Here is a 72,089-nt window from a genome sequence, read left to right as displayed (position 1 = left end):
TTTACGTTTGAAGTTTTGGGTTTTTAAATGTAATAAGGCCGCTTATTTATTTTTGATGGTTTTTAATATGTATTACTAAGATAGGTAATACTTATTTTAACTGTTGAAATTGGATAGCTTTAGGGCGCGTTTTCAAAAACAACAGTTGATTTCAAAATAACACGACTATAAGCAAAGCTTCCGCAATGAAAGTATTTTCCAAAATTAATCACTTTTCCTAAAAATGACTTAATCAAATCGGTTTCCTAGAAATATCCATGACGTTAAGGTGTGGCAATGACGGTATGCATGTCTAGGATTGGATCCAAAGGGAGCTTGGTACTTAAGCAGTCCGATGGACTCACCACCTCTTTTCCGGTTTTCTACCTGGTGCACAGCTTCCATTCACTTTAATCCTTAATGAATTAATCTTTTGAACATCAAGTACGATTTTCTAGACTTAGAATGGATTTTTTTTTTACGTTTTTGATGTGGCATGCTAGATCCGGCCATAACTTCTGGGCCGGATTTGGGGTGCTACATTTAGTGGTATCAGAGCCCAGTTGCAACAATTCGACTGTGGAATGGGTTTACAAAAATAAAGATTAAAAAAATTATAAAGAAATTCTCGATTTTTTTTTAAATTTGGATCTTCTGAAGGTGGCATTCCGAATCTCCGGCCCAAGCCTGTAAGTATTACTCTGAACTCTTCTGAATATTTTTCTGAATTATCTATCTGTACTGAAACCCTACTAGGATACTCTAGATAGGATTATTCTATAACCATAGGAAAATCTGATAAGAGACTGAAACTGTAGCTAGACTTCGATTCTGCGAAAACAAACTTTGAATTACTGTCTGATTCATAAAACATCTGTAATAAACACTGGAATATTGAATTGATGCATAAAAATTCGTAATCAAGATAAATCGATATGAGTACGAGAGCTACTCGGGGAAGAGGCCGTGATCGAGGCCGAGGTAGTACTCAAGCTGGATCTTCGTCTTCTGAACACATACCCACTAGAGGAGCACGACCACCACCGACGGATGAGAATGGGCCGTATGATAGGGCCGCTGAGGATGATGCCCTGTCACAGGCAATGCTTCGTGTTCTGGAAAGGGTTGCCGGAGCAAGTTCGGGCAACGAAATTCAGGGATCTATTTCAGAATGACTTCGGAACTAACGGAACGGAGATCTTTAAGGGCTTGTCTGGTATAGCCCCGAATGTGGCGGAATATTGGTTGGAGGCCACAGAACAGATTATGGACGACTTGGACTGCTCTGAGGAGATTGTGAGTGGGGTATCTGTACTAAGTCCCTTGGGTCACTTGGTTAGGGTAGACAAACTGTATTGGAATGTACCCTTAGAAACTCAAGGCAAGGTTTTTTTCCTGGAGATCTGATGGAGTTACCGTTCGGAGAGTTTGACCTCATTCTGGGAATGGATTGGCTTGTTAAGCATAAGGCGACTCTGGATTGTACTGCTAAACGAATGGTGTTAAGAACTACAAAGGATGAGGAGGTTATGGTGATAGGTGAGAGAAGGGATTATTTGTCCAATGTGGTGTCGGCATTAAGAGCTGAAAAGTGGATTCGGAAAGGTTGTGAGGCCTAATTGGCATTTGTAAGTTAGTTGGAAGAGGAGGGACTGACAGTGGATAAAGTTAGGACTGTAAAGGAGTTCCAAGATGTTTTTCAGGAGGAGCTTCCAAGATTGCCTCCGAACCAAGAAGTGGAGTTTGGAATCGACTTATTACCTGGAACGGCACCTGTGTCTATCGCACCGTATAGAATGGCACCGAAGGAGTTGGTGAAGCTAAAGGCACAAATTCAAGAGTTGTTGGATAGGGGCTTCATTAGGCCAAGCGTGTCTCCATGGGGAGCACTGGTGCTATTCGTGAAAAAGAAGGATGGTACGATGCGGATGTGCATTGATTATCGCCAGTAGAACAAACTAACGATTAAGAATAAGTATCCACTGCCAAGGATTGATGATCTGTTCGACTAGCTTAAAGGAGCTTCGGTATTTTCCAAGATTGACCTTCGATCTGGATACCATCAGTTAAGGGTAAAGGAAGTGGATATTCATAAGACAGCATTCAGGACTCGATATGGTCATTACGAGTTCCTGGTTATGCCTTTTGGGTTGACGAACGCACCTGCCGCTTTCATGGATCTAATGAATCGAGTGTTCCAACCTTACTTGGACCGATTCGTGGTTGTTTTCATCGATGATATTCTGGTATACTCGAAAACCGAGGAGAAACATAAGGAGCATCTACGTATTGTGCTGCAAGTGCTGAGAGAGAAGGAACTGTATGCAAAGTTTAGTAAGTGTGAATTTTGGTTGCGAGAAGTGGCTTTTCTAGGTCATGTGGTTTCTGCTGAAGGAATTAGGGTGGACCCTCGGAAAATTGAAGCGATTTTGGAGTGGAAGCCGCCTAGGTCAATGTCAGAAATACGGAGTTTTTTAGGACTGGCAGGATACTACAGAAGGTTTGTGGAAGGTTTTTCTGTGATGGCAGCACCTCTGACAAAACACATAAGGAAAGGAGTACCGTTTGTATGGACTAAGAAACATCAGGAAGCTTTTGAGAAGTTGAAGAAAGTTCTGACTGAAGCACTTGTGTTAATTCAGCCGGAGTCTGGGAATGATTTTACTGTGTACAGTGACGCATCACACGTGGGTTTGGGCTGCGTGTTAATGCAAGAGGGTAAGGTGGTTGCATATGCATCACGATAGCTTAAGCCTCATGAGGGAAATTATTTGACTCATGATTTAGAGTTGGCAGCAATGATATTTGCACTTAAGATTTGGAGACATTACTTGTACGAAGAAAGGTGTATTATATACATTGACCATAAGAGTCTTAAGTATTTGTTGACTCAGAAGGAGCTGAACCTTAGGCAAAGGAGATGGATTGAGTTGCTTAAGGATTATGACTGTTCGATCGAGTATCACCCAAGCAAGGCTAATGTGGTAGCCGATGCTCTAAGTCGTAGAGCTGTATCTGATCTGAGAGCAATGTTTGCTCGTCTGAGTCTGTATGATGATGGAAGTCTGTTGGCTGAGTTGCAAGTGAGGCCAACCTGGGTGGATCAGATTAAGGAAAAATAGTTGAACGATGAGTCTTTGGTCGCTCGTTTTTAACAAGTTAATGAAGGGGAAACTTCTGAGTTTGGGAGCCAGAAGAGACGATGCAACAGCAATACCCTCATCTGTTTGGATTAGGTAAATTTCGAGGACGAAATTTCTTTAAGGAGGGTAGTGTTGTAACGCCCCAATTTTCGGGAATCCTGTGAATGTTGGCATAGGTTTAATTATGTTAGTGGGCCTCTAGAAAGCCCAAACTTAAGATAAAACCCGACAATTTTAGTTAATTTTTGTTCCATAAGAAAAAGGGGGTGAAATTATGATATAAAACCTATGTGAAAATGTTTGAAAATGCTATAGGCTAAATTGAAGTGGCCAAATAAATAAGAGTGCAAAATAGGAGGATTTGCATGACAAACCTCCCATTTTACATGAAATGGCCAGCCATCATGTTGTTGTAGACAAAATGTACACTTGATATCCATAATTTATGGTACAAATTGATACAAATTGATAATAGGTTAGGTAAATGTTCCATGATAATGGGTTAGGTAAATGTTTCATGATAATGGGTTAGGTAAATGTTTCATGATAAGAATTTCATGTCTTTTGTATTAAAGAATTAAATGGATGAAATATGAAGTTTTATTAAAAGAAAAAGGGGTGAAAAGAACAAAGTTTTGTCCATCTTTGTTCATCATAGCTGAAAGTTAGAGAAGAGAAAGGAGAGGAGAAAGCTCTTGAGTATTCGGTCATTAGGAGGAGGAAAATTGAAGGTAAGTTCTTGGTACATTGCTTCTATTTTGAGGTTCATGAGTTCTTCTTGATTCTACCTTAACTCTTGAAGTATATTTTGATTTTTAGTTGTGTTGTGAGCATTTAGTCATGAATTAAAATGAAGGAAATGGTTGTTGTTTCATGTTCTTTTGATGAAAAAATGGAAGATAGGTGAAGTTGAGCCAAACAAATGAGCATGCATGTGCCTTAGATGTTAAAGGGAAAAATCAGCTAACATGTTGTGCTTTAAAATGATGAAATGGAGATTATACTTAAGTAAAATCATAGATATGTGATGATTGATTGGTGATATACATGTTTAAATAACAAGTATGCAAGATATGTGTGAAAGAGTGAATTTGGTAATAAATCTGCTTGGGACAGCAGCAGTAACGTGACTTTGGAAAATCACCATAAATTGTGGGAGATGAATTAGAAGCTGAATAAATTATGTAATTAAAACTTGTTGAGTCTAGTTTCAAATGAAATAAACGAGAACATATTTTGAATTCTGTACAATGAGAAATTTGATTTGTAATGAAGAGTGGTCAGATTAGTCAAACAGTGAAACATGCGAAACTTTGAGAAAAATCTGGTATTGATTAACCAAACCAAAAATTCTGAAAATTTTATGGATAGAAGATATATGAGTCTATTTTCAGGAAAAATTAACGACACTTGATTTGGAGATTCGTAGCTCCAGTTATAAATGATTTAGTGACTGTTGCTCAAGAAGACAGCTTGCAGTGAAATTATGATTATGTGGTAAACATTGACAAAAATTTGTTAATGAGTTGCTTATTGATTTCTTATAAGCTTACTATGATCTGTAGGTGTGGTTGGCCGAATATTGTAAGGGGTTAATACGTAGTTCGTATTTGAATAGTTAGATTAACGTGTTAGTAATCCAATTGTAGGCAGTTCGTGTGTGGATCTCGTCAGCATATCGTCGCAAACAGGTGTGTAACTAACACCCTCTTTCTTAGTCTAGATCGGCAAAAGCTGAAAAGCCGAAATGCCGAAAACCGGTATTTTGTAGATTTGTGAGTGTGCAAATGCTCGTGAGGTAAATCGATTAATGTTTTTGGTAAGCTGCAATATTTGGACTGCAAAATGCATGATTTCTGTGCCCTCAATATTTTTGGGCTTAATGGGCCAAAATTGGAATGATGGGCCAACGGGCCCAATTCGGTAAGGACCCTCGGTACGTGATTCTATTAGTACTGAAAAGTAGGAATATGCATGAAAAACCCTAAAATAGATAAATTACTGAAATACCTTTAAAAAGTGGAAAATTTACAATTTTACCCCTAGTAGATAAATTACCGAAATACCCCTAGTGTTAAATTGACCTAAATGCATGTTTGACTGTTGTTATTTACTGCATGCCATGTTGTTATTATCTGATGCATGGGACTGGGATATTGACGGAGGAAGTACTGAAAGTTGCTTGTCCACGTACTGGAGGCTTTGCCTCAATTTACTGTTAACTGAGCAGCAAGGCTGCAACTGTGGAGTGTTGGGCTGGGTGGGTTGAGCTATTCCCCACATGGAGTGTATGGCTGGTACGGGTGGAGTGTAGTGGTTGGTGGGTTGAGTAGTCTCCCCAAATGGGCTTGCATAAGTTTACTGATGTTGCATGTATTTTGAAATGGGCCTATGGGCCATACTGTTATCTGAATAAGGGGCTAAGACCCAGTTTATTGTAATCTGAAAAGGGCTCTGGCCCAGTATCACTGTTACCTGAATGGGCTTAGGCCCAATGGGCTTGAGCTAACTTGGGCTTTGAATGGGTTTTCCTTACACACTGAGTTTCCCCAAACTCACCCTTTTTATTTTCATCCACGCAGGAAATCCCAACCATAGTGGGCTTGGAGCTGTGAGGGAATTCGGAGTGGCCACCCGTTCTGAAAGTTTGATTTTCTTCTGGTGAACTGGACATCCTTTTATTTACGTTTGAAGTTTTGGGTTTTTAAATGTAATAAGGCCGCTTATTTATTTTTGATGGTTTTTAATATGTATTACTAAGATAGGTAATACTTATTTTAACTGTTGAAATTGGATAGCTTTAGGGCGCGTTTTCAAAAACAACAGTTGATTTCAAAATAACACGACAACAAGCAAAGCTTCCGCAATGAAAGTATTTTCCAAAATTAATCACTTTTCCTAAAAATGACTTAATCAAATCGGTTTCCTAGAAATATCCATGACGTTAAGGTGTGGCAATGGCGGTATGCATGTCTAGGATTGGATCCGAAGGGAGCTTTGTACTTAAGCAGTCCGATGGACTCACCACCTCTTTTCCGGTTTCCTACCTGGTGCATAGCTTCCATTCACTTTAATCCTTAATGAATTAATCTTTTGAACATCAAGTATGATTTTCTGGACTTAGAATGGAATTTCTTTTTTACGTTTTTGATGTGGCATGCCGGATCCGGCCATAACTTCTGGGCCGGGTTTGGGGTGCTACATTGGACTTTTGGACATCCATCCCCAATGTATTACACGCCCATGCTATCTATTTCTCCAACGACGACGATGACGTATAGGCCGTCTATGTTTTAGGCACCGACGAAGAGTCCACTTATTATCCCATCGGTACATGAGATTCAACATAGCTATGCTCATTCATCGTTTATGATGCAAACACCTCTGGGGTCTTTGTTTACCAATGTGGGTTATCTTCCCAACTACCTATTCCTATACTGGAGGATGCACAGATCGCAATTGACCGAAAGCGAAGAAGATGAGCTATTGAGATCACAACCCCAACCGGAGGCTGAACCAAGAAGGAACCCAACACGCAACTGTCGACCACCCCGATGTGGCACAGATTCTAACCGGCATTTGGACTGATTTATTTTATCATTATATCGAACGTTAGTATTTGTTATCATTTCACAAAATTAAAGTTGTAATTTGTTATCATTAAGGAATTGAAAAGGTAAATTAATTACAAAATGTTTTAAAAATATTTAAATAATTTAGAATCGATTATATTAATGTTATTTAATATTAAAACAATATAAAAATTTATCATGGTTTGAATATTAATATTTATTTTTAATAATTTATAAATATTATTAATATTTTTCATAGGTTAGTTATTTGATATACATTTTTAAATTAATCTATTTTAACTTTAAAAATGATAACATTCAATTTTTTTTTATAATTTTATATTTATCTTTGCTCTATGTAATCAATGAATGTAATTATCTCTTTTTTATTTGAAAACTATAAAATTAATTAAGTAATTTTTATTAATAAGTGTCTTTTTATAAATATATATATATTTAAGCTTAATAATTCAATATTCACTAATTTTTATATTTTAGCATTAAAATTTAATTTAATTAAGTAAAAAATAAACTTTATATTTAAAATATAAAAATTCTAAAGAAAATAAATTTAATTTAAAAATTAAAAAGTAAGAAATAAAAATAGTAATATAAACGTAATCTAAAAATAAATATACCCTAAAAAAACCCTAATATAATATGGGGAGAAACGCATTCAGCTGGAAGCGATTTTCTTAAATCGGCTTATTCCCGTAATTAATCCAAAAATTGACCTAATCTGGTAAATTTAAAAAAAATTCCACATTTTTGAATATTAAAGTCAAGATAATTGTACTTTTTAAATAAATAAAAAAACCTCTTAGAAAATCAAGTATATAATAATTTTATATATTCTTTAATTTTGAATTTTTTAGATTTTTATATATTTTGTGAATTTTAAAATTATATATATGTTTTCAACTTTGTAGTTTTTTTTTAATTAAACATTTTTTTTTATTTTTAGAGAATTTTCTTTAGAATTAAGATCAATTTGATAGAATATGCAAATGTTAAGGGTTAACTCTGTTGATTTTTAGTTTTAGGATCAAATTGACAAAATATGTAATTTTGAAGGCTAAACTTGTTATTATACCAATTATCATAAGATAAATTGAAGGAAAGAAGGAAAACTGAACCCTGTGATTAATTATCATCAGTTATTCACTTTTATAATTTACTTCATTTTTTACAGTGACAATTTTACTCAATATCGAAATTAAGAGGGACCAAAGGGATAAATTGAAGAAAAGAGTGAACCCCCTTAATTAATTGTCCTTATTTTAATTATTAGGCTCAAAATTATTACCTTTTAAAAAGTTGAGGTCTAATGAAAGCATCTTATTATTCAACTTTTTGTTTTCCAAGCAAATCTTATTACACACGTATGAATGTAAAAATAACTTATTTAGAATATAGATATGTGTTTAAAAATAAAATATAATAAATAATGAAAAATATGATTTGTAACTAATTAATAATAACATATGAAATATATATAATATTTAAAATAATAAATTACATTAAATTGTAAGTAAAACGAAATTTGAACACAAAAAATACATCAGATTAAGCATATTATATGAATACAATTGTTTATCATTGTTTTCTCATCAATCTTGTGTTGTGTTCATTTGTGACACTAACTCAATCAATAATATTATTCATATACACAAATATATAAAAATTTAGAACACGTATTTTAATACTTCTTAAACACTTCTTCCTTTATAATTTCATTATGCCTAATAATATAATCCTACTAATATTGTGTTATTATTAATTTTCATTTTAACATGGGAAGCCATGGCAAGGGAGGTTAGCAATTGCTTTAAAAAAAATTAGTAAAATTCTCCCAATTAGCATCTCCACCGTCGTTTTCCCTTCCCCTTCAGCTACTATTACCACCCAAAAAGCCTCCATTGCTCTAGCTTCCCATTGCTTTAGCTTTCCAGCTTCAACCATGAATCATCTGCCTTTGACCCTGCTTTCATTGCTATTCGGCTACCTCCCCAACCAACCACAAACAAAACCATAAGCCGACAGACATCTCAACCAAACTCCACTCACCAAAGCCATCACCACCATTCAGGCTATCACCATTACCGAACCTCTACAACCATATATTCCCTCTACCTAGCAATCACTCATGATCACAAAGCACATTGTGACAACGGATTTTAGGTCCACTACATGAATTTTAGAAAACACATGAAATTGCAACCTTTTTTTTAGTTAGATGGATTACCTAAAAACTTATCCCTTAATAAAATTTTAAAATCTAATTAAAATTTATTAAAAAGATCAATTTTGATATATAAAAATAAAATTCGAGTTTGAAAGTAAAGATATACGTAAGAAAGATATTAACCGTTTTACAATGCCAGCCAATAAAAACAGTACCATTTAATCATATATTATCCTTAACTTGAAAATATCAATTAATTTTGATATTTAAAAAAATTCTTTATTGTAGAATCATTTTGTAAAATCATCCTATTTATAGAAATTGTACAAATAGAGCAAGAATAACGAGTTCTTTTTTTCCCACCTAGAGATAATCCCCTTCTCTTACTCAACTCCCTTTTTAACTTCCCTTTGTAAAATCGTCCCCCACAATCTCTTTCAATAACTTCCTTTTCTTCTTCTTCTTCTTCTTCATTTTTTTCAACTCTCTTTTTATTAATAAATAATAAATAATAGTTATCCTTATAATAAATAATAACTAAGAAATAATAAAAAGAACATTAAATTCAAATTCAATATGAACTTAATCCGAATAAAATACAATGATCACACACACCATTGTCCACCCTAAGTCACCTGACCCCTCCTAAACCAAGTCTCAAACTCATCTCCCACTACTCAACCAAAGACTCAATAAACCTATAGCCAATAATCAACAAAACTAAAAAATAGAGGAAAAAAATAATAAAAGGGTAGAAGAGAGTCCCTTGATTCAAAGTACCCTAACTTGAGAGCCAGCAATATTGGCGCAGAGAAGAAGAAGAAGAAGAAACGGAAGTAGAGATAGAATATGAGTTAATAAATTGGAATTTTTTTATTTTTATTTTTAATTAATAACAATTTTAAAAAAATCTAAATTATATTATTTTTAATACAGGTGACACAATATACTTGGCTCTTTAATATACGTGGCATAATGTGATTGATCAAAGATGATAAATTTAGTGGAATTATCTAGGTATCTAAATAAGGTAGTAAGTTGATTTAAAAGTTCATGTACCAAATAGTTATAAATTGTGAAGTTTAGATATTATGATATATTTGTTAAAAATTAACATGATAGAATAACCAAACTTTCTAGAGCTCACATATAATTTTTGACAAAAAAAAATTGTTTCAAAAACCAAAAAGTATAATCAAATTTTAAAATTAACAAATAGTTAAATTATGAAAAATAAAAAGAATATAAAAATTTATATATTATAAAATTATTTTAAAAAATTTAAAATATTCTTCTCACAAAATTAAAAAATATATAATTTTTAAAAATTTAAAATAAAATTTTAACATAAAACTTGAAAAGATTATTAGGTGAACGCTGGTCAATATCAGCCAAAGTCAAATGGTAACTTTCTAAAAATTTTAATTATATACTTTATAAATTATTTTTGAATTTCTATAATTTTTATTTCTTTTTTAATTTTTTAGAATTTAGAATTTTATTTTTATTTTTAGGTTTAAGGATGTAAAAGGCCCTCAAACTTTTTTTTTAAAAAAAAAGCAATTAAGTCACTGTTTTTTTTCACTCACTTAGATACTTGAACTTTCTTGATGCATAAAAAAAAACCCTCAACTTTTTTTCAAATAAAGCAATTAATCTCCTACCTTTTTATGCACTCAATTGGGTACTTGAACCACCCTTAAATTTTTTTCATTTAAAGCCACCATATCTCACAACCACAACATGATATGTGGAAAAAAATTGATAAAAATAAAATTAAATAAAAATTAGAAAATAAATTATAAAATTTTATTAAGTCGTAAGGAAATTATAAAAAATATAAAAATATATAAAATTCATAAAAAATATAAAAATACCATACTAAAAGAAACATTTTATAAATTTTCTATAAATTTTATTGATTTTTATTTTTTATCAATTTTTATCACATGTCACGTTGTGTTGTGACACATGATGGCTTTACTTAAGAAAAATTGGGGATTGTTAACTTCAACAATCAAAGTTAATGGTTAAAAGACCTTTTTGATACATTTATAATTTTTTTATATTTTTATTAAAATTTAATACTTTTTACAACTTTTAATAATTTTTATTTTTTTATAATTTTTGTCACATGTCACGCCATGGTTGTGATACGGGGTGGCTTTAACTGAAAAAAATTAGGAGCAATTAACTTTAATGGTCAACTATTAATGTTAATAGACAAAGGGCCTTTTTGATGCATTTGATAGTTCAAGTAACTTTGAGTGCAAAAAAAAAAATCAGGGACTTAAATTTTTTTTAAATTTTGATGGACTTTTTGAAAGTTCAAGTACCCAAATCGAATGAAAAAAAATAAAGGCTTAATTACGTTTTTTGAAAAAAGTTTAAAGACATTTTTAATGTATTTTAAAAGTTTAAATAACTAATTGAGTGTAGAAAAAAAATTAGAGGCTTAATTATTTTTTTTAAATTGAGAACTTTTTACACCATTAAATCTTATTTTTAATATATATGAATGCGAGGCTGTAATTTTTAACTTTAGTGCACTGAATTGATTAATAAAAATTAACTTTAAATAGCAATTTAGATTAAGAGTGAATTTAAGGAGGCATGTGTCCTTCGCTTATTAGTTTTTTTTTATTAATAAAAAAATTCTAAATTTTAATTAATAAATAATAAATTAGGCTGGGCTGTTCTGAAATTGAAAATATCAAATTGAAGCTTGGCTCATGAACCCATGTCTTTTAAGTTTATTTTTTTTAAAAAAAATACCAAAATTGTTTCTGACCCTTTTTCTGTAATTTGGGTAAGTGAAAGAGTAATAATGAACCAGTAGTTAGTAGTTACTAACTTCACTAATTTTTGAAGCTATATTTAGCTCGAGTTTCTACTTATTCCTAATGCGCGGTGAAAGTAATTAAAATTGAACTTCAGTTCCAGAATTACAACACTACTCAGTTTCTTCCTATCCTTTCCAAAACTATTATATTTTTGGATAAATTTAATTCCTTGAAGTTTTAATTTTGCCTTTAGAAAATTGAGTCAACTTTTAATTATGCCATTATGTTAACGATGAATCAAATTTTAGATTCCATCCTCTGCTATTTTTTTAATGTTTATATTATTCATAATATTATGTGAGGTCATCGTTTTCAAGATCGATTATGGTATGTATGGGCATGTTTGAAGCAAAAAACTAGAGAATGGAAAAGCAACACATTATGAATACATAACAAAGTTAAGTCTTTTTGGTTGGATTACAAATAAATATATTCAAAGCTCCAAATTTAACATGAATTTATCCACCTCTAATTCCATTTCATCCACCACTAATTTCCGTAAATTCAGCTTAACTTTCCATAAATCCCGCTCTAATATCAATTTATCCCCCTCTAATTGCTTTAATTGCAATTGCAATTCATCCTGCTCTAATTGCAATTGCAATTTATCCTGCTCTAATTGCTCTAATATCAATTTATCCCGCTCTAATTGCAATTGCAATTTATCCTGCTCTAATTTCTCTAACTGCAATTGCAATTTATCCTGCTCTAATTGCTCTAATATCAATTTCTTCCGCTCTAATTGCTCTAATGTCAATTTAGCCAGCTCTGATTGTAATTTATCATACTCTAATCGCAATTCATCTAACATCCGGACCCTCTCCGGTCTCTTAACTACAAAACTCACAATGGGCTTCAAAAGAGATTTGGTATCAGGATCATCCCATTTCACTGATTCCCACCACTTCTTTTGATCTGCATAAATACGAAGTTTAGGAGGTGAAGATGGTAGGACTTGGGGAAGTTTAAGAGGCATCCTTTTTAATTTCGGACAGAGTGTAACCTTAAACCATTCAAGAGATTCACAAACCACTACTGCATCAACACTGCAAATGCTCTTTAATTCAGGTAGAAATTCTAGATCAACGTTCTTTAATTCTGGAAGACAAAATTCCGTGGTAACCCTTCCTCTTTCCTCCCTTCCAGTTTCTTCTGATGCTATTATTTCCTCCAGTTGCCAACATTCCGAAATCTTAAGCTCTTTTAAATTTAGCGGCATGGAGTTTGGAGAGAACAACTTTTTCACATTGTCTATGTTCCATATAACAAGATATTTAAGGGAGGAAAAGGTGCCAAGTGAACTTAGGACAAATCTGGAGAAAATCGGGTATTCTTCATGACCATAATAAGCGCACTGAAAGACATGCAATTCCTCAATGTGACGTGGAAGCATAATCCGGTTGGGATAGATATCACAATCCCATAATTCAATCCTTTTGGATGTATAAATATTCGTTTTCCATTTTCTTTTACCCACAAGGATGATGAATTGAATAAGATCTTCTCGACCATGAAAAGCTTGGAGATACATGTTCAAGTTGTCAAAGTCGTAAAAGCTCCCTTTAAAGGTTTCCAATTTCTTCAACTCACTAACCTCCTTTCCGCTTATCAATGTTCGACCAACATTTAAATCTTGAAGGCAAGAAAGTCTTGACAAGATTCCACTTGGGATCTCATTTACATTCGTATATAAATTATCCAAATTTAGGTACTTTAGGCTGGACAAGTTTTGCATTCCATGAGGGACTTCCTTGATCGCTGTTCCTTCAAGATCCAACTCTTTTAGAACTCGAAGCTTTGACAAATATGACACATCGTCTAACTTGTTACAGAAAGCAAGCAATAATGCAGTGAGATTCTTCAAATTTGATATGGAATTTGGGAGACTCTTGATAGGATTAAGAGAAAGCTTAAGAATCTTGAGTCCATCCATATGGTTGAAGAAACCTTCCGGAATACTCTTTATACCACAACCAGGCAGCAACAATGTTGTGAGCATCGGACACTTTGGAGGTGACATTTCCAAGGGATACAGAACTTCTAACTCCCTACTTCTCATCAATGAAACCTTCTCCAAATCCTCACTCCATTCTTGCACATTTGGTGGCTCCATTAATCCCTTGCCTGCTTTGACCAAAAATCGAGGGTTTGCACTTGTGATATGTAATGCCATATCTCTTACAAGATCATGCATCTTTACCCGTCTTTCATTGCCCCATTTAGAAAAATCTTCTAACAAACAATTGTTTTTGAGTTTATTCATTATTGCACGACCCCTGTCAAACTCTGCCTGCCTGCTATCCATTTCTTCCACAAGCCCTTCTGCAATCCAAAGTTGAACAAGCTCTCTCTCCTCAACTTCCGAATCTTCAGGATATAATGCACAACTGAGGAAACAATGTTGAAGTTTTGGATCCTTCAAACGATCATAACTGAATCGCAACTGCTGGAACACCTCTTCTTCCAATCCATTAACACTTTTTTTACGATCACTTAGTTCCTTTAGTGCATTCCTCCATTCACAAAGGTCATCAACGTTCTTCATAGAAGAGGCTACAGTAATTACTCCCAAGGGCAAACCCGCACAACGCTTAGCAATCTTTTTTGCAATTGGTTCCACCCCTGGAACATTTAGAATATCCCGACCCACCTTCTCCGAGAACAACTTCCACGACTCTTTTTCCACCAAAGGCTTCACTTTAATTGCTCTACAACTCATTTTTCGACATACATCAAAAGATCTCGTTGTCAAGACTAATTTACTCCCAGTAGATGGCTCAGGAATTTCAACCTTCTCAAGGGAAACCTCTTCCCATATATCGTCCAAGATCACCACAAACCTACTCTTCCCAGACAATCTTTCAAACAGCATCCCTTCCTTTCTTGTTTCACATTCATCATCACAAAAATTTACTTAATTTGACTTGCAATGTCTTTTTGTAGTTTAGCAATACTCATCTCCTTGGATACAGTGGTCCAAATCACAATATTGAACCTCCCCATCCCTTCTACGAGTCGATTGTTTATACGCTTCATGATGCTTGTTTTCCCCACACCACCCATCCCCCAAACGCCAATCTGTCGAACCTTGTCATCCATCAAGCACTGCCAAATCTCTTCTACACAGGCCTTTGCACCTTCACCCGATAAAGTTGTCGTCGACAAAGCCTGTCCAATCAATTGAGGATCGTCAACCACCAAACCATCTTGAAATTTTCCGCGTTGAATAAGTTCCTCAACTTCCCTTGTCCTCTTTAACACATCGTCTGCATGAAATCCACGTGTAAAACGACTGCTTTCACCTATTTGTCCGTCAAGGCTTTGTACTTCACCATTGATTCTTTCGACATTTTCCAACCATATCTGGACTTCCCTCTTGAGTTTCTTTCTTGGCAGCAGCTCTGCGCTCATTCTAGAATCAGTATCTTCCTTCATACCATTCAATTCTACTACTTTCCTTTTCAGGTCATTCATATGCTGATTAAGGCTTCTGTTATTGTCCCAGTGTTTATCAATCTTATTCAGAGCAAATTCCATGGCTGTAAGTTAAGAGTACTGCATAACATGTAATATGTTAGAAACTAAATAATAATGCATAGTCAGCTGTATGTATCTAACCATGGCTAAAAAATAACATAATCTTTTTAACAGATTCCACAAGAAATTTCACAAGTAATAAAGATGTAATCAAGAAAATTTCCCTCACAAAATGATGAAATGAAATTAATAGAAAATAGATATCTAAAGTCAATCCAAATAAATTACCTTAAGTCTAAAATGTTATTACTTGATTTTTAATGCAATAGCAGCTTTTGTTGTTTCAGTGTCATTTTTCATAGTATGTTAACATGCTAAAATTTCTACATACAGTTATTAAGCTCCGAAATAGGGGATTACAAATTTGTAAATTATACTTTAGAAAGCAAATCCTATTCTCAGTTCCAATGCTAGGATCATTTTTCTTCTTTTACTCTTCTACAGTAAAATGTGCCAAATGGGATCTTGGAAGCACATGAACAGTAGTTGTACCAAGTTAGAACACAAATAATAAACAATTTGTATCAAGTTGTAGTTAGTGAGCTCTGCTATAGAGTCTTGATTTTTCTATATTCTAACACATGTCTTCAGATATAAGATACATAGATGTGATATTCCTACTCCTAGTATATGAAAATAACTGACACTCACCCTTGAAGTGGGCAACATATATAGTTAATGAGCATGAAGCAAAAAGCAATGTATGTCATTGCAAGCATGAAAAGGAACCAAGTTTGTTGCAGTTTATGAGACTTGAAAGAACAATAAAAAGGTGAAATTCAATAAATACCTTTTCTGACTAACTTGTTGGATGGGTGATGGTGACCACAAATGAGGAAAGCCAGCAAAAGTTGCTGATAATATGATGGGAAACTGGTAGAAGAGAGCCACTCCAAAGGGTTTTATGTAGCTGCCTTTCACTCACCTAATCTTACTTTCACCTACAGCACAAAGGAAACCACTGCTGAAAGCTGAAATACCGAAGAATTTTAACTAATTTTTTTTATAAATGAATAAATAGATTTATTTTTAAATTAAAATCTTAATAAAAATATCAAACTTTTGGATAAAATATTAATATATATATAAAGGTATTTGAATTTGGTAATTTTTAAGTACTTCATACTTAAAATTTTCTTTTTATTGGTAATCACTGTAGGGTGGACAATCAATAGAATGGCGGGGCATGTCATAAAAAATTGATTATAGATCATTTTAATTTTTTTTTCTTAATTAAGTAATGAATTTAAAATAAATTCCATATTTTAAGATGATTATAAACAATTTAAGTAATAAAATTTTAATTTATTTCAAAATATGAAATTTATTTGTTTTAAGGAAAGTTATTTACTGTTTTTAAAATTAATATACATAATTAGTAGAAAAATACATTTTAAAACGAATCTGAACCAATGGTTCTACAGATTCATTGTATACTTGAAATAAAAATCCATAAAATCTTAAAAAAAATCTAAAATATGAAAAATTTAAAAATGGAAATTTTTATAAAATAAATGAGTTTATTTTTTTAAAATATAGTTATTTTTGAAATTATAAAAGGAGTAAAAAAACATTCAGAATCAACCTCAACAACTCGTCATTTTAGTTACATATTTTACGATTATCGACATATATGAAAAAGACAACGATACTTACCAAGAAAATGGCAACAAAAGTAATTGCAAGCATGAAAATGAAATTATAGTATGTTACAGTTTAAGAGATTTGAAAGAAGAATAAATATACTAACTTGTTGGATGGGTGATGATGAGCAGAAATGAAACTCTTGATAATATGATGCCAAACTACTAGAAAGAGCCACTCCAGAGGAAACAGGTGCGAAAGCCATTGATACAACAAAGGAAATACATTTTTTAGGAAAGCAGTACGAAAAGCAAGTTTCAGTCTTAGAAAGAGCTTCACGGCAATGACTTTAAGAAAAGTAAATCAAAGCTTAGTCAGCTTGCACTACTAATTAAAGGAAATCCTAGTCAATATGCTCTATATTTTGCTATTTTCTATATGATAATTAAATTTGTTTATTGGTTGGGAAACACTTAATTTATTGGTTAAAGTATGTTGGAATCCTTTATATTCTTCATATATTTAAAACTTAGTCCATTTATTTATATTTTTAAGAATTTAAGTTTTTTATTTTTTTTCAAATTTAAATTTTTTAATATAATAATATAATTAAAATTCTTTTATTAAATTTAAATTCATTATAATATTAATATTTTTATTTCAAAATATTACATTATTAAATTAAAAAAACCTAACAATATTAATAATTAAATCCAAAATTTTAAATTTACAAAAAAAAATTAAATTCTAAATAAAAAAATACAAAAACTTGAATAATATTTAAATAAAACTTTTCCACCGCTTCCATATACAAATATAATTTAAATGTACCCTACCAACCACTCCTTTGATAAAATATGATTTAGTTTTTAAACTAATGAGATGGTTTTTAGTTGGTCAAAGAAGGCTGCTATGGAAAAAGACGAGGAAAGGACCCACACGGTTTTCTTAATGATTTATAAATAGGATTTAAAGTTGATGATAAATATTTTAAAAGATTTCTTTATCCAGTAATGACTCAACATTTGTATAAAATCAATTAAACTTTGGTTAAGGTTAGACCTTGATTTAGATTCTCAATTCAACAAGCAATTGTAGCAAAAATAATTTAGAGCCTAAAAGAAACAGGTAGTGATTTAGAGTTTGAAAAGTTTCTGTTTAAAATTTGGAACAAAATACTTTTTCCATTCTTATTAATAGGCTATCCAATTACTTTCATAAATAAAACTTACTTTGGGAAATAATCCCAAACCAAAAATGATTGAATAGTGAATTTAGTGTATCATTTTAATTCATCTAAAATAAAAAGTGTAAGAGACCCAACCATACATGTGCAATGTTAATTTATGATTCATACAAATCTTGAGTGATAAGTTTAACCATATCTATTACAAGATCATGCATTCTTACTCTTTCATTTCCTACATTTTCTAACTAGCAATTCTCTACTAATGTTCTTAGTATTGCTTGTCCCTTGTCCATGTTTGCTTCCAAGCTACCCATTTCCTCTATTAATCCCTTTCCAACCCAATCCCTTATCAATTGTTCCTTTAGAATTCCCGAGTCTTCACGATACGATGCACAAGTAAGGAAACAATTTTGGATTCTTTGATCTTTCAATCGATCGTAGCTGAATCACAGTTGTTGATACACCTTGTCTTTAATTTCGATGATACTCGATATGTTTCGGTTCAATTCTGCAAGCGCATTCCTCCATATTGGAAAACTATCTTCACTTCTCATGCTACTGGCAACTATAACTATCACCAACGGTAAACCGGCACAACGCTCAACGATAGATTTTGCAATCGGTTGTAAATCTATAGAACTCATTAGGTTTTGACCAACCTTGTCCGAGAACAATGTCCATGCATCTTCATTCGAAAGTGGCTCCATTTTTACAACTTGACAATCCATTCGTCGACATACATCCAATGATCGAGATGTCAACACTAATTTACCCTTAGAAGACTCAGGAATTCCAACTTTTTCAAAGCAAAATCTCTCCCATACATCATCCAATATTAAAACAAATCTACCCTTTTCACTCAAAATTTCAGACAACATCCCTGCTCTTAAAGTCTCGTCTTCATCTTCGGAAATACTGACATTCATTGCCTTTGCAATCTTATTCTGCAGTTCAATAACACTACAGTTCCTCGCTACAGTGACCCATACTATGATCTTGAACTCGATTTCACCTTTTAAGAGTTCATTGTTGACAAGCGTGACAACACTTGTTTTCCCAACTCCTGGCATTCCATAAACTCCAATCTTTTGAACCTCGTCATTCCTCAAGTGTTGCATAATCTCATTCTTTTTACATTTTATTGTTTCAACGACTAAGCTCGGTGTTGGCAACACCTGACCAATCCACGAAAGATCGTTGACAACCAAATCATCAGAAAATCTACCCTTTTCAAGCAATTCTTCAACTTCTTCTTCCTTCTTACGAACATTCTTAACAAGAAATCCACGAGGGAAAAAGCTGCTACCTCTAACTTTGGATTCGAGATTAGGAATTTCCCCATTTATCCTTTTTACATTTTCAATCCACAGATCAACTTCTTTCTTGACCTTCTTTCTCGGACGCAGCTCTGATTTTATTCTTGATTCAACGTCTTCTTTCTGACCATTTAGTTCATCTCTTTTTCTCTTCAGATTATTTACATTCTGATCAATGCCTTTAGGGAATTCCCAATGGTTTTCAACTAAACCCCGTATAGTGTTTGCAACTTCAAAAACAGTTCCTGCTTGTTCAACTAACTCCCTGCACAACACCAATACCATACAAGCATAAGAATTGACATCTAAGCATACATTTTAATTTTGGTAAAAGAACTGGTCATTGCTAAGGAATTTAGTATAATTTATAATACTGAGCTTCATGCTTTTGTCAGTTTTGGGAACAAATTTTTCATTTTCTTATTACTGATAGCTTAAAAATTAATTTTGAATAATGTAACTTGAAAAGTACTGCTCATAAACCAAAGGCCAAATACTGCAAAAACATAAGTAAAAATAACAAAAAGAACTCTATTAAGACATCCATAACTGTTCACATTGAAATAAAAACTTCTACGTACACGAAATGTTTTATTGCTGAACCCATCTCAAGGAAATGAGACACTGATTTTGGATAGAAATATAGAAATAGGCTTGTTTCTTGAAATGATATCTGGATACCTGCAAAAAGAAGTGGAGTTTAAACAATAAATTTCAAGATAGCAACAGATATTTAAAAAAACAAAAACCCCCTTAAGAACCTCTTTCAATAGATTTCCAGCAACTTCAGTTTAATTGCACATTTTATAGACTTAAATTCACCACCTAAATGTAGGCTTTAAGAGATTACATGGGTTTTTCCAGCTTTTAATCCTGGCTATGGTACTTGCTTGATCAAATTTGTGCATCTTAATCATGAAGAAACCAGAAAACTAAAGCATATGAACAGATTTTCAGCAAAAAGTTGAAAAGGAAACAAAACCCAAATCAAAAGTGAGTCAAGGGAAGATCTTAGAAAATATAGGAAGCAAAAGCATAGAAATATTTCAAGAACAAGCACAAATTTTCTCAGGATTTGTAAAAATCAAAAGAAATAGAGAATTAGAAATTAAAGTTACCTGATACTTGTGTTTGCCAGTGAAGGAACAAAAACGCAAAACACCCATGAAAATGATTAATAATTTTAGGAAGAAGGAAAGCTGGAGGAAAGACCAAGTTGAAAGAGGGAAGGTGCCATGGAAGATTCAGAAATGAAAAGAAGAAGAATCAGCTTTATTTCCATAAAAGAAATAATACTAATAAAACTTTTGGCACCTGCAGAGTCAACGGTCAGCTATTTTTGTTGAAAATAAATATTTCCAACTCAATTAACTCACCCCGATTCAACTCAGATCAATCCCACCTTCATTGCTAAAAAGTTACATTTGTTGCATGCTAATCTGCTGAAATAATTTATTACAATCCTATTTTGATGATAATAAAAATGGTTTAATGATATAAAAATCCATCTAACTTTTTTTTAAAAATAAATTAAAGCTCTGTTTTTTTACTCAATTAGATATTTAAACTGTCAAAATATATTTAAAAAGTTCTTTAACTACTAACTTTAAGAGTCATCGCGTGTTATAACCACGATATGCAGTAAAAATGATTAAAAATTTTAAATTTTAATAAAAATATTTAAAATTTAATAAAAATAGGAAAAAATTATAAGAATTGTAAAAAAAATTATAAAATTTTATAAAGTCGTAAAAAATCATAAAAATTATCGTATCAAAAGAAGTAATTTATAATTTTTTCTATAAGACTTTTATTTTTATTATTTTTCGCCATAAGTTATGTTGTATTGCGACATAAGATGATTTTAATTGAAAAAATTGGAGATCATTAATTTTAACAGTCAAGGATTAAAGTTAAATGTTTAAAGAGCCATTTTGATGCATTTTATAATTTTTATAAAATTTTATATATTTTTTATGTTTTTATTAAAATTTAACTATTTTTATTTTTTATAATTTTTTTGTCACATGTCACGTTGTGGTTGTAACACGAAGTGGCTTTTTAAAGGTCAAAGAGCCTCTTTGATGCATTTTGACAATTCAAGCACTCAATTAAGTAGAAAAAAAAGGGCAGGGGTTTAATTGTTATTTTGAAAAGTTTAAGGACTTTTTTATACATTTTAAAAGTTTAAATACTCAATTGAGTACAAAAAAAAACAGGAATTTAATTTTTTTTTTTTGGTTTTAAGTTTGAGAAATTTTTACACAATTCTAATTATATGTCATGTTGATATAAACTACTCTAAAGCAAAAAAGTAGAGAATGGAAAAGCAAGACATTATGAATAAATAACAAAGTACAGTAAAAATACAAATATTGAAAGCTCATTATTAAAAAGGAAGCAGGTTTGATTGAAATAAATAGAACACTTAGGAATTGCATTCATCATAGTTTTGGGACACTCTACAAAAGAGGTTACCAGATTACAAAATTCACGAAGCGCTTCAAAAGAGACTTGGCATCAAGATCATCCCATTCCACTGATTCCCACCACTTTTTTGGCTTTACATAAATACGAAGTTTAAGAGATGAAAATGGTCGGACTTGGGGAAGTTTAAGAGGCATTCTTTTTAATTTCGGACAATCTCTTACGCCAATCCTTTTAAGAGATTCACAAACCACCACTGCATCAACATTGCAAATATTCTTCAACTCAAGTAGCCATTCCAATTCAAGTTTCTTTAATTTTAGAAGGCTAAATTTCATGATAGGCATTTGGACCGATTCAAAATCTAATGCTATTATTTCCTCCAATTGGACACATAATGAAATCTTAAGCACTTTTAAATTTAGCGGCACGCAGTTTGAAGAGAACAACTTCTTCATTTTTTTCACATCCCTTATTTCAAGATATGTAAGAGAGGAAAAGGTGCCAAGTGAGGTTAGGACAAACCTGGAGAAAAGTGGGTAGTTTACGTGACAACAGAAAGTGCAGTTACCAACATACAGTTCCTCAATGTCACGTGGAAGCATAATCTAGTTGGAGATATTGCAGTCCCCTAATTCAATGCCTTTTGTTGTTAAAATGACCATTGGAAATTGTCTTATTCCCATATGGATGTTATATTTAGGAGGCTCTTCTCGACCATGAAAACCTTGGAGATACATGCTCAAGTCTTGGAAGTCGTAAAACCTCCCTTCTGTTGGGTATGGGTTCCACTATGTGGGAAACCCATATTTTCTGGCACAAATGTTTTGCCTTCCTTTTTCTTTTGGTTTTGTCAAAAGCCAATTTTTTGGCTTATTAACGGGAGTGGGCAGAAATTTTTCTGCAGAGAGCTAAAGAAAAAATAGAGAGAAAGAGAATATAAAAAAACAATCAGATTTTCAAGCTTGGTGCAGCAGTGATCAACTCTTCGATCGAAGGTCCATCCGTGGTTCGATTGAGCTGATTTTTGGACAGCAGCTAGGTGATAAGGTGTTCTTGACTTTGTACGCTCGGATTTTTCATCCGAGTCTTGTAGCGTCGGAAATACCCATTTTTCAGCAGCTACGTTTTTGGTGATGTTCTCTCATTTTTCTCTCTTTTGCTAAAGATTACATGTTGTTAGCCTTGTCGGAGTTGAATGCTTGTTGTAGGCTTGATATTGTGATCTTGTAGTTGAACATTTGATGATAGTGGAGCTCTTTATCGGACTCTAAAGTCCCGTGGTTTTTACCCTTAATTTAGAGGGGTTTTCCACGTAAAAATATCGGTGTCTCTATTTATTTTTGTTGTGGTTGCATTAGTTGATTTGTGGTTGATTAAGGTTGCTAGAGAACATATCTTGTGCTATTGTGCTTGCCATAATTTTTACAGGAGTTATAAGGAGAGAAAGAACACCGGTTGTGCTTTCGCTTTGTTTCGGTTGTTCGGTTTCTTCCCAACAAACTGGTACCAGAGCTTGGTTATTGTGTCAGATAATTATGGAAATTAATACGAGCAAGATGATTATGTTGAATGGCACAAATTATCAACTTTGGCGGAATAAAATGAAGGACTTGTTGTTTGTGAAGGCTTTGCATCTTCCGGTCTTTACTACTCAAAAACCCGATTCGAAAAGTGATGAAGAATGGGAATTTGAGCATCAACAAGTGTGTGGCTTTATTCGGCAATTTGTTGAAGAAAATGTTTACAATCACATTGATCAGGAGACACATGCTCGAACATTGTGGGAGAAGCTTGAAAGCTTGTATGCTTCGAGGTCGGGCAATAACAAGTTATTTTTGCTGAAGAAAATGATGGCGCTGAAATATAAAGAAGGAATGTCTATAGCTGACCATGTTAGTGAATTTCAGAGTATGATGAATCAGTTGCTTGGTATGGGTGTCAAATTTGATGACGAGATTTTAGGACTTTGGTTGCTTGCTACTCTACCAGACTCTTGGGAGACCTTTCGAGTCTCACTCATTAATTCTGCCCCACAGGGTATTATTACTTTGGATTTGGCTAAGAGTGGTGTGTTGAATGAAGAGGTTAGAAGAAGATCTCAGGGTTCTACATCACAGTCCGAGGTGTTGGTTATCGAGAACAGGGGGAGAAACAGAGACAAAGATGGAAAGGGTAGAGATAAAAGCCGAAGCAAGTCAAGATCGAGATACAAGAATCTTGAGTGTCATCATTGTGGTAAGAAAGGCCATATCAAGAAATATTGCTTCAAGTGGAAGAAAGAGAACAAAAGTGGTGGTGATAAACACGACCGGAATGACGATGAAAAATTCGAGCGTGTTGCTACTGTTACTCGTGAAGATTTGTTAGTTATTTGTGATCAGAATTTGGTCAACCTAGCATGCGACGAGACTAGTTGGGTGATTGATACTGGTGCATCACTTCATGTCACGTCGAGGAAGGAATTCTTCACATCTTATACTCCTGGTGATTTTGGGGTATTGAAGATGGGTAATGATGGTTTGGTTTCGGTTATTGGTATGGGAGATGTTAGCTTGGTAAGTAACAATGGAACAAAGTTAACTCTCAAGGATGTCAGACATGCACCGGATGTCCGTTTGAATTTGATTTCTGCAGGAAAGCTTGATGATGAGGGATTCTGTAACACCTTCAGTGAAGGGCAGTGGAAGCTGACTAAAGGCTCCTTGGTTGTGGCTCGAGGAAAGAAGAGCTCAAATTTGTACTTGATGCAAGCTTTGACTTCTCGAGAGACGGTGAATGTGACACTGAATGACAACTCAACTGAGTTGTGGCATAAACGACTCAGTCACATGAGTGAGAAGGGGCTTAACTGTTTAGCAAAGAAGAATCAACTTTCAGGTTTAAAGAATGCTACACTGAAGAATTGTGCTCATTGTCTAGCAGGAAAGCAGAAAAGAGTTTCATTTAGAAGCCATCCTCCTCATAGGAAATCAGAGTTGCTAGAGTTGGTCCATTCAGATGTTTGTGGTCCGATAAAAGTAAGATCACATGGTGGTGCACTTTACTTTGTGACTTTCATTGATGATTGTTCAAGAAAGCTATGGGTTTACACTTTAAAGTCTAAAAATCAAGTCTTTGAGGTGTTTAAACAGTTTCAAGCATCAGTTGAAAGGGAAACTGGGAAGAAGTTGAAGTGCATTCGTACTGATAATGGTGGCGAGTACACAGGGTCGTTTCATGAGTATTGTCTGCGACAGGGAATCAGACATCAGAGAACACCACCAAAGACTCCACAGTTAAATGGGTTAGCTGAAAGAATGAACCGAACATTGATTGAGAGAGTCAGATGTTTGTTGTCAGATGCAAAGTTACCAAGATCGTTTTGGGCTGAAGCTTTGAATACAGTGACACATGTGATAAATCTGTCTCCTAGTGTTCCTTTGAAAGGTGATGTGCCAGATAGAGTTTGGTTTGGTAAAGACGTGTCATATGATCACCTACGTGTGTTCGGTTGTAAAGCATTTGTTCATGTTCCAAAGGATGAAAGATCCAAGTTGGATGCCAATGCTCGACAATGCATTTTATTGGTTATGGTCTAGATGGTGAGTTTGGTTATAGACTCTATGATCCAGTTCAGAAGAAACTCGTGAGAAGCAGAGATGTTGTCTTCATTGAGGATCAGACCATTGATGACATTGATAAGACGGAGAAAGTGGATTCACAAGGTAGTGGTGACTTGATCGATGTGAATCCGGTTCCCCTAGACTCTTCACCAGATCCTATCCAGGATGTTGTGCATGGTGATGTTAGTGGTGACCATCAGACTATAGGTGACTTTGATACTCCCATGGATGATGTTATGAATGATCAACAACAAGCACCTATAGCTCCACCAGCAGTTCCACTTCGAAGGTCTTCCAGAGATCGACGATCTTCTGTCAGGTATTCTCCTGATGAATATGTTCTTTTGACTGACGGGGGAGAACCTGAATGTTATGAAGAGGCTATGGAGAGTGAATGCAAAGATCAGTGGGTTGAAGCGATGAAAGACGAACTTCAATCCTTGCATGAGAACCATACTTTTGAATTGGTGAAACTGCCTAAAGGCAAAAGAGCTTTGAAGAATCGGTGGGTTTACAGGTTGAAGCAAGAAGAGAAGTCTTCATCTCCACGATACAAAGCTAGATTGGTCGTCAAGGGTTATACTCAGAAAAAGGGGGTTGATTTTGAAGAAATATTTTCTCCGGTTGTGAAGATGTCCTCTATCAGAACTATACTGAGTTTGGTAGCTTGTTATGACCTAGAGGTTGAACAAATGGATGTGAAAACTGCTTTTCTTCATGGTGACTTGGAAGAAGAGCTTTACATGGAGCAGCCAGAGGGTTTTGTTGCACAAGGGAAAAAGGACTATGTGTGCAGATTGAAGAAGAGCTTGTATGGTTTGAAGCAAGCTCCAAGGCAATGGTACAAGAAGTTTGAGTCTGTTATAGGGGAGCAAGGCTACAAGAAGACTACTTCTGATCATTGTGTGTTTGTTAAAAGATTCTCTGGTGATGATTTTATTATTCTTTTGCTCTATGTTGATGATATGCTTATTGTTGGTCAGAATGCTTCTAGAATTGAGAAGTTGAAACAAGAGTTGAGTAAATCCTTTGCAATGAAGGATTTGGGGCCAGCAAAGCAAATTCTTGGCATAAGACTGACACGTGATAGAAAGGCCAAGAAATTATGGTTATCACAAGAGAGGTACATTGAGAAAGTACTTCAAAGGTTTAGTATGGACAAAGCTAAAGCGGTGAATACTCCCTTTGCTATGCACTTTAGATTGAGTGTTAAGCATAGTCCTTCCACAGAAAAGGAGAAGGAAGAGATGCAGAAAATTCCTTACTCTTCAGCCGTGGGTAGTTTGATGTACGCAATGGTTTGCACGAGACCAGACTTGGCTTATGCCGTTGGTACAGTTAGTCGGTTTCTTTCTAATCCAGGCAGAGAGCATTGGAATGCAGTGAAGTGGATTATGAGATATCTTCGTGGCACTTCCAACATGAAACTTTGTTTCGGCAATGAGAAACCTGTTCTTGTTGGGTATACAGATTCAGACATGGCCGGAGACATTGACTCGAGGAGATCTACTTCAGGTTACTTAATCACTTATGCAGGGGGAGCTGTGGCATGGCAATCGAGACTGCAAAAGTGTGTTGCATTGTCCACCACCGAATCAGAGTTCATTGCAGCAACCGAAGCGTGTAAGGAGATGCTTTGGATGAAGAAGTTTGTGCATGAGCTTGGTTTTACTCAGGAGAAGTATGTCCTGTACTGTAATAGCCAGAGTGCTATTCATCTTGGTAAGAACTCAACTTTTCATGCTAGATCTAAGCATATTGATGTGAGGTACCATTGGATACGAGATGTTCTTGAAGCTAAGCTGTTAGAGCTTGAGAAGATACACACTAATGATAATGGTGCTGATATGTTGACGAAGGCCTTACCAAGAGGAAAGTTTGAAGCATGTTGTTTGACCTCCGGCATGGAGGCATTCCCCACATAGTTGGAGGGGGAGATTTGTTGGGTATGGGTCCCACTATGTGGGAAACCCATATTTTCTGGCACAAATGTTTTGCCTTCCTTTTTCTTTTGGTTTTGTCAAAAGCCAATTTTTTGGCTTATTAACGGGAGTGGGCAGAAATTTTTCTGCAGAGAGCTAAAGAAAAAATAGAGAGAAAGAGAATATAAAAAAAATCAGATTTTCAAGCTTGGTGCAGCAGTGATCAACTCTTCGATCGAAGGTCCATCCGTGGTTCGATTGAGCTGATTTTTGGACAGCAGCTAGGTGATAAGGTGTTCTTGACTTTGTACGCTCGGATTTTTCATCCGAGTCTTGTAGCGTCGGAAATACCCATTTTTCAGCAGCTACGTTTTTGGTGATGTTCTCTCATTTTTCTCTCTTTTGCTAAAGATTACATGTTGTTAGCCTTGTCGGAGTTGAATGCTTGTTGTAGGCTTGATATTGTGATCTTGTAGTTGAACATTTGATGATAGTGGAGCTCTTTATCGGACTCTAAAGTCCCGTGGTTTTTACCCTTAATTTAGAGGGGTTTTCCACGTAAAAATATCGGTGTCTCTATTTATTTTTGTTGTGGTTGCATTAGTTGATTTGTGGTTGATTAAGGTTGCTAGAGAACATATCTTGTGCTATTGTGCTTGCCATAATTTTTACAGGAGTTATAAGGAGAGAAAGAACACCGGTTGTGCTTTCGCTTTGTTTCGGTTGTTCGGTTTCTTCCCAACACCTTCAACCATTTCCAATTTCTTCAACTTACCAACCTCCTTTCCACTTACCAATGTTTCACCAACATACAAAATTTGAAGGCAAGAAAGTTTGGACAATATTCCATTGGGGATCTCAAGTACGATCGAATGGTCTAGATGTAGGTACTTGAGAATCAACAAGTTTTGCATCCCATGAAGGACTTCCTTGATTTTTGTTCCTCGAAGATCCAACTCTTTTAAAACTCCAAGCTTTGACAACGATGGCACATACTCTAAATGATCACAGTAAGCAAGCAATAATGCAGTGAGATTATTCAAATTTGATATGGAATTTGGGAAACTCTTGATAGGATTAAGAGAAAGCTTAAGAATCTTGAGTCCATCCATATGGTTGAAGAAACCTTCCGGAATACTCTTTATACCACAGCCAGACAGAAACAATGTTGTGAGCATCGGACACTTTGGTGGTGACATTTCCAAGGGATACAGAACTTCCAACTCCCGATTCCATATCAATGGAACCTTCTCCAAATACTCACTCTATTCTTGCACATTTGGCGGCTCCCTTAATCCCATGTCAGCTTTTACCAAAGATCGAGGTTTTGCACTTGTGATATGTAATGCCAAGTCCCTTACAAGATCATGCATCCTTATTGATCTTTTATTGCCGCTTCCTTGACAAACTTCTAACAAACAATTGCTCAAGAGTTTATTCATTATTGCATGACCCCTGTCAAACTTTGCCTGCCTGCTATCCATTTCTTTCACAAGCCTTCTGCAATCCATAGTTGAACAATATCTCTCTCTTCAATTCTCCAATCTTTAGGATATAAAGCACAATTGAGGAAACAATGTTGAAGTTTTAGATCCTTCAAACGATCATAGCTAAACCGCAACTGCTGGAACACCTCATCTTCCAATCCATTAACACTTTGTTTGTGTTCACTTAATTCCTTTAGTGCATTCCTCCATTCAGAAAGGTCATCAATGAAACAAAACAGGGATGCAAGCAATTTGTAGTTAACAAGAGAAATAGTTGAGAAAAACTTGATTATTTATTAACATGCTGCAAAGGGTTTAAATACATAAAGAAACTATTCCAGAAAATTAAGACTTATTCCTAGATTTTAGGAACAAAGTACTTGACCAAGCAAAATAGAAACATGAACAACAAAGTGAACATAAACTACTGAGATGCACTATTTTTAACAATCAATGCCCTTCATGCAAGAAGCTACAGTAATTACTCCTAAGGGCAAACCCCCACAACGCTTAGCAACCTTTTTTGCAATTGGTTCCACCCCTGGAGCATTTGGAATATCTCCGAGAACAACTTCCACGACTCTTTTTCCACCAAAGGCTTCACTTTAATTGCTCTACAACTCATTTTTCGACACACATCAAAAGATCTCGTTGTCAAGACAATTTTACTCCCAGTAGATGGCTCAGGAATTCCAACCTTCTCAAGGGAAACCTCTTCCCATATATCGTCCAAGATCATCACAAGCCCACTCTTCCGAGACAGTGTTTCAAACAGCATCCCTGCCCTTGTTATTTCATCTTCATCACCACAAAAGCTTATTCCAATCTTACTTTCCATGTCTTTCTGTAGCTTAGAAATACTCTTGTCCTTGGATACAGTGATCCAAATTACAATATGGAACTTCCCCATCTCTTTTAAGAGTTGATTGTTTATAAGCTTCATGATGCTTGTTTTCCCCACACCACCCATCCCCCAAACTCCAATCTTTCCAACCTCATCATCCATCAAGCACTGCCAAATCTCTTCCAAACAGGCCTTTGCACTTTCACCAGATAAAGTTGTAATCGACAAAACCTGTTCAATCCATTGAGGATGGTCAACCACCAAGCCTTCCTGAAATTTGCCTTGCTGAATAAGTTCCTCAACTTCTCTTGTTCTCTTTAACACATCGTCTGCATGAAATCCACGTGTAAGAGTAATGCTTTCACCGATTTGTTCATTAAGTTTTTGAACTTTGCCATTAATTCTTTCGACATTTTCCAACCATATCTGGACTTCTGTCTTGAGTTTCTTTCTTGGCTGCAGCTCTGCGTTCATTCTAGAATCTGTATCTTCCTTCACACCGTTCAATTCCATTACTTTCCTTTTCAATTCATTCATACGCTGATCAAGGCTTCTGTGATTTTCCAATGGTTTATCAATCTTTTTCAGAACAAAGTCCATGGCAGCCAGTTAAGAGTACGGCATAACATGTAATATGTTAGAAACCAAACAATAATAAATGCATAGTCAGCTGTAAGTATCTAAACATGGCTAAAAAATAACGTCATTTTCTGAACGGATTCCACAAGATCTTTTAGAAGTTATAAAGATGTAATCAAGAAATTTCCCCTCGCGAATGATGAAAAGAAATTAATAGAACATAGATCATGCATGAGTAATTCCAATATGTTATTATTTGATTTTTCAATGCAATAGCAGCGTTGCCGTTTTTCATAGTAAGTTAACATGCTAGGATAATCCTTCTGTTTTACTCTTCTACAGTAAAATGTGCCTAATGGGATGTTGGAAGCACATTTTCTGTAGTTGTAACAAGCTAGAACACAAATCATAAACAATTTGTATCAGCATCTTAGTGAACTATGCTAAAGAGTCTTGCTTTTTCCTATAATCGACACATATTCAAATATAAGATATGCAGATGTGATCTTCCTAAAATATGAAAAAATACATTCACCCTTGAAGTGGGAGCAAAAAGCAATGTATGTCATTGCAAGCATGAAAAGGAACCTAGTTTGTTGCAGTTTCTGAGACTTGAAAAAACAATATAAAAATTTAGAAATCAATTAATACCTTTTTTGACTAACTTATTTGAAGACGATGACTGGAGCGGGCAAAAAAGAGTAAAGCACTACAAATGAGGAAAAGCAGCAAAACAAGTAGGGTTGGTTGCTGATTTCTTTTTAAGATTTTGAATAATTGAAGTTATTTATTACTAACCCAATTTTTATTAGGTGAATTTTGTTAAAGTTTCATTAAAAGTTAAGAAAAAATATAAATATTGATTATTTTTAAAATTTTAACAAATTCTTTTTATAAATGAATAAATAGATTTAATTTTAAACTAAAAAACTTAGTCAAGGATGGCTGCTATGAATCCCTAAGAATAGGTAAGGTTGGGTCCAATCACTTTTTTAGTGTTTTCACATCCCTTTTCTTATTATAAATGAATTTAATTTTAAATTTTAAAATCTCAAAAAAAGTAAAATAATTAAATTTTTAAAAATAAAAATATAAAAATAAAATTTTAAATTTTAAATTTATAAATAATAGAAATACGAATTTAACATTGTTTTTAAAATAAAAAATAAATGCTTTTATTTAGTGAAAGAAGGCAGGACCCACAAATTTCCTTTTGTCCTATTTGACTAATGACTGGGAGAGGATGGGTAACTCAAGTGATGGACCTTTCTCTTAATTATTTTTGAAATAGGATTTAATGTTAAGGAAGATGCATCTACATTAATATAAAATTTAAATAAATTTATATTTTTTAAATTTTTATATTATTAATATTTTCTTTAAATTTATTAAAATATTTGTACTTATCATGTAAATCTTTAAATCGATTTAATATTTAGGGAAAACTATAAAAATAGTTACTTTTGTTTGTTTCAGGTTATATTTTAGTCACTTATGTTTGAAATGTTACGTTTTAGTCACTTATGTTATTATTTTGTTACGAAATGATCACACTTCCGTTAAGTTCTGTTATCTCCCTAACGGTAATCCTACGTGGCAGTCCAACTAAATTTTAAGTACCAACTTGGATTTCCTAATGGGATGAGAATAGATTTTTTATTAAATAAATTTAATTAATTAAAATTTTAAACCCTAAATATTAGTCAAAAACTGTTCATCTCTCCCTTTTTTTTAGTTTTCTTTTTTAATTGACTAAAAAAGCTATTATCATCAAAATTTTTTATTCACGTACAAAAACAAAAGAAGATTCAATGGAGGGTCCAAGTATGTCTTCTTCACCGACAAATTTATGTTCTAAAACTTAAAATGAAGTGGTTGTCGACAAATAAGAAGATGGTAATCATTTTTGTTCCTAATCATTGTATTTTTCAATTCTTCACGTTCTTGAATAATTAGTTTCTCAATCCGATTTTTTTTATCTGAATCGGCTTGTTTGTTCATAATCCCTTTGTAGGTATCCGTTTTTTCTGATTTGAAATTCTTTTAGTTGTTAATATTCATATCAAGAATTTTAATTTAGGATTTTCATTAAACATAAAAAATCCAATCTTTTGTTTTTCAGTATTGAATAAAAGAGATAGAGGAATGCAAAGAAGACATACCTGAACCCTCCATTGAATCCATCTTTATGAAGTAGTCAATTTGATTTCAACTATTTTGATCTTAATAATAGTTTTTCCAATCAAATGAAAAAAAACCATTGAAAAAAAAAGAGACTGGAGAAAAATTAAAAAGAGGAGATGAACAGATTTTTTAGTTAATGTTTAGGTCTAAAAATTTTAATTAATTAAATTTTTAATTAAAAATCTATTTTCATTCCATTTAAAATCCAAGTTGGCATCTAAAATCTAGTTGGACTGCCACGTAGGATTACCATTAGAGAGATAACGAAACTTAACGGTAGAGTGATCACTTCCTAACAAAATAGTAACATAAGTGACTAAAACGTAACATTTCAAACATAAGTGACTAAAATGTAACTTGAGGCAAACAAAAGTGACTATTTTTGTATATTACCCTAATATTTATATCATATCGATCTAAAATATTGCTATATTAATATATATTTAATGGTTGAAAGTTTTTTTTTACATAAAATGAATAGTTATAATTTTTTAATTTATGTCAAATTTGAGATGAATGATCTATATGAATGGAGTATGAATTATGATGATTGGATTATTAAACTATTGAACGTATAATAATTTACAAAAGAATATAATATTATTTAAATTTTACATTAATATAAGTGGATTTCCATTTAAAGTTTAAGATAACACTATTTACGATTAATTTAAAAGATTACTTTATGGAAAATTGACTCTAACATTTGTGTAAAATTATGGTCATGAAAACTAATTAAATTAATTGGACAAGTGATTGTAGTAAAAATAGGTTGTAGTAAAATAATTTTAAACACTATTTTTGGTTAGTTTAATAGATTTCTTTATCTAACAATGATTTAACATTTATATAAAATTATGGTCAATAAAATTAATTGAATTAATTCAATCGATTTTTATTTTTTTAGTTAGAATTTAGTCTAAATCTTCGATCGAATAATTGATTGTAATAAAAATAGTTTAGAGAAAGTCGGTCCAAATTCACAACATGTTTGGTTGGCTGTAATACCTATGCATTACAGCTCAATTCAGTGGGCCCATTATTAAATCATTGTTTGGTTGGCTGTGTAATAAGCTATTACAGCCCTATTCGTTACAAGCTTATTCAGGGCAAAAATGTTGTTTAGCATTCGGTGGTCTCCCCACAGAATGACAATTCGGAGAATGGGTGGGTAAGAAATTAGCTAAAGCTTTCAATTTTACCCTCACCATTATCCTTTCTTTCTCGCGTCTGAAATATTTTCCTTTCTTTTTCATACTTCGTCCTTCCACTGTAATATCAACAAATTCCCAATTAATCAATTTAAACCTTTTTTTAATCCCATTTCCTCCGAACTCAATCTGCATTTTCTCTTCTTCTTCAACTCTTTCTCTCTTCAATATATTGCCATCCCACTTGTAGCTAACTAGAATCTTTCTTTCACCAAACAACTTTTCCTTTGAAACCTAAAAATCCCTTCTTCTTCTTCTTTTTTTTTTTTTTTGCTTAAACAAGTTTCGATCTTTTTTTAATTATTTATTTATTCTTATTGATAAAAATGGCACTTGAATACTCAATTTTCAGCCGACCCACTTTCATTTATTCAACAAATTCCTCATCTTTCATTTTTTTAATAGAAATTTGAAGAACCAATCAAAGTTTTTACCCAAAACCAATCACTACCCAGCTCATGTTATCTCCACCTGTTCAAATCCCCAAGCTTTGAAAGCTTTTAGATTCCCCAAAAATGGTAGTTTTGGTCACATGGGATGGTTGAGGAAAGAAAATGAAGGTGTGGTGAATGATCAAAAAATGGTTTTGGTGAAAAGGGGTATTTTGGTGGCAATGGTTTGTGGTGTATTGGTGTTTGGATGCAAAAGAGTTTTTGCTGTAGATGGAGTGGCTAATGCTGGTTATGGAGTTATTGGTCAGTGCATATTGTTGTTGAGGAATGCTTAGCCTAAGGCATTTATGATTCTTAAAGTGTTTAAGGAACAAGGTCTGGTTTTGACAGCTCTTTTGGGTCTTTCAGCTTTTTTCTCGATGGCAGAGACTACTATAACTACATTATGGCCTTGGAAGGTAATGATTTCTTTGACCCTGGGTTTGATAGCTTTTATACTTATAAATGCATATTTGTTGTTATGGAAATCAAAATGAATAGGATAGGGATTGTTGTAAGTTGAAAAGAATGTAGATGCTTTAGTCAGTTTATAAATACTGTCTTGTGTTACCAGCTCTTTATGCCTGTGTTTGACACATATATGGACACAAATATGTAGTATCATCGTCCAAATATATGGAAAAACTTTGAAAAAAATGAGTATACCTGTGTAAGACACGTACTCATATCCAATGCTCACATATCTTAGTATCATAGATTTTGTCTTTGGATTTTCATTTTTGTGACTGCTATGCAGATTCCTTGGTGACTTGAGATATCTGGCTTAAGTTATTATAAGATTAAATCTTGGTTTGCCATGTGAACATTCTATATGAACTTCATTTCTTATTATTAGTTTATCATGGTTGAATTTGGATGTTAATCATCTCTTAATTTGGATGATAATCATCTCTTTTAGATATGAGCTTAATGATTGTAACTTATAAAAGGAAACAAACTGTTAATGGTGAGCAACAGAGGAAGAAAGATAGATGGAAACTCTTTAGAGTGAAAAGGGAGAAGAAATGTGAGTGAAAGAATGAAAACAAAGAAAGAGAATAATAGAGAAAAACAATTTATAGAATAAGCCAGAGAACAACTTAGAAGTATTTACTATTTCAACTATTAAACCTAAGTCTACATTGATTAAGTAGTATGGCATTTTGGTCAAGCCATCAGGCAAGCCTTTTGAAGTAATATTGTATTTTGATTAAGTAGTATTGCATTTTTGGATGGTTTATATGATGGAGAAGCTATATTAGAACTGGATTGTAGAACTGTATTTTTTAATGGTTTACGTTAGATTCGTGCTTGAGACATCTTATGGAGGTCAAGGTACAAAGTTCCGTAATGTTTGAGTTCAGTTAGGTTTTCATTTCAATTTTCTTTTTTAGTAGAACTTGTTTGGAGGTAGCATGGAATTTATTCTTTGATTTCTTTTTTAGTGACTGCATTTTGTTTTATTTTGTTGTTGGCACCAGGCCAAGGTTCAGTTGTTAAGGAAGATATTAAATTTTCAACTAAAATTTTTTAGGCCAAATTTCTCTCCTCTCACCCTTTTCTCTCTCTTATTTTCCTGGTATTATAGTTTATTTTGTTGAATTTTACATTGTTTTGATGTTGTCTATGGAAATGATTTAATAGCAATTGCTGCAATAGGAGGGATGGAGACTTTGAGGTCTGCTTTACAGAGGTTATACATGACAAGGGCTTCTGCATATAGAGATGCTCTTAAGAGTTTCATAGAAGGATATTAAGAAGGTATCCAGCAGATCATGGATAAAAATGAAGCTTCTTCTAAAGCACATCAAGAAGGCAATACTGATAAAAATTCAACTTGATGGCTGATAAGTGCATAATCGAAGATGCATGTGAGTACTTCTCCAGCATACCTATTGTAGAAACAAGTTTAGAGATTTGGTGGAGCTGAGTTGGTATGAAATCACAAGAATGATACATGTCCTGAGAATTTTCCTGTATTGAGAAAGTGACCTTTAGAAACTACAAAATAATGGAAATCTTCATTGACAATGGTGATGCTCTTTCCTTCTTATCATTTGATGTTTATTAATTTTTGTTGTAGTTTAATATTCAACGTGCTTGAGCTTGGAGAAATGTAAAAGAACCTTAATGCTTTATGTCTTTGTTAAGTGCAACTGAAGAATTACTTAGATATCTGCTGCCAGCTGCTTGATGATCTAGTCTGATGAATGAGTTTCAATCTGTTCATTTTTGCTACTTCTAGTTTCAATACATTAACTTTGTTAATCTAAGTTTGAGGTGATGTAAATGTGGTTAGTTATTTCTTTGCTGCTCGTGGATTAGTAAAATAGTTTGATCTGTTAATTATTGATGCTCTTGAGTAAATTTAGTTTGGTAAATGGATTCGATCTGCTGTGGAATCTATTGTTTTTTATCAGAGTAGCTATTGAATTATTTTCTATTGCTCTCTATCTGCTCGATAGTTTGTTTCTTTGAAGCTTATTGTTACTTAAAGGTACCAAGATTGCTTTAGAAGGATTCACATGCACTGTGTTTGAGATCTAAATGGATGATCTTCAAGGAGAATGTGTTCATTAGGATCCACTACTTCATACTTCATGTGGTGCTATACTCAACGATCATGTTTCATCATCTAATTAATGCCACAAGTTCGAATATGTAAGGTGGATCAATTTCTTGGACCATCTTATATATGGCATGGTCAATGAAAGCAAAATTGTTAATGTTATTGAGGCGTCTTTGCTGCGTGCGAAAAGCTAGTATTCTAACGGGCTAGCTTCCATGTTTTTTGTTCTAACTCTAACAAACTTAATTATGTTGGTGAAAAGTTAATTGCTTAATAGATTAGCTGTGAAAAGCTTATTACTTAACAGCCTAGCTTTCAAGAATAGTTTATATGTATGTGGTGTTTAACATTTTTTCTGTCACAATTAAATGAAATGAAAATGTGAAATGTAACATTATAATGTTTGTTATATGTAACAAAGTATCGACTAAAATTATTACTTAACTAATAAATTAGCATTTAGATTCTATCATTATTTCTATTTTAATGTCTAAATTTTTTTAATCACAAGCTATTTATTACTTCTAATACTTTGGTTTTTTTATTGTAGAATAATTAAATTATTTGTTTCACTAATGATATTTTAGCATATTAAATATGTATTGCAGTTTAAAAATAAGAAAGTAGATTATATATTAATTTTATAGTATTATATATTATGATTTTTTAATTTATATAATAATAATTATATTAAGAATTTTATTAAATTATATATTATTTTATTAAATTATATTTAATAATAATTATGTTAAAATATGGTCAAAATATTTATTTTTTTATTAATTTTTTAACAATAATTTTATTAAAATTTAATAACAATAACAATAGTCATCTACCTAAAAAAAATTCTGCTAAGGGTATTCTGGTCATTTCTGATTTTTTTCTTATGCTATTACAACATCATTCCATTTAACCAAACACAAGAATACTATTACAGTTCTACTCCATTCCATTCAACCAAACAATTGAATTACTGATTACAGTTCTATTCCATTACAGTTCTATTCAATTATAGTCCTATTCCATTACAGTGAACCAAACGTACCATTAGTGTTGATGGCAATTGAGACCAAATGAATCAACGAGCTGGTTCGAGAGGAGTGATATGAGATTGCTATGGTAATTGGATCATTGGTTTTGCGAGCAACCATGATGATTGCAATATTGAGTAAAGAGTTTTTCTGTCCTTTTTGACCCAAAACAATTTTAGGACATTTATTAAATATTTTAATTTAAAGTTTAGGGGTAAAAGAAATAGATTATGATTTAAATTTCAAGAAGTTTCTGTTAAAAACTAGGTGGAAAAACATGAGGTTGAATCCTTATTGGTAGATAATAAGTACCAATTAAAAAGAAAAAAAATCTTGGAAAAAAATCTTAATAATTTTTTATAAATTAATTTTTATAATTAACTTGTTTAAGTTGAACTAGTTTATATCTTTAAAAAAAATTTGAGTTTGTATACCCCTACTCAAATTAGGATACCCTTACTCAAAGATGCCTCAAGTTTCATGTCTTGTTCTAACCATAAAATCACTTATTACTTCGAATCTTTGATCTTCTATTAAAAACATGATATTATTCGTCACCAAATCTCATTTGGGTTAAACTCTCTGTACTGTCGTATTAGAATGAATGACAAGATTTATCTCATCGCAAACATTCTCGTCCCATTGAAGACATTCTCCCCATACGTTCCGTAATGATGGCTAGATGGTAAATTTAGCACATTAACACCACTTTGCATAGGACCCCGTCAATAAATACTCCCAAGAACAATAAAAAAAGTTCCCCTCAACACTTTGTTTGCATATCTCTTCATTCTCACTCTCTGTAGTATTTGGCTCTTCGTCCAGACTGGGTGAATTAACCTCCATAATCACCACTATGTCTTTCCCCATGCCTCCTCGTTGCATTACCGTATCAACAAAGTTAATTTTGATTTTAATTTTTTATTAAATTTGAATTATTTTAGATTTTGATTGTTTTTGATTTATTGTATATTTTAATTAATAAAAAAATATAAATGCTGCAGTTAAATAATACATATGTTAAAGTTGCAATGTTAATTTATGATTCATACAACTCATTGGTAATCAGTTTGGTCATATCTATTACAAAATCATGCATTTTCACTCTTCCATTTCCTACATTTTCTAACAAGCAATTATCAACTAATGTTCTTAGGATAGTCTGACACTTGTCAAAGCTTTTGCTTCCATGTTACCCATATCCTCTATTAATCCCGTTCCAATCTAATCCCTTATCAATTATTCCTTCAGGATTCTTGAATCTTCACGATACGATGTGTAACTATAGAAACAAGTTCTATTCTTTGATCATTCAATCGGTTGTAACTGAATCTCATTTGCTGATGATTTGTTAAGGTTTTGTTGGGGTTAAATTAAGACTCAAAGCTCATGAAATCATGACCTCTCTCCCAACTTTAAATGTATGAATAAATATGGATGATATAAATATATATGAATAGAAATCAAAAAATTAAAAGTGTTGGTATTTATTCTTGCAAATATTCAATTTAATGAATAAAAAATACAAGTTGAATAACTTGAGGTGTGTTGGATACTGTCTTTAAGGATATTTAGCCGGACCTACAACTAATGTTATACCAAATCTTTGAAGTCGGTTAATCTTTTATTTTCTAACTTTTTACTAAACTATAATACTTAGACAGCATAGACGACCATATAAAAGCTAATCCAAGTGCACTAAGTGCTTGGAAACTTAAGGTTTAACCGAGGTTTACAATTACAAAAGAAGAAAACACATTTATTAATACACAATACAATTATAATATGATACACACTTCTCTTTTATATCGTTACAAGAATGAAAGCTCCTACCTCTATTTATAGAGTTTAGTGGCAGTTGGATTATTGATACATGTCAAAATCCTTACAATTAATTTTACAAATATTTAATAATTAGAATATTCATGTATAATATCTAGTCTTATAGATAATATCCTATTTCTTTATTTTATATTTTAGAATCTTTCAAAAGAAAATACTTTTAAAGGATAAGTTTGGCTTTTATCCAAAAGTTGCATTGGCTTCCAACAGTATATATAAGAATTTCATTGGCTAAAAATAACAAATATAAGTGAAAAAGTTTGAAAATAGTTCAATGAATTAGGATCTAATTAAAAATAATTTCAATTGATTAAGCTATTTATAATTGGCTAAATATAAGTTTTATTAATTAAAAAGTTTATTTTTCTTGAACTCTAAAAAATCTAATAAAAAATAATATCAAAAATTAAAAGGTTCAAAAATCCATTATCACAAATCCACCTTCTCAACTTGATTCCCTCTAACTCATGAAATATAAAGATTTATAAAAAATGTCTCAAAATCTCTCTTTAAGAATATGGGATTTGATTCCCTTGAAATATCTCAAATTTTCCTACATGTATCTCGTTTTGTTGATAAAGAATATTATGAAGGAAAAGTATTGAATGAAAAAGGAAGACACCATAAACAAGCATCAAAATACAATAATCAAAGCTTATTACAACCAAAAAAAGAAAAGAGGTTTGATTCAAATAAATAATACAGCTTGCAATTGCATTCATCAAAGTTGCCTAGAAACAAGATAACATAAATAATCCCAATGTCACTCACTGATTTCCACCCCTCCTCTACCGCTACATAAATAGAAAATGAGAGAGCTGGTGAAGATGATCGGATTTGAGGAAGACTAAAAGGCATCCTTTTTAATTTCCGACAATCTATTAAATCAACCCATTTAAGAGATTCACAGACCACTACTGTATCAACATTGCAAATACTCTTCAACTCAAGTAGCCATTCCAATTCAAGTTTCTTTAATTTTAGAAGGCTAAATTTCATGATAGGCATTTGGACCGATTCAAAATCTAATGCTATTATTTCCTCCAATTGGACACATAATGAAACCTCAAACACTTCTATATTTAACGGGACGCAGTTTGGAGAGAACTATTTTTTTCATATTTTTTACATCCCTTATTTCAAGATATGTAAGAGAGGAAAAGGTGCCAAGTGAGGTTAGGACAACATAAATAGCAGTTACGAACATACAATTCCTCAATGTCACGTGGAAACATAATCTGATTCTATAATCGTGTTTAAAAACTTTTAAATTTATATGAATTTTGTTCACCATATGATGTAAGAAGCTAGAAAATATTTTTAGGAAAGTTGAAATTAAATTTTAATTTTTATAATAATAAAAATATAATTTTATCATTTGAATAGTATATATTTTTGTAAAAATATAATATTTTTATATTTAAATTTTTTATATAAAATAAATAGTCAGAAAATTTTAGGATTTCGATTCACACCTCTTTAGTCTAATAAAAAAATCAATAGAATACTTATCATAATATATTACGAGGATTAAACTAATAATTTCACCCTTGCACAACGAACGAATTAACACCAAAATAACAACAAAATAATTTAACAAAACGTCACTATCCTTGGATTATAATCGAAATCGGAGATTCAAAGCAAAAGAAAAGGAAAAAACTCAAAGAGAGAAAGGGGGGGGGAAGAACTAAATAGAAAACAATAACAGAGAGAAAAAACGTGAAAGGAGGTGAGAGAATAATGGACGGTTTAATAAATCAATAAGCTCATCCTTATCAACAATCTAATAAAAATAAAAGATAAACCCAAAAAGTCAAACTTAACATAATATCAAAATTAATAGAAAAAATCCAAAAAAAAAAAATTAAATTCAAGAACTAAAACAAACATTTAAGATACTTAACCACCATACCAATTACCAAATCAAATTATTTAACATATCTTAACCACCATACCAAATCAAATTATTTAACATACTTTACCAATCTAAACACAACAAAAGTGGGGCGTTACAATGAGTTTCTTCCTGCATTTTGGGTTTCATGGAGCTAGTCGTAGAGCATTGGCTTTGGTCATTGGGCTCATCAAGCTGAAGAATGGTCTTGGGTCTACCAGCGTAGATGGCTTGGTGCATGAATTTTGACCCCCAGTCCAATCAACTTGACTTTCGTATTGGTTTGGCTGCCAGAGTCATATGATTACTGGAGTGGAGTGGCAAAAATAAATATGGTAGTTGGGTATTTAATGCCCTTCCCAGAAAGTCCAAGTTGCACCGAACCAGGGAGCTTGGAGTTTGAGGTTTCTCAGTTTCTGCAGTCCAGGCTCCATATACGTAGAGATTGTTGTTTTTGAGTTGGCCTTTGAGGACCCAGGTCCTCGTTGATGGGGAGCTGCTCATCATTTATGCTGCATATAGAGATGGTCGGGAGACTTCAAAGAGATGGGAAGGGAAGACAAGGGATACTTATTAAACAATTCCTCAACGACTGTTTAAGTGAAAGTGATGCATACATTTATTCATTTTCATAATTAACATATTGTTATTTTTATCATTACAAATTTAATTATTATTAGAGCTAAACAAAGTTGGTAATTGCTGCTAACATACAAGCACTCTAAAGTTTTACAATTTACAAACAAAAGCTGATGACATGAGAGCTTCATCAACTGTATGTAACCTAGGAAACAATCGTCTTATCCAAACGGAGTAGGTGGATGCCACAGACATGGAGGTGGTGGTGACCGTGGCGGCGGAGGAGGTCGAGGTGATGGAGGAGGGCTTTTGAAGTGAACAGGAGCATTGATTCTGGGTGATGGTGGAGTTATTCGCCGACTCCTCCTAGACAAAGCTTTCAACTCTTTTGAGAAATCATCCGATGGTGATAGAGGAACAGACTCAGCCGCCTCAATTACCAGGTTAAGCTGCGAAAACGTAAGGGCATTTATCAACAGGAAAGCAAGCAAGTAAGACTCCACTTCCATTTCCGAAGCTCCCCTTTTTTGTAAACTAACAAGGGGGCCTGGTCTTTTATGAAGTCTTGATTGTAGCTTTCAAGGATGGGGAAAATATACTTTTATTTAAATGTAATGAAATTATTGGTTACACTGTTGTTAAAATATTTAAAAAAATAAGTATATTAGATTTTTTAAAGTTATTTGTAAAATAATAAATAAATTATCACTATATCTAATATAAAAATATATAAATAATAATTTTTAAAAGTATTTTATTAATATTTAATAATAAAATGAATGATGATATTAAAAAAACTGATTTATCAATCCTATCAACTCCTTTAGTTCAACTTTGGTGGGCATTGAGATTTAATTAATGCACCTATCATGTGTTTTTGAGGAAAATGCAGCTACAATATTTAATTAAAAGACAGTTTGTATTTTTATGACTTCGTGACCGTGATTAAAAATTTTAAATTTATATAAATTTTGTATGCATTTGATGTCATGTCTAATATACTGAAATTTGCTGCTTATCGTCAGTAAGTAGAGAGAAAGATGGATTAGCCTTTTACCATTTTACCATTTTAACTTGTACTTGTTTTGGATTTTTATTATATTTCAAAGGGTTGTTGCGTAGGTTTCAATATTTCATAGCTTTTTTGTTTTCAAAGTGGGCTCTTTAAAAGTTAATTAAATATTTTAATTTAAAGTTTAGTGTCTAAAAAATTAGATTACGATTTAAAGTTCAAAAAGTTCTTATTGATAGGCCATCTAAGTACCTTTCAAAAAGAAAAATCTTGGGAAATAATCCTAAAACATAAATGTTTTGTGAATTAATTTTTATAATTAACTTGTTTAATTTAGACTGAATTAATTTACATCTTTAACAAATTAAGTTTATCATACTTTTACTCAAATAAGGACACGTGACAAGTTAGAAGGTCACCTAGACAACAAATTCGCCAACCACCAATTGGAAGGCTACCCCAAGTTTCATCTCCCGTCCTAACTATCTAGACAAGCAAGAACCACTCATTACTTTGAACCCTTGACCTTTTGTTAAAAATGTGATATTGTTGGTTACTAAATCTCGTGTGAGCTCAACTACTCCGCACTGTCGTATTATAATGAACAATAAGATCTGTCTCATCACAGGCATCCTCATCCCATCACAGACATCCTCCCCACACGTTCCATAATGATGGCTAGATGGCAAATTTAGCACGTTAACAATACCTTCACAGGACCCCCTCCAATAAATACCCTCAAGAACGATGAAGAAATGATTGACTCTCCAAACATACAAACGTATACTCTGTCAACTTACCCTCAACACTTCGCCTACATACTCTTTTCAATCTCACTCTCTATAGTCCCTAGCTCTCCGCCCTCAATTGGGTGAAACAACCTCCAAAATCACCACCATGTCCTTCCCCATATCTCCTCTTTGTTGTGTTACTGTATCAACAAAGTTAATTTTGGGCTTTATTTTTATTAAATTTGAATTATTTTAGGTTTTGATTGTTTATTATTTATTGTATGATTTTAATTGATCAAAAATATAAATGTTAGAGCTAAACAACATGTGTTAAAGTTGCAATGTTAATTCATGATTCATTCAACTTATGGGTGATAAGTTTAGCCATATCTCTAACAAGATCATGCATTTTCACTCTTTCATTTCCTACATTTTCTAACAAGCAATTCTCTATTAGTTTTCTGAGGATAGCTTGGCCCTTGTCAAAGAGTACTTCTATGCTACCCATATCCTCTATTAGTCCCTTTCCAGTCCAATTCCTTATCAATTATTCCTTTAAGATTCTTGAATCTTCACGATACGATGTGTAACTATAGAAATAATTTTGGATTCTTTGATCATTCAATCGGTCGTAACTGGAAGATGTGTCACGAAACTAACTAAAAATTTGATTAAAACAAATTCACCTATCAATTAATAGTATAGCTACAGTGAGCAAAAATATCGTTCCCACAAAGACTAAAATTACTAGTAATTACCGTTTTTCTATTATTTAATCGAATAATTTGAGTGCTTGATTAAAAACTAAAATTAACTAAATTAATTAACTAATGAACACGACAAAGAATAAATTAAGAAAATAATCGGTTAACAACCAAGTAGTGAAATAATACCTAGGAAAGAATTCGCCTAGATTTCATTTGTCATTATCAATCTAAATTTTGCAATTTGTTTACTTAACTCCTTGATACATAAAACCCCCTAAATTATGCTAATAACTCTTTCGAGCATAAGAGCAACTGACTCTAGATTGATTAATTGATTTTTTTTCTAATTAAAACCCCTATTATTGTATTAACTCGTGCTATGGATTCCTCTATTAGATTTGACTCTAATTCATTATATTTTTGTCGTCCTATTTCTAATATTGCATGCAACTCCACTCAATTACACGAGATCTACTCTTAAACAGGGTCTATTCAACCTCCAATTTAAGCACATCAAACATGGATTAATAATCTAAAAAATATTAAACCAAGAATTATGCGCACATAATTGAGAACAAGAAACTAAGTATTTATTGCATAAAATAAAAATCAAAAGACAGAATCTATCATAGGGTTCATCTCCTCATGTATTTAGAAAATTAGTTCATGCTTAAAAGTAAAAACATCCAAGATACAGTATAACCGAAAGAACTAAAGAAACCCATGATAACTTCTTGAGAAATTAATTGGGAATATTCAATCTTGACGGAAATCTGCTTCGAAGTCAGCTTCAATGGTGTTTTTCGAGTTGTTTTCTTGAATATTCTCTAACGGCTCACTCTTATCTTCTTATTTTTGTCATATATTCATAATTTGGTATGCAATCCCATGAAATCAGCACGGCCTACCACACGCTCATGTGGTCTGGCCGTGTGGAATGGTTCAGCCCATGTGGCTCTTGTAGCTTGCTTCGACACTCCGATTTTCACTCGTGTTTTGCTCTTTTTGCACTCAGGTGGTCTATTAAGCATTAAAACATGAAATTAAAGAATTAGGAGCATAAAATTCACAATTAATATCGAATAATCGCCTAAAAATGCATTAAGAATAAGGTTAAAACATGTTAATTTTTAAAACTTATCATTGGATCTCATTTGCTAATACATCATGTCTTTGATATCGATGTAACTCAATATGTTACGACTGAATTCCGCCAATGCATTCTTCCATATTAGAATATTGTATTCACCTCTCATGCTACTGACAATTGTAACTATTGCCAATGGCAAATCGACACAACGCTTAATGATAGATCTTGCAATCGTTAGTAAATCTGTTGAATTCATTAGATTTTGACCAACCTTGTCTAAAAATAATGTCCATGCATCTACTTCCAGAAGCGGATCAATTTTTATGACTTAACAATCCATTGGTCAACATACACCTAATGGTCGAGACGTCAACACTATTTTAGCCCTAGAAGACCTAAGAATTCCATCTTTTTCAAGGAAAAATCTCTCACATATATCATCCAAGATTAAAGCAAATCTACCCTTTTCACTCCAAAATTTGAACAACCTCCTTATTCTTAAATTTTCATCTTCATCTTCGAAAGTATTGACATTCATTGCCTTTGCATTGCCTTCGCAATCTTATTTTGCAGTTCAATAACACTATCTCACTACAGTGACCCATACTATGATCTCAAACTTGATTTTCCCTTTTAAGAGTTCATTGTTGGCAAGATTTACAAAACTTGTTTTCTCAACTCCTAGCTTTCCATAAATTCCGACCTTTGAAACCTTATTATTCCTTAAGTATCTCATATCTCATTCTTTTTAAATTATACTATGTCAACCACTAAGCTCGATGTTGGCAACACTTGACCAATCCACAAAACATCATCGACAACCAAAGCATCTAAAAATCTACCTTTTCCAAGTAGTTCTGCAACTTCTTCCTTCTTACCAACATTATTTACAAGAAATCCACGAGAGAAAAAACTGCTAGCTTTAACTTTGGATTCGAGCTTAAATATTTCCCCCAATTTTCCTTTCGACAATTGCTGGATCAAATGCAAGATTTGAGACTTTGGCTTAGTGGGCTGATTTTGGTATGGTAAATTGAGCCTAGCAGGGAATTAGTTGCTTCTACTGTCAACAGGAGAGTAATTAAATAAAATTCTTTGTCTTTTACTTCATACTAATTGTATTCCTGCTATTTCTTTTTGTTATAACAATTGCTGAGCTGGCTTAATTGTTGAGAATCAATTTTACATGTATATGAATGAAAATTGTATGGGAAAGGAGTTTTCAGTTTTTCCTTCTAGAGTCGAGTGGTTATGCCCTAAAGAGGCATACTTTTAAACTTCAAGTGAATCACAAACGACTACTCCATTAACACTACAAATACCCTTCAATTTCTGTAGATTTCACAGTGAAAATAGCCTTAACTGTGGTAGATGAAATGCCATCGTAACTTGATCCTATTCATGTTCTAATACTATTATTTCCTTTAGCTTGTTACGCTCCGTAAAGCTAAGCTCTTGTACAATTTTTTCATGTTTTTACTATTATATGTATCAAGAAATTTAAGAGAAGAATGTGCTAAGTGAGACAAGGATAAACTTGGAGAAAAAGGGATATCTTTCACCACAATTGAAATTGCACTCCTTAGTATATAACTCTTCAACATGTGAAAGTATTAATTTGATTGGTATTGGCAACTACCCATGTCTTTGATTTTTCAAAGATATAGCTGTCAGAATTTTGGCACCAGAAATAAGAAAATTTAAGGCAACGAAAGTTGGGTTGAAATTTGGCATGGAATAATTTCAATTTTGGTCCCTAATTGTATAGGGACTTTGCAAGTTGATCCTTGAACCTCAACTATAAATAGGCCTAACCATTTCTCATTTTCTACATCCCACATTTGCTATTCTCTACTTAAGGCATTGTTCTCTCTCCCTATTTGTAAATTTTCACTTGTATTTTGGGAGTGAAATATATTTGGTAGTGCCCGAGGACGTAGGCAAAATTTGCTAAACCTCGTTAAAATTCTGGTGTTCTTTATTGTTTATTTTTGCATATTTTGTGAGTGTGATTGTAGCGATTTATTGTGCTATTAAATTACGATAGAGGGATATTCTGGCTAGGAAAGACCTGGTACTTAAGTGATCCTTGTGATTCACCTTTTTTTCCTGAGAATTGAACTTAGTGTGATTTTTCAGTACAATAATTTTACTCTTTTCTACGCTTCCGCGCAACAATTGGTATAGATATCACAATCACATAACGCATTGTACTTTCTTGTATTAATTTCCTCCACCCACCCTCTCTCACTCATGTGGATGATGTATTCAAGAGATTCTTTTCGACCATGCAAAGCTTGGACATACCCATTTAAGTTGCGCAAATAGTAAAACCTCCCTTTAAGGATTTCCATTTTCTTCAATTCACAAACCTCTTCTCTTCTTATCAATGTTTCACCAACAATCATGTCTTGAATGCAAGAAAGTTTCGATTATATTCGATCAGGAATCTCATGTAGGTTTCCTATATGTGTTGCTCCAAGGTTCAACTCCTTTTAAGACATGAAAACTTATTAAAATTAGGTGATTTGTTTATAAAATATTATTAAAAAACATGTAACGATCAATGATTAAAATGAGAAAAATATGTAATGGTGAGTGACTGAAATTATAAAAGTATATAATGATAGTACTCATATTACAAACTTTTTATCTTCCATACCCAAAATAAAAAGTTATGAAAGTTATAAGTTTGCTCTTTTATATTTAACCATAGATGTGATAAGATACTGGTGTATTTAAAGCAAAATTAATTTTCCAATGTTAAATTTTGCAAAGGCAGGTTTTATGGGTACTTTTATGGTTTAGCAACTAATTTATAAAATATTAATTAAAAAAACTAATGTGTAAAATAAGGATATGAATATGATATTTTAAATATATAAAAGAATTAATGAATTAAATATGAATTTAAATTAATGAATTTGCATAGGTGCCTTGTATTATAGTGTTAATTTATTCCATAATGTTGGCTTAACAGAAGAAAGAACGAGCTTGCATTTTATTTTATTTTTACATGGACATGAATTGCGGCCAATAAACTAGTAGCCTAGCTAGTGAAAAATGATTTGTTAAGGTTTTGTTGGAATTAAACTAAGATTCAAAGCTGGTGAAACCACGTTGACTCGCCCAACTTTCAATATTGTATGAATAAATATAGACGATATATGTATATATGAATAAGAAAAACGGAATTAAAAGTGTTAGTATGTTAGACATTGAATTTAAGGATATTTTGTCGTATAGTGTAGAAAACAGTCAACAAATTTAAAAGAAGGAGAAGATGAGCGAGAGGAAAACGATAGATTTCCTTAAGGTGTATAAAAGTGAAAATGAGTCATGTATATATAAGAATTTTATTGGCTAAAAATAACAAATGTAAGTGGATTGAATTAATTAAAAATAGTTTCAATCAATTAAGTTATTTATAGTTTAGCTAAATATAGATTTTACAAATTAAAAAACTTATTTTTCTTGAACTCTCAAAAATTAAATAAAAAATAATTTCAAAAACAAAGAGATTTAAAAGTACACTAATTTTTTGAGTCCAATACATAAATCCTCCTTCTTAACTTAGTTCTTACTAACCTAATGACTTTTAAACAAATGTCACAAAGTCTTTGTTTAAGAATATAGGATTTAATTCTTTTAAATTATCTCAATTTTTTGTACATGTATATCGCTTTGTTGATATAGAATAAAGTAGAGAATGGAAAAGCAAGACACTATAAACGAGTATCAAAATAATAAAAATATTCAAAGCATATGACGGCCAAAAAAGAAACGAGGTTTGATTCAAATAACTAATACAACTTGTAATTGCATTCATCAATTTGCCTAGAAACAAAGAAAATATAAGTCATGCCATTGTCACTCACTACTCGACTGCTAGTAGTCTTCAGAAAAATCTTTTAAGTGCTTAAAAAAGTCACGAATGGCTCCAAAAGAGACTGGGCATGGTAATCATCCCATTCCACTGATTTCCACCACTCCTCTGGCGTTACATAAATGGAAAATGAGAGAGGTGAAGATGATCGGATTTGGGGAAGACTAAAAGGCAGCCTTTTTAATTTTCGACAATCTCTTACGTCAATCCATTTAAGAGATTCACAAACCACCACGGCATCAACTTTGCAAATGCTCTTCAACTCAGGTAGGCATTCCAATACAAGTTCCTTTAATTTCAGAAGACAAAATTCCATGGTAGCCCTTCCTCTTTCGTTTGATTCAAAATCTAATGCTATTATTTCCTCCAATTGGACACATAATGAAATCTTAAGCACTTCTAATTTTAGCGGCATGCAGTTTGGAGAGAACAACTTTTTCATATTTTTTACATCCCTTATTTCAAGAGATGTAAGAGAGGAAAAGGTGTTAAGTGAGGTTAGGACAAACCTGGAGAAAAGCGGATAGTTTTCGTGACAACAGAAAGTGCAGTTACGAACGTACAATTCCTCAATGTCACGTGGAAGCATAATCTGATTGGAGATATTACAATCCCGTAATTTAATGCTTTTTGTTGCTATACTTACCGGAGATTGTCTTTTGCCCACATGGATGATATATTTACGAGGCTCTTCTCCATCATGACAAGCTTGGAGATACATGCTCAAGTCGCGGAAGTCGTAAAACCTCCCTTTAATCATTTCCAATTTCTTCAACTCACCAACGTCCTTCCCACTTATCAATGTTCCAATAACATTCAAATATTGAAGGCAAGAAAGTTTGGACAATATTCCATTCGGGATCTCATGTATGATCGAATGTTCTAGATTTAGGTACTTGAGACTCAACAGGTTTTCCAACCCATGAGGGACTTCCTTGATTTTTGTTCCTTGAAGATCCAACTCTTTTAAAACTCGAAGCTTTGACAAAAATGGCACATCGTCTAACTTTTTACAGAAAGCAAGCAATAATTCAGTGAGATTCTTCAAATTTGATATGGAATTTGGGAGACTCTTGATAGGATTCCCAGAAAGATTAAGAATCTTGAGTCCATCCATATGGTTGAAGAAACCTTCCGGAATACCCTTTATACCACAATCAGCCAGCAACAATGTTGTGAGCATCGGACACTTTGGTGGTGACATTTCCAAAGGATACAGAACTTCTAACATCCGATTCCTCATCAATGAAACCTTCTCCAAATCCTCACTCCATTCTTGCACATTTGGTGGCTCCCTTAATCCCATGCCAGCTTTTACCAAGAATCGAGGTTTTGTACTTTTGATATGTAATGCCATGTCCCTTGTAAGATCATGCATCTTTACCCGTCTTTTATTGCATGCCATATACCTCGTATGACCATGCATCTTTACCCCTCTTTTATTGTATGCCATATCGCTTATAAGACGATACTTCTTTACCAATTCAGAAAAATCTTCTAACAAACAATTGTTTTTGAGTCTATTAATTATTGCATGACCCTTGTCAAATTCTGCCTGCCTGCTATCCATTTCTTCCACAAGCCCTTCCGCAATCCATAGTTTAACAAGCTCTCTCTCTTTAATTCTCCAATCTTCAGGATATAAAGCACAACTGAGAAAACAACGTTGAAGTTTTAGATCATTCAAACGATCATAACTAAATCGCAGCTGCTGGAACACCTCATCTTCCAATTCATTAACACTTTGTTTGTGTTCGCTTAATTCCTTTAGTGCGTTCCTCCATTCAGAAAGGTCATCAATGCCCTTCATGCAAGAAGCTACAGTAATTACTCCCAAGGGCAAACCCGCACAACGCTTAGCAATCTTTTTTGCAATTGGTTCCACCCCTGGAACATTTAGAATATCACGACCCACCTTTTCCGAGAACAACTTCCATGCCTCTTCTTCCACCAAAGGCTTTACTTTAATTGCTCTACAACCCATTTTTCGACACACATCAAATGAACGCGTTGTCAACACTAATTTATTCCCAACAGACGGTTCAGGAATTCCTACTTTCTCAAGGGAAACCTCCTGCCATAGGTCATCCAAGATGAACACAGGCCTTCGCTTTCGTGACAATGCTTCAAGCAGCATCCCTGCCCTTCTTGTTTCACATTCATCACCACAAAAAGTTACTTTGATTTGACTTGCAATGTCTTTTTGTAGTTTAGCAATACTCATCTCCTTGGATACAGTGGTCCAAATCACAACATCGAACTTCCCCATCTCTTTTAAGAGTTGATTGTTTATAAGCTTCACGATGCTGGTTTTCCCCACACCACCCATCCCCCAAACTCCAATCTTTCCAACCTCATCATCCATTAAGCACTGCCAAATCTTTTCCACACAAGCATTTGCACCTTCGCCCGATAAAGTTGTTGTCGACAAAACCTGTCCAATCCATTGAGGATTGTCAACCACCAAACCTTCCTGAAATTTGCCTTGTTGAATAAGTTCCTCAACTTCTCTTGTCCTCTTTAACACATCGTCTGCATGAAATCCACGTGTAAGAGTACTGCTTTCACCGATTCGTTCATTAAGGTTTTGAACTTCGCCATTGATTCTTTCGACATTTTCCAACCATATCTGGAATTCCGTCTTGAGTTTCTTTCTTGGCTGCAGCTCTGCGTTCATTCTAGAATCCGTATCTTCCTTCACACCATTCAATTCTGTCAATTTTCTTTTCAGGTCATTCACATGCTGATCAAGGCTTCTGTGATTGTCCAAGCGTTTATCAATCTTATTCAGAATAAAGTCCATGGCTTTCAGTTAAGAGTACTGCAAAACATGTAATATGTTAGAAACCAAATAATAATAATGCATAGTCAGCTGTATGTATCTAAACATGGCTAAAAAATAACGTCATTTTCTTAATAGATTCCACAAGATCTTTTAGAAGTTATAAAATATGTAATAAAGAAATTTCCCCTCACGAATGACAAATTGAAATTAATAGAACATACATATCTAGAGTTTCCAAATAAATTACCATGTATGAGGAATTCTAATATGTTATTATATGATGATTCAATGCAATAGCAGCGTTTGTTGTTTGAGTGCCGTTTTTCATAGTATGTTAACATGCTAAAATATCTGCATACTGTCAATAAGTTCCCTGTTTCACCTCCGGAATAGGAGATTACAAATCCTAATCTCAATTCCAATGCTAGGATAATCCCTCTTTTTTACTCTTCTACAGTAAAATGTGGCTAATGGGATATTGGAAGCACATTTGCTGTAGTTGTAACAAGCTAGAACACAAATCATAAACAACTTGTGTCAACATCTTAGTGACCTATGTTAAAGAGTCTTGCTTTGCTTTTTTCTATATTCGACACATATTCAAATATAAGATATGCAGATGTGATCTTCCTAAAATATGAAGAAATACATTCACCCTTGAAGTGGGAGCAAAAAGCAATGTGTGTCATTGCAAGCATGAAAAGGAACCAAGTTTGTCGCAGTTTATGAGACTTGAAAAAACAAAATAAAAATGTGGAATTCAACAAATACCTTTTCTGACTAACTTGTTTGAAGACGATGACCGGAGGGGAAAAAAAGAGAGAGGAAAGCACCACAAATGAGGAAAAGCAGCAAAAGAAATTGGTTGGTTGCTGATAATATGATTGACAATAAGTGATAGAAGAGAGTCACTTATGTAGCTGTCTTTCACTCACCTAAACTTATCCAATTACTTTCACCTAACACAAAAGGAAACCAATGCTGAAAGCGGATCAAAGTAGGGAATTATACTTTTCAAAGTGGAATATTAATGGAAAAATATTTTTTATTAACAAAAAAAGTTTAAGTTAAATGGTAATCATAAAAGTATTATATTTTTAATAACAAAAAATAAATTCAGAAAATAATACAAAAAAGTAAATATTTTCTAAAGGTATATTAAATTAGAAAATAATTATATATTTGGGAAGGATAAAAGTACTTTTAGTCTTTAATTTTGGAAACTTTCAAAGTTCATTTTCTTTTAAGATTTTTAAAGTTGAAGTTTAACATTTAAATTGTTGGTATATGAATTAATTCATTTTGAATTATTGTTTTTAAATTTGTTAATTTTTTATAATTAAATTAAAGCTATGCATAATTTTTATAAAATAATATTTATTAATGTACCAATTATTAACCCAAAAGTTAAGAATAAATATAAATATAGATGATTTTTAAAATTTTAACAAATTCTTTTTATAAATGAATAAATAAATTTATTTTTTAAACCAAAAACTTAGTCAAAGAAGGCTGCTATGAAACTCTAAGAAAAGAAAGGTTGGGTCCAATCACTTTTTTAGCGTTCTCACGTTATTTTTCTTATTACAATATCATATTACAAGTTATTGTTATGCGGAGGGTTTACATTTTTCAACACATATGTGTTTTGGTTTAAATTATCTAGTTTTTTTTTTAATGTTAGTATACAATTAATTCAGTTTTTTTTAAATAAAAACGTTTAATATAATTAATTTAATATATACAAATAATTTCTATGCTAGGCGAATTTAGGGGTTGGCAGAGGTAAAGTTGCTATTTAAGTTTTTAAATTTTTTTAAATTTTAAATTAGTATATGTAAAATTGCACTTTAATTGTAATATCTCCAAAATTTTTACAGTAAATTATTATTCGTGATATAGTAAAATAAGAAAATAAAATGACAAAAAGGGAAATTTTGAGTTATGTCAATATTGGTAAGTATATTATGATATATTAATTCAAGAAATGACTAAATTGTAAAAATGAGAAAAGTTTTGTTGCACAAGAGTAAATACTTAAAATTTGGGGGTTAAAGTATAAATATAAAAAATTTGAAGGACCAATAGTGTAAATATTTTAAGGGTGTAATGATCTAGAAACTAAGGGAAATAAATTAATTAGGACCAAATTGAATAGATGAAGAACTATGAGGGACTAAATTGTAATTTTACCAAATTAAATGATGACTCAATGATGGAATTTTAAAAGATAATAAAGGGAAAAATAGTCAATTGGAAGAGAGGGAAATCTAGAAAGTAATAATGATGCTAGAGATATTTTGATATTTTATAATTATTTAATTAGATAAATAATAATTTATTAATATTTTAATATGATATTTTATTATTATTTTATTAGTATATAAAGAAAGAAAGATGAGAAATTCTCATCCATCTTTCCCATGCAAAACCAACGTGAGAAGAAGAAGAAGAAAAGAAATTTTCATTTCTTTACAATTTGGTCCTTCTACTAAAAATTTACCATTTTTACCCAAAAATTAAAAGAATTTCCATAGCTACCAAGAGAGAAAAATGTTAAGTAGACTATGGGAAGTTAGAATATCAAGTTGGATTCAAGAAATTGAAGCTTAAGGAGAGAGAAAATAAAGATTAAGATTGAAATCAATAGAACAAGCTAAGAACATCATGATTTAAATATATTTTTAAGTTTGATATTATTGAAAAAGCATGGGATTAATGTTAATGTAGAGTTTCCTTACATATGGTCCTATGTTCTTAATATGTTAATGAAGAGAAAACAAAAGAAAGTGAAGAGAAATACTGTAGAGAAAGAAAATAAGGGTGTTATAAACATTGTAAATAATATCTTGCACTAAAACAGTTTTGGACAACAGTAGTAGTCTAACTTTTAAAAATCATCAAAAATTTTATAAATCTAATTATAGGATGAATAAAATATTAAATTAAATATTATTGAGTCTAGTTTCTTATAAAATAAATTATGTAAGCAATTGAATTGTAAATCATGAGATATAATAAATTTTGTGAGACAAGGTCAGAATGATTTTGGGTTCCTCTATTCTGATTTTGGAAAATCATAAAAAATTGAATAAAAATAATTATGGGATTAAATTTATATGTTTAGAATTATTAATAAGTCTATTTTCAAGAGAAACAAACATGAATATCATTAAAATTCTGTACAAGGAGATAATTAATTTTTAGTGAAGAAGGGTCAGAACTGTCAGACAGCAGAATAGGGGTAAATTTAAACAATAAACTGTACTTATTTGATAAACTAAAAATTATTAAAATTTTATGGTAATAAGACATATGAGTCTAGTTTTAGGAAAAATTAGCGGATCTTAATTTGGAGTTCTATAGCTCCAGATATGAATAATTTAGTAACTATGACACAGATGGACTGCTTGAATATTCATAAATGTAAATAATAAAAAATATAGATAATGTTACTTACAAGTGTGTTATATACATTAAGGATGTGAAATGCAGAGGAGGAGGAGGAAAATATATATGAATATTCAGCTAGCATGACTAATTTGCATGTTTTAGGCTTAAGGACTAAATTGAATAAAAGTAAAACTTTAGGGGTAATTTTTTAAAAATGTCAAAAATGACCAAATTGAAGGGAATGAATTGTTTTATTATCTAAATTAATAAATTGAATGAAACTGTCAATTTAAGATCGGGTGAAAATTGGGAAAATGATAAATTACCAAAATGCCCCTAATCTTGATATTTCTGCAATTTCGCCAGATAAGTTCGTATAACTTGAATTATATTCTTAAATACTTGAAATGTATGTTATTGATGTGAATATGATTTTAATATTCATTGTATGAAAATTGATGAAACATTGATATATTTGATAAAAGGGGAAGAAATCCCGGTTGAATGAAAGGAAAATTTGATAGATCTCTGAAAAGGAATTGACGGTAAAAAGGATCTAGCCTGGACGGGTGATCCTATCCTGATATAGCCCTCCCAAAGAATATGTGTAAAATGGATTTAGCCCGGACGAGTAATCCGAATTAGGGTCTGAATTTAGCCTGGACTGGTAATTCAGATCTAAGCTCATTAGAGTAATTGTCGTTGCAGAGGATTTAGCCTGGACTAGTAATCCCGACAATAATCTATGAGTTTATATTACAGGGAATTTAGCCTGGACTAGTAATCCCGCTGTAAGGATGAGGTTCGCGGGAGTGTGCTTTCTGAAATGAAATGTTTAAGACCATAATTGAAAGATACCATGGCAACATGAAATGAAATGTGTATGACCATGGTTGAAAGATACCATGGCAACATGATATGAAATGTGTAAGACCATGGTTGAAAGATACCATGGCAACATGATATGAAATGTATAAGACCATGGTTGAAAGATACCATGGCAACATGATATGAAATGTGTAAAACTATGGTTGAAAGATACCATGACAACATGATATGAAATGTGTAAGACCATGGTTGAAAGATACCATTGCAACATGACGGGAAATGAATAAGACCATGGTTGAAAGGTACCATGGCAGCGTGACATGAAATGAATAAGACCATGGTTGAAAGATACCATGGCAACATGGCATGAAAAGAATAAGACCATGGTTGAAAGATACCATGGCAACATGACAGAAAATGAGTAAGACCACAGTTGAAAGACACTATGGCATCATGGTAAAGATAAATAAGACCGTGGATGGGAGATGCTATGACATCTATTGAACAATTGATATTCAGGTAATATGAATCAGATGACGAATGGTTATATGAAATGGTTGTGTGAAATGTTTACAAGAACTGGTCATATGGAAATATATGTACAAAATAGTTGTATGAAATAATTATGAAGATAGATAAACGAAATAAGAATAAGTACATGGAATATAATTTATGTTAAGTTTGATATAAACTTTACCGGAATAAATATACATAAAATATATGGAAATGAGGGAGAATGAAATATTGATATAATGAAATGATTGATATATACTTATGAATAAACAATAAGAGAATGATATGTTTCATGACATGTACATATATGATTATCTTTGATATGTTGATACAAGGAAATTATGTAAGTAAAGACAATTATTAAACTCAAGTGTGACATGTCGAGAAAATAAGTATATCAATACTGAATTTATATGAAATATGTGCAAGTATACTAACAATGATGTTGTTTGACGCTTAGACAAGTGCTAAGCTATTGATTTAATGGTAACATGTTTAATTATAAGGAGAATTGAAATGGTAAGTACTTAGATGAAAATAAAATTTAAGATTTTGTGAAAAAAAATTCTATGATCCCGATTTAATTCCGGTTGGTTTCTAATGTATGTTTGGGGCTTCGAGGGTTCAATAGAGAGACGTTATGATTATTTTCAAAATATGAATAATAAATGACTCAGAATTATCTGAAAATATTCAGTAAACTCCGATAATGCTCGTACCCTATTCCGGTAATGGATATGGGTAGAGAGTGTTACATTTAGTGGTATCAGAGCTACGATTTAGTCGGTTCTCGGACCAAACGTAGTATATGTGAAGTCTAAAAACACATGTCATTATAATATGTGATAGTGTGATATCTCTCGACTCTGATGATATTTGTTTTACTTATAGAAATAGATGTTTTTCAACCAAGCTAATTCCGATAATGCTAAAAGCGATACTCAAGTATATGAGTAGAAAGTTGATTATGATGAATCGGTACAAAAAAAAAGTATGAATAAATGTTTTATAATACATGTCAATGATGAATATTATGTTATATGTATTATTAAAAGCAAATTATATTACTATATGAAATATTATGCTGATGACTAAATTACAAAATATATAAAAGTAATATATGAAGTACATGATAAGGATTATTAGAGAATTATGAATGAATAGTGAATTTTGAAATATATTACATGTATTGAAGATACAGAAGATATAAGTATATGAATTATTGGTACAAGGATTAAATTGTAAGGCATGTAAAAGTATTATGCGAAAGGTGTAAAAGTGATATGCGCGCATGAAATAATTTACCCAAGTAGACAAGATTAGAACTACTAGGATATTAAGGGACCTCAGCATACTCTCTGATTACTAGAACGTTAGTGCTCTCTGATTATTAGTACATTCAGCACATTCGTACTCTCTGTATAGCACTTCAGTGTTCCCTATTTAATAGTGCATAATAATGCACCTCTGTATAAGTCTCGTATATCCGAAGTGTTCTATCTAGTCTACTGGGCCTCTGCTAAGTAAAAAGTAAATAATTTTCGTTACGAGGTAAAGGATTATCTCTAAGTAAAAATGTTAGTTATGATGAAGTAGAACTCGTAAAAGTACGAATAAATGTTTTATAATACTTGAGAATGATAAATGTTATATGAGTAAATATATGGAAATTAAATTATGATACTTTACGATCTATACCCCTTTACTAGTACAGTTATATACAATGAAATTCATGAGATTTATATTGATTAAGTTAAGAAGTGGAAAGTGAAAAGTTCAATGGTTGAACAATTGATAATACAGTTGGAGCTGAGAATGAGTTAATAGGTAAAGATGGGTTCTGAATAGAGACATCAATTTTTTTCTGCAAACTAGCTGGGATATACAGTACCACTGTTAAATAAAGAAGTTATTTATAGGAAAACCGATTTGTTCAAATATGGTATTTACAGAATGGTTAACTGAAAATTTCTTCCGAATTAGTTTCTTGAGTGAACTGAATGATGTGAAATTATTGATGACTATACTAGTCAATGGATTGGTAAATAAATTGAAAAAAATATTTGTATATAGCTATTATAAATAGGTATATTACAGTAAAACTTTTTGGGGATTTTATACGGGTATTTTATATGTACTGATATTTTTAGAGGAATATGCAACTGTTCATGTTTGGATGCTATAATCAATTTATGGAAAGGTTGGATAAATATGCTAATAGACATAAATTATCGCAAGTCTGATTGATTCACAAGTGGTACTACTCTATCTTTCTTTGGTTTTCCAAGCTAATATATGTGATAAAACACTTGATAATAAGATTTATATGATATTATCTTCTATTTCTGTTGGTAAAAGCTCGGAGAGGCAAATGTGAAATATTGAATTGAAAATAAAATGTGAAATGAAAGGATAGAGAATGGATATAAATGATAAACTAGGTAAATATGTGCAGAAAGAAACTATAGAATTATAGAAATAATGAAATTCATGATCAAAAGAAAATAAGGAAATTTCGAGGACGAAATTTATTTTAAGGGAGAGAAAAATGTAATATTCCGAAAATTTTTACAGTAAAATATTATCCGTGATATAATAAAATAAGGAAATAAAGTGACAAAAAGGGAAATTTTGAGTTATGTCAATATTGGGAAGTATATTATGATATATTAATTCAAGAAAGGACTAAATTGTAAAAGTGAGAAAAATTTTGTTGCACAAGAGTAAATACTCAAAATTTTAGGGTTAAAGTGTAAATATGAAAAGTTGAAGGACCAACAGTGTAAATATTTTAAGGGTGGAATGATCTAGAAACTAAGTAAAATGGATGAATTAGGACCAAATTAAATAGATGAAGAACTATGAGGGACTAAATTGCAATTTTACTAAATTAAATGATGACTCAAGAATGAAATTTTATAAGATAATGAAGAACAAAATGGTCAATTGGAAGAGAGAGAAATCTAGAAAGTAATAATGATGCTAGAGATATTTTGATATTTTATAATTATTTAATTAGATAAATATTATTTTATTAATATTTTCATAAGATATTTTATTAGTATATAAAAAAAGAAAGATGAGAAATTCTCATCCATCTTTCCCATGCAAAACCAACATGAGAAGAAGAAGAAGAAAAGAAGTTTTCATTTCTTTACAATTTGGTCCTTCTACCAAAAATTCACTATTTTCACCCAAAAATCAAAAGAATTTCCATAGCTACCAAGAGAGAAAAATGTTAAAGAGACTATGGGAAGTTAGAATATCAAGTTGGATTCAAGAAATGGAAGCTGAAGGAGAGAGAAAATCAAGATGAAAATTGAAATCAATAGAACAAGGTAAGAACATCATGATTTCAATATATTTTTAAGTTTGATATTATTGAAAAAGCATGAGATTAATGTTAATGTAGAGTTTACTTATATATGGTCCTATGTTCTTGATATGTTAATGAAGAGAAAACAAGAGAAAGTGAAGAGAAATAGTGTAGAGAAAGAAAATAAGGGTGTTATAAACATTGTAAATAATATCTTGCACTAAAACAGTTTTGGACAACAGTAGTAGTCTAACTTTTAAAAATCATAAAAAATTTTATAAATTGAATTATAGGATGAATAAAATATTAAATTAAATATTATTGAGTCTAGTTTCTTATAAAAGAAATTATGTAATCAATTGAATTGTAAATCATGAGATATAATAAATTTTGTGAGACAAGGTCAGAATGATTTTGGGTTCCCCTATTCTGATTTTGGAAAATCATAAAAAATTGAATAAAAATAATTATGGGGTTAAATTTATATGTTTAGAATTATTATTGAGTCTTTTTCAAGAGAAACAAACATGAATATCATTAAAATTCTGTACAAGGAGATAACTAATTTTTAGTGAAGAAGGGTCAGAACTGTCAGACAGCAGAATAGGGGTAAATTTAAAGAATAAAATGTACTTATTTGATAAACTAAAAATTATTAAAATTTTATGGTAATAAGATATATGAGTCTAGTTTCAGGAAAAATTAGCGGATCTTAATTTGGAGTTCTATAGCTCCAGATATGAATAATTTAGTGACTATGACACAGATGGATCGCTTGAATATTCATAAATGTAAATAATAAAAAATATAAATAATGTTACTTACAAGTGTGTTATATACATTAAGGATGTGAAATTCAGAGGAGGAGGAGGAAAATATATATGAATATTCAGCTAGCATGACTAATTTGCATGTTTTAGGCTTAAGGACTAAATTGAATAAAAGTAAAACTTTAGGGGCAATTTTATAAAAATGTCAAAAATGACCAAATTGAAGGGAATGAATGGTTTTGTTATCTAAATTAATAAATTGAATGAAACTGTCAATTTAAGATCGGGTGGAAATTGGGAAAATGATAAATTACCAAAATGCCCCTGAATCTTGATATTTCTGCAATTTCGTCAGATAAGTTCGTATAACTTGAATTATATTGTTAAATACTTGAAATGTATGTTATTGATGTGAATATGATTTTAATATTCATTATATGAAAATTGATGAAACATTGATATAATTCATAAAAGGGGAAGAAATCCCGGTTGAATGAAAGGAAAATTCTATGGATCTCTGAAAAGGAATTGACGGTAAAAAGGATCTAGCCTAGACGGGTGATCCTATCCTGATATAGCCCTCTCGAAGAATATGTGTAAAATGGATTTAGCCGGATGGGTAATCCAAATTAGGGTCTGAATTTAGCCTGGACTGATAATTCAGATCCAAGCTCATTAGAGTAATTGTCGTTGCAGGGGATTTAGCCTGAACTGGTAATCCCGACAATACTCTATGAGTTTATATTACATGGGATTTAGCCTGGACTGGTAATCTCGCTGTAAGAATAAGGTTCGCCGGAGTGTGCTTTCTAAAATGAAATGTGTAAGACCATAGTTAAAAGATACCATGGCAACATGAAATGAAATTTGTAAGACCATGGTTGAAAGATACCATGGCAACATGATATGAAATGTGTAAGACCATGGTTGAAAGATACCATGGCAACATGACGGGAAATGAATAAGACAATGGTTGAAAGATACCATGGCAGCGTGACATGAAATGAATAAGACCATGGTTGAAAGATACCATGGCAACATGACAGAAAATGAGTAAGACCATAGTTGAAAGACACTATGGCATCATGTCAAAGATAAATAAGATTGCGGATGGGAGACGCTATGACATCTATTGAACAATTGATATTCAGGTAATATGTATCAAATGAAGAATGGTTTTATGAAATGGTTGTGTGAAATGTTTACAAGAACTGGTCATATGGAAATATATGTACAAAATAGTTGTATGAAATAATTATGAAGATAGATAAACGAAATAAGAATAAGTACATGGAATATAATTTATGTTAAGTTTGATATAAACTTTACCGGAATAAATATACATAAAATATATGGAAATGAGAGAGCATGAAATATTGATATAATGAAATGATTGATATATACTTATGAAGAAACAATAAGAGAATAATATGTATCATGACATGTACATATATGATTATCTTTGATATGTTGATACAAGGAAATTATGTAAGTAAAGACAATTATTAAACTCAAGTGTGACATGTCAAGAAAATAAGTATATCAATACTGAATTTATATGAAATATGTGCAAGTATACTAACAATGATGTTGTTTGACACTTAGACAAGTGCCAAGCTATTGATTTAATGGTAACATGTTTAATTATAAGGAGCATTGAAATGGTAAGTACTTAGATGAAAATAAAATTTAAGATTTTGCGAAATTTTTTTTTCTATGATTCCGATTTAATTCCGGTTGGTTTTTAATGTATGTTTGGGGCTTCGAGGGCCCAATAGAGAGACGTTATGATTATTTTCAAAATATGAATAATAAATGACTCAGAATTATCTGAAAATATTCAGTAAACTCCGGTGATGCCTTGTACCCTATTCCGGCAATGGATACGGGTAGGAGGTGTTACATTAATCTCTTTAAAATTATAAAAATTTGATTTAATCATTTAAAAATTATAAAGATATAGAGCATGAAAAATTAAATTTTTATTTGGCCCCTAAAAGTTTGTTCTAGCTTCCCCAAATATGCAAAGTAGTATATTTTTAAAATATGAAAACTCAAGGTGAGGCGAGGCGAGGCTCACCCTGAAAATGGCAAGCATGAAAAGGAATCTACGGTCTGTTGCAGTTTATGAGCTTTGAAACAACGATGCTGATATACTAAAAGAACGCTTAACAACGTTTAAATTATTTTTATAGGTAAATAAGTTTATGTTTTCTATTTTTTGATAAAATTATTGGTATAAGTTAATTTTAAAAACAAATTCAAGATATAAGTCACTTTTTTTTAGTATTTAAGGAAATAGATCATTTTTATTAACATAGAGTGGAAGTGTATCATGAGGAAAGCGCTTTGGAAAACTACTATCCTTTAACGCATTACGATCTCTAATTAGATAGTTAAATGTTGATGTTTCCGTATATGTTTCTCGAGTTTGATTCCTTTTCTTTAGCATGTTAGGTTTTTTTTTTTTAGTTTTTTTTTTGTTGTTGTTCATTTGGAGTTTTATTTTATTTTATTTTCGTTTCAAGCTTTTTCTAATTCTAATTTTTATAAATTAATTCATGTTGTTTGAAGATTTTTATTTTAAGTTTTAATTAATATTTTTAGTTAATAAACATGTTTTTTTTTCAATTTTTTAATTCATATTTTAATTGATAGCTCCTTTATTTATATAAACAAATTAATAACTATGTAATTATACAATTAAAAAAATATTTTTATATATATCATTATGTTAAATATATTTTATTTTAAAAAAATATCAACTTATTTTTCTCATATATTTTCTTGATTTATAATTTTTATATGTCTATTTTTTATTTTTGTCCACCTACATTGTGAGTATGATAAATTCTAATATTATAAAACTAAATAATGATATTTTTAATATATTTCTCACATAACAAAATTATAGTTAGTAAAAAATAATGATATTTGAAATAATTAATTGATTTAATAATATTAGAATTTACCATATTCACAATATAGGGTGAAAAAAATATTTGACATATAAAAATTATAAATCAAGAAAAATACATTAAAAAATTAATTGAAGTTTTCTTAAAAATAAAATATATTTAAAATAATGATATATATATAATAATTTTTCATTAAACAATTACATTTTTAATATTTTATTTATATAAATAAATGAGTTATTAATTAAAACTATGAATTAAAATAAAATTAAAACTAACATGTTTATTAACTAAAACATTAATTAAACATTAAAAAAATCCAAACAACATGAATAAAAAAAACTTAAAATGTTGAAAAAATAAATTAAACTTAAGCCTCAAGTATAAAAGCACTAACATTTAACCATCTAATAAAGAATGATGATACATCAATGAAGAACGCATCTCTTGCACTTTCATGCCACCTCAGCAGAAAATAACCTATTTCTTTGAATACTAAAAGAAAAAGTATCTTATATCAATTTTTTTTTCTTGAAATTGATATATGGATAATTTTGCTTATAATTTGTACCCATAAAAGCCCTCTATTTGGAAGAAGGGGGTGGCACTCTGACCACTCTCATGACTTTTCTGGAGCAGCTTGTTATGATTTTGAATTATGAAAATTTTGATTCAAATGGGGTTGCAGGTAGAGGTGTGCATGGGCCGGGCTACTCGGCCCGACTCGAAGATCTGCTCGAAAAATGGGAGGGTTCGGGTAAAAATATAGGCCCGAAATATGGGTTTGGGTAAAAAAACGAGGTCCGTTTAGAAAATAGACCGGGCTCGGGTAAAATGTTTTTGGCCCGGGCCCGGCCCGACCCAGCCCGAATTATATAATAAATAAATATATATTTTATTTTTAATCATATTTATATTTTAATTTTAATTTTAATATAATCAATTTTTATTATAATTTTTAATTTTTGTATTGTTTTAAGAATTGTTTTAATATTTTTTTATTTGTTTCTTGTTTTAATATTTGTTTTAAATGTATTTGATTATTTAATATATTTTAAAATTTTTTATTTAATAAAATAAGTTAAAAAATTTAATATGGGCCGGGCCGGGTTCGAGCTTAACAATTTTATTTCGAGCCGGGCTTGGGCAAATTTTTAATCCCATATTTTGGGCCGAGCCCGGCCCGGGCCTAGAAAATGGGTCTAAAATTTTCGATGGGCCCGACCCGAACCCGGCCCGGCCCATGCACACCTCTAGTTGCAGGCTAGGAAACAATTAGAGGCAACTCTTGAAGCTACACCAGTCGAGAAGGAATTCATACAAGGCGAATATTAAAGAAATTGATTTATTGCAAATTAGAGGATCAGATGACAGATATTTTCACAAAATTTTTCATGGTAGTTGATTTGAGTTTTTTAAGAATAAATTTGGTGTCTGTAACACTTGAGTCAGGAGGAGAATGTTAGTGTCTCAAGGTTGCATCAGTTTTTTTAAAAAATAAGACTAAGTCCTAGGGAGATTTGTTAGATTGTTAGAAGGAGTAACAATTTAAAGTTTTTATTGAGATTTTTACTTAAGACTTATATATAAGGGTTGCTTTGTTAATGAATTAAATCATCCCTTCATTCATATTTTTTTCTATGTTTCAATTAGTTCTTTGCTAAACCAACATTTATATTCACATTATAAAAATAAAACTTAATCAAATTCAATTCTTATAAAATTTAAAATTAATTTTTTCACTGTTTCAACATTTAGGCTCAACATTTATAAAAGTAAATTCTCAAGTTTCAATGTGTTTAGTGGTATTAGGTATACATTAGGTGATGTATTTGATTTGTTTTGCTCAGTCAATAACTGATATATGTAATGGCTGCAAGCCAAAGTTTTAATTTTAATGAAAAACATTGAATTCCATTCAAGTTTTATGCTCCATTCTCTTGTTCTCGGTTTCTGTTTTTTTGTTTTCTCTTGCAATTCTGTTTTGTTTCTTCCACAAGCATCGAGGCTTGCTGCACAAGCTTCTTGTTTTTGCTTGCTGCTTTGTTTCAAGTTCCAACAGATTCTTGTCCAATCCATTGAACTTCGCCATTGATTCTTTCGACATTTTCCAACTATATCTGGAATTCCGTCTCGAGTTTCTTTCTTGGCTGCAGCTCTGCGTTCATTCTAGAATCCGTATCTTCCTTCAAACCATTCAATTCTGTCAATTTTCTTTTCAGGTCATTCACATGCTGATCAAGGCTTCTGTGATTGTCCAAGCGTTTATCAATCTTATTCAGAACAAAGTCCATGGCTTTCAGTTAAGAGTACTGCAAAACATGTAATAGGTTAGAAACCAAATAAAAATAATGCATAGTCAGCTGTATGTATCTAAACATGGCTAAAAAATAACGTTATTTTCTTAATAGATTCCACAAGAACTTTTAGAAGTTATAAAATATGTAATAAAGAAATTTCCCCTCACGAATGACGAATTGAAATTAATAGAACATACATATCTAGAGTTTCCAAATAAATTACCATGTATGAGGAATTCTAGTATGTTATTATTTGGTGATTCAATGCAATAGCAGCCTTTGTTGTTTGAGTGCCGTTTTTCATAGTATGTTAACATGCTAAAAAATCTGCATACTGTTAATAAGCTCCCTGTTTCACCTCCGGAATAGGAGATTACAAATCCTAATCTCAATTCCAATGGTAGGATAACCCTTCTTTTTTACTCTTCTACAGTAAAATGTGGCTAATGGGATCTTGGAAGCACATTTACTGTAGTTGTAACAAGCTAGAACACAAATCATAAACAATTTGTGTCAACATCTTAGTGACCTATGTTAAAGAGTCTTGTTTTACTTTTTTCTATATTCGACACATATTCAAATATAAGATATGCAGATGTGATCTTCCTAAAATATGAAGAAATACATTCACCCTTGAAGTGGGAGCAAAAAGCAATGTGTGTCATTGCAAGCATGAAAAGGAACCAAGTTTGTTGCAGTTTATGAGACTTGAAAAAACAAAATAAAAATGTGGAATTCAACAAATACCTTTTCTGACTAACTTGTTTGAAGACGATGACCGGAGGGGAAAAAAAGAGAGCAAAGCACCACAAATGAGGAAAAGCAGCAAAAGAAATTGGTTGGTTGCTGATAATATGATGGACAAAGTGATAGATAAGAAGAGAGTCACTCCAAACCAAAGGGTGCATGTTATGTAGCTGCCTTTCACTCAACTAAACTTATCCAATTACTTTCACCTAACACAAAAGGAAACCAATGCTGAAAGCGGATCAAAGTAGGGAATTATACTTGTCAAAGGGGAATGTTAATGGAAAAATATTTTTTATTAACAAAAAAAGTTTAAGTTAAATGGTAATCATAAAAGTATTATATTTTTAATAACAAAAAAATAAATTCAGAAAATAATACAAAAAAGTAAATATTTTCTAAAGGTATTTTAAATTAGAAAATAATTATATATTTGGGAAGGATAAAAGTACTTTTAGTCCAAACGTAGTATTTTAATTTTGGAAACTTCCAAAGTTCAATTTCTTTTAATATTTTTAATAATTGAAGTTTAACATTTAAATTGTTGGTATATGAATTAATTCATTTTGAATTATTTTTTTAATTTGTTAATTTTTTATAATTAAATTAATGCATAATTTTTATAAAACAATATTTATTAGTGTACCAATTATTAACCCAATTTTTATTATGTGAATTTTGTTAAAATTTAATTAAAAGTTAAGAATAAATATAAATATCGATGATTTTTAAAATTTTAACAAATTCTTTTTATAAATGAATAAATAGATTTATTTTTTAAACCAAAAACTTAGTCAAAGAAGGCTGCTATGAAACTCTAAGAAAAGGAAGGTTGGGTCCAATCACTTTTTTAGCGTTTTCACGTTATTTTTCTTATTACAATATCATATTACAAGTTATTGTTATGCGGAGGGTTTACATTTTTTCAACACATATGTGTTTTGGTTTAAGTTATCTAGTTTTTCTTTTTAAATGTTAGTATACAATTAATTTAATATATACAAATGATTTATATGCGAGGCGAATTTAGGGGTTAGTAGAGGTAAATTTGTTATTTAAGTTTTTAATTTTTTTAAATTTTAAATTAATAAAGGTAAAATTATATTTTAATCTCTTTAAAATTATAAAAAATTAATTTAATTTTTTAAAAATTATAAAGATATAGAGCATAAAAAATTAAATTTTATTGGACCCCTAAAAGTTGGTTCTAGCTTTCCCAAATATGCAAAGTAGTATATTTTTAAAACGTGAAAACACGAGGTGAGGCGAGGCGAGGCTCACCCTGAAAATGGCAAGCATGAAAAGGAATCTACAGTCTGTTGCAGTTTATGAGCTTTGAAACAAGGATGCTGATATACTAAAAGAATGCTTTACAACGTTTAAATTATTTTTATAGGTAAATAAGTTTATGTTTTCTATTTTTTGATAAAATTATTGGTATAAGTTAATTTTAAAAACAAATTCAAGATATAAGTCACTTTTTTTAAGTATTTAAGGAAATAGATCGTTTTTATTAACATAGGGTGAAAGTGTATCATGAGGAAAGCGCTTTGGAAAATTATTATCCTTTAACGCATTACGATCTCTAATTAGATAGTTAAATGTTGATGTTTCCGCATATGTTTCTCGAGTTTGATTCCTTTTCTTTAGCATGTTAGGTTTTTTTTTAGTTTTTTTTTGTTGTTGTTCATTTGGAGTTTTATTTTATTTTTGTTTCAAGCTTTTTCTAATTCTAATTTTTATAAATTAATTCATGTTGTTTGAAGATTTTTTATTTTAATTTTTAATTAATATTTTTAGTTAATAAACATGTTTTTTTTCAAATTTTTTAATTCATATTTTAATTGATAGCTCCTTTTTTTATATAAACAAAATAATAACTATGTAATTATACAATTAAAAAAATATTTTATATATATATCATTATGTTAAATATATTTTATTTTAAAAAATATCAACTAATTTTTCTCATATATTTTCTTGATTTATAATTTTTATATGTCAAATTTTTATTTTTGTCCACCTACATTGTGGGTATGGTAAATTCTAATATTATAAAACTAAATAATGATATTTTTAATATATTTCTCACATAACAAAATTATAGTTAGTAAAAATAATGATATTTGAAATAATTAATTGATTTAATAATATTAGAATTTACCATATTCACAATATAGGGTGAAGAAAATATTTGACATATAAAAATTATAAATCAAGAAAAATACATTAAAAAATTAATTGAAGTTTTCTTAAAAATAAAATATATTTAACATAATTATATATATATAAAATACTTTTTCATTAAACAATTACATTTTTAATATTTTATTTATATAAATAAATGAGTTATTAATTAAAACTATGAATTAAAACAAAATTAAAACTAACATGTTTATTAACTAAAACATTAATTAAAAATTAAAAAAATCCAAACAACATGAATAAAAAAAACTTAAAATGTTGAAAAAATAAATTAAACTTAAGCCTCAAGTATAAAAGCACCAACATTTAACCATCTAATAAAGAATGATGATACATAAATGAAAAACACATCTCCTGCACTTTCATGCCACGTTAGCAGAAAATAACCTATTTCTTTGAATACTAAAAGAAAAAGCATATTATATCCATTTTTTTTTCTTGAAATCGATATATGGATAATTTTGCTTATAATGTGTACCCATAAAAGCCCTCTATTTGGAAGAAGTGGTTGCACTCTGACCACTCTCATGATTTTTCTGGAGTAGCTTGTGATGATTTTGAATTATGAAAATTTTGATTCAGATGGGGTTTCATGCTAGGAAACAATTGGAGGAAACTCTTGAAGCTACACCAGTTGAGAAGGAATTCATAGAAGGCGAATATTGAAGAAACTAGTTCATTGCAAATTAGAGAATCAGATGACAGATATTTTCACTAAATTTTTCATGGTAATTGATTTGAGTTTCTTAAGAATAAATTTGGTGTCTGTAACACTTGAGTCAGGAGGAGAATGTTAGTGTCTCAAGGTTGCATCTGTTTTTTAAAAAATAAGACTAAGTCCTAGGGAGATTTGTTAGATTGTTAGAAGGAGTAACAATTTGAATTTTTTATTGAGAAAAATAAGACTAAGTCCTAAAGGTTGCTTTGTTGATGAATTAAATCATCCCTTCATTCATATTATTTTCTATGTTTCAATTAGTTCTTTGCTAAACTAACATTTATATTCACATTATAAAAATAAAACTTAATCAAATTCAATTCTAATAAAATTTAAATTTAATTTTTTCACTGTTTCAACATTTAGGCTCAACTCAGTTACATCCTTAATTAACTTAGATTCAGTTTAACTCAAAACAATCACACCTTAACTGCTAAAATGTTACACATTTGCTGCGCGTTAACCCGCAATCCGCTGCTTCCAACTTCGAACTAGTTTAATACAATCCTACAATTATTCAGTCATAACATAAATTTATATAAAGCTCCACCCCTAAAAACATGAATTCACGTAATATTTTTCATGAAAGAAATTATAATCATGTTTCGGCTAGGAACAAGTAAAAGTTTCAGTTGGTTTTTCCACAATTCCAGAGTGAGGAATTTCTATTCCACTTGTACAAAATTTAGAATACAAATAGCAATTAGAAGTTATTGAAAAAAAAAAACATCATTGGAGTTAATGTAAATTCAACACTACCAGCAAGACCTCAACAAGGGCTCTAAAATAGATTTGGCATTCGGATGATCCCATTCCACTGATTCCCACCACTCTTCTGGCTTTATACAAATAAGAGGGGAGAGAGGGCCAGATGGTTGAAGTCTAATATTATCAAGTTGGGAAAGATTTAAAGGCATTCTTTTTAATTTCGGACAATTTCTTACCTCAATTATTTCAAGTGAATCACAAATGATTACTCCATTAACACTGCAAATGCTCTTCAATTTTGGTAGATTCCATAGTGAAAATAACCTTAATTGTGGTAGATGAAACTCCATGGTAGCCTTTCCTCTTTGATTCCATCCAAGTTCTATTGCTATTATTTCCTCTAGCTTGTTACACTCCGATACGCTAAGCTCTTGTAAATTTAGTGGCAAGCAATTTGGAGAAAACAATTTTTTCATGCCTTTACAATTATATATATCAAGAAATTTAAGAGAGGAGAATGTGCTAAGTGAGATTAGGATAAACCTGGAGAAAAGCGGATATCCTTCGCTACAATTGAGATTGCACTCCTTAATGTATAACTCCTCAACATGTGGAAGTATAATCTGATTGGTATAGATATTACAACCACATAACTCAATGTACTTTCTTGTATTAATTTGCTCCACCCATCCTCTCTCACCCACGCGGATGATGTATTCAAGAGGCTCTTCTCGACCATGTAAAGCTTGGACATATGCATTTAAGTTGCGCAAGTCGTAAAACCTCCCTTTAAGAATTTCCAGTTTCTTCAATCCACCAACATCTTCTCCACTTATCAATGTTTCACCAACAATCAAGTCTTGAAGGCAAGAAAGTTTTGATAATGTTCGATCAGGAATCTCATGTAGGTCTCCTATACCATTCAAATTCAGGTAATTGAGTTTCAACAAGTTTTTCATCCCACAAGGGACTTCCTTGATATTTGTTGCTTCAAGATTCAACTCCTTCAAGACTTGAAATTTTGACAATGATGGCACCTTCTCTAAACTTCGACAATGACGAAGCAATAGCGCAGTGAGGTTCTTCAAATTAGTAATGGAATCTGGGAGATTCTTGATAGGATTTGCAGAAAGATCAAGAATCTTCAGTCTGTGCATATGCTTGAAGAAGCCTTCTGGAATGCTTTGTATATTACAACCAGACAACAACAGTGTTGTGAGCATCGGACACTTTGGTGGCGATATTTCCAAAGGATAGGGAAGTTGTAACCCCCAATTCTCCATCAATGAAACTTTTTCTAGGTCCTTTCTCCATTCTTGCATATCTGGTGGCTCCGTTAATCTCATGCCAGCTTTTACCAAGAATCGAGGTGTTCCACATGTGATATGTAATGCCATGTCCCTTACAAGATCATGCATCTTTACACATCTTCCATTTTCTGTTTCCGTAGGAACTTCTAACAAACAGTTGTTTATGAGTCTATTCATTATTGCACAACCCTTGTCG

General features: G+C 31.7%; 6 protein-coding genes and 2 long non-coding RNA genes across 10 annotated transcripts in view; 1 reads left to right on the top strand and 7 right to left on the bottom strand.

Annotated features, from left to right (window-relative positions):
• Positions 1-12,086: 12,086 nt before the first annotated feature.
• Positions 12,087-17,205, bottom strand: LOC107902717 (probable disease resistance protein At4g27220). Of its 2 annotated transcripts, none has more exons than XM_016828852.2 (3): positions 17,010-17,205; positions 16,050-16,200; positions 12,087-15,277 (listed from the first exon to the last, which is right to left on the bottom strand). In XM_016828852.2, the coding sequence occupies exon 3, from the start codon at positions 14,592-14,594 to the stop codon at positions 12,156-12,158; it is 2,439 nt and encodes an 812-aa protein (XP_016684341.1). In that variant the 5' UTR covers positions 14,595-15,277; positions 16,050-16,200; positions 17,010-17,205; the 3' UTR covers positions 12,087-12,155. The 2 variants fall into 2 exon arrangements, with proteins under 2 accessions (XP_016684341.1, XP_016684345.1); XM_016828856.2 differs by having other exon boundaries at positions 16,916-17,014.
• LOC107960562 (disease resistance protein RFL1-like) lies at positions 14,633-15,259 on the bottom strand. Its single transcript, XM_016896897.1, has one exon. The coding sequence runs from the start codon at positions 15,257-15,259 to the stop codon at positions 14,633-14,635; it is 627 nt and encodes a 208-aa protein (XP_016752386.1).
• Positions 17,206-18,104: 899 nt separating the features above from the next.
• Positions 18,105-20,626, bottom strand: LOC107902731 (putative disease resistance protein At3g15700). 2 transcript variants are annotated; one of them, XM_016828864.1, is made up of 3 exons: positions 20,467-20,626; positions 19,930-20,029; positions 18,105-19,613 (listed from the first exon to the last, which is right to left on the bottom strand). In XM_016828864.1, exons 2-3 carry the CDS (start codon positions 19,953-19,955, stop codon positions 18,479-18,481), a joined length of 1,161 nt encoding a protein of 386 aa, XP_016684353.1. In that variant the 5' UTR covers positions 19,956-20,029; positions 20,467-20,626; the 3' UTR covers positions 18,105-18,478. The 2 variants fall into 2 exon arrangements, with proteins under 2 accessions (XP_016684353.1, XP_016684349.1); XM_016828860.2 differs by lacking the exon at positions 20,467-20,626 and adding an exon at positions 20,199-20,426.
• Positions 20,627-29,063: 8,437 nt separating this feature from the next.
• Positions 29,064-30,947, bottom strand: LOC121209389 (probable disease resistance protein At4g27220). Its single transcript, XM_041080004.1, has 2 exons — positions 30,864-30,947; positions 29,064-30,212 (listed from the first exon to the last, which is right to left on the bottom strand). Exon 2 carries the CDS (start codon positions 30,168-30,170, stop codon positions 29,277-29,279), a length of 894 nt encoding a protein of 297 aa, XP_040935938.1. The 5' UTR covers positions 30,171-30,212; positions 30,864-30,947; the 3' UTR covers positions 29,064-29,276.
• A 2,574-nt stretch (positions 30,948-33,521) lies between these two features.
• LOC107942983 (uncharacterized) lies at positions 33,522-36,276 on the top strand. The gene is made up of 2 exons (XR_001695951.2): positions 33,522-34,457; positions 35,683-36,276. It is a non-coding gene; the product is annotated as an uncharacterized lncRNA (long non-coding RNA).
• Positions 36,277-49,203: 12,927 nt separating this feature from the next.
• LOC107942982 (probable disease resistance protein At1g61300) lies at positions 49,204-53,109 on the bottom strand. The gene is made up of 2 exons (XM_016876710.2): positions 52,939-53,109; positions 49,204-52,203 (listed from the first exon to the last, which is right to left on the bottom strand). The coding sequence occupies exon 2, from the start codon at positions 52,183-52,185 to the stop codon at positions 49,408-49,410; it is 2,778 nt and encodes a 925-aa protein (XP_016732199.1). The 5' UTR covers positions 52,186-52,203; positions 52,939-53,109; the 3' UTR covers positions 49,204-49,407.
• A 12,708-nt stretch (positions 53,110-65,817) lies between these two features.
• On the bottom strand, positions 65,818-67,196 carry LOC121209387 (uncharacterized). The gene is made up of 2 exons (XR_005904513.1): positions 66,953-67,196; positions 65,818-66,217 (listed from the first exon to the last, which is right to left on the bottom strand). It is a non-coding gene; the product is annotated as an uncharacterized lncRNA (long non-coding RNA).
• Positions 67,197-70,630: 3,434 nt separating this feature from the next.
• The window catches only part of LOC107942984 (probable disease resistance protein At4g27220), a 2,721-nt gene continuing 1,262 nt past the window's right edge, over positions 70,631-72,089 (bottom strand). Inside the window, exon 1 of the mRNA XM_016876711.1 lies at positions 70,631-72,089. This exon is cut by the window's right edge and continues 1,262 nt beyond it. Coding sequence (XP_016732200.1) covers positions 70,631-72,089 — 1,459 coding nt within the window.

This window comes from Gossypium hirsutum, chromosome A11, assembly GCF_007990345.1.
Source record: "Gossypium hirsutum isolate 1008001.06 chromosome A11, Gossypium_hirsutum_v2.1, whole genome shotgun sequence".
Lineage (NCBI taxonomy): Eukaryota > Viridiplantae > Streptophyta > Magnoliopsida > Malvales > Malvaceae > Gossypium > Gossypium hirsutum.
The sequence above is the reverse complement of the archived record's forward strand: the minus strand, read 5'-3'. Positions and strand labels throughout refer to the sequence as shown.

Bases quoted from the DNA above. Each gene is read 5' to 3' on its own strand.
- LOC107902731 (XM_016828860.2), bottom strand. From the start codon at position 20,265: ATGATTAAGATGCACAAATTTGATCAAGCAAGTACCATAGCCAGGATT. The intron at 20,030-20,198 runs GTAATCTCTTAA...TTCTTTTTGCAG, and splicing joins TAAAAGCTGGAAAAACCCAT to GTATCCAGATATCATTTCAA. The intron at 19,614-19,929 runs GTACGTAGAAGT...GGTGTTGTGCAG, and splicing joins TCAGCAATAAAACATTTCGT to GGAGTTAGTTGAACAAGCAG.
- LOC107942982 (XM_016876710.2), bottom strand. From the start codon at position 52,185: ATGGACTTTATTCTGAATAAGATTGATAAACGCTTGGACAATCACAGA.
- LOC121209389 (XM_041080004.1), bottom strand. From the start codon at position 30,170: ATGAATGAATTGAAAAGGAAAGTAATGGAATTGAACGGTGTGAAGGAA.
- LOC107960562 (XM_016896897.1), bottom strand. From the start codon at position 15,259: ATGGAATTTGCTCTGAATAAGATTGATAAACACTGGGACAATAACAGA.
- LOC107902717 (XM_016828852.2), bottom strand. From the start codon at position 14,594: ATGCTGTTTGAAAGATTGTCTGGGAAGAGTAGGTTTGTGGTGATCTTG.